Below are 71,527 nucleotides of genomic sequence, written 5' to 3'. Positions count from 1 at the left end.
CTCTTATTACCAAAATTCCAGGTACATATCTCAGTTTTTAATATAATTGTGGTGAGGTGGGAAATATGTTTAATGTGTTGGGGGAGCCATATGTTTTATATGGTATTTAATGGTATATGAGCAGCTTTGCCAATTGCCTCCAGTTTATTAAATTCCCAATTCTGAGAGACCCAAATAACCAATAAAACAGTGCCAGGTTCTAGAGATTGGCAATCTCCTTTACTTAGACTCCGGATGTTAAATTTAGTAATATGGCGCAAGGAGTTAATTTCATTTCTTTGAAACAGAGGGTCAATGAACAGTAGAGCATCTGGTTTTAAAATAAATATTTGTTGATGCCATTAAGTTTCTCTCTCATCAGAATATCATGGAGGTAAGATCACGGGTTAACGTGTATGATGAACGTGAGAAAATAATTTCTTTTTCATTTTGAGATTCGGGGAAAGATAACCTTTGATAGTTTATTTGGTATTCTTATGGAGCAACATCACTTTTCTCTCATTTCTGTATGTGTTTGAATAAATGAACTTAGTGACTTTGGTTTGGTTGGTTTCATAGAGACGGTGGAAACATTGAAGCCTAAATTGAAAGCTTGGGAGAAAGAAAGAGGTTTTCAGTTCTTGTATGATGGTGTAAGCATTTCTCTTGCTAGAAGTACCTTACTTGACAAACTGATCTCATTAGGAAGATTTCATCTTCAAAGAGCAAACTTATTAAGAGAAATAGTATAAGCCCTTATATGTTGGTTTATATTTGTATGTTTGTTCGATATTTGTCTTTTCTTTAGGCAACCTATGTACATTGAATCACTTCTTCTTACAGTTTCAGTTGTTAAAGAGGAATGTGTTTATTAATTTAATTTTAGTATTCAAGATGCCTCTCATGTGCAAGACAAATGAATTTTTATCAAAAGGTGTAGTATAAGTGGGTAATGACAAGACTTGAATTTGGAACCTTGCTATGATACTTTCATGAACCATCTTATCTATTATGGCTAATTCTTGGTTCATCCCCAGCAACAGTTATTGCAACTGTGAATGTAACTAAGCAAGGTAAGGCAATCAGAGTGTAAATTAGTCATAGTAAGAGTTTAAATGGCATCAAGAATTCATATTCAAATTTCTCGAAGTGAGATAGCATAATCAGTTGATGATATATATAGAAATTGAGTCTTGTTTAAAATGAACAAAAACAATGCATTGCTTTAGGTGCTTATTATTTTAAGATATATAGTATCGTAACAAACATTTTCCATTCTCAAACTCTTCTTTCTTTTAAGGAGGATTGCATATGGATGTAATTCAAGAAATTGAGATGGGGGCTTGTGAAGATGAAATGAAGACAGAAAAAAAGGATTCAAATGGTTTTAGGCCTCCTTCATTACAAGTTTTGGATCATGTAAAGATCAATGTGGAACCAGATACCCCAGTTTCGACTCTGAAAAATGTCATCATGAGTTCAAAATCTGATCTATCATTCAACAAGGATGAACTGCAAAAAGGATGAACTACAAGTGACATACTACTAACTGCTATATAATGTTTCGATTTCTTGAATATGTTGGCAGCAGAAAGAGCAAGAACGTCTAAGGCAGAGGGTATCCTTACTATTTGAACAAATATTGATGTTGGATTTAGTTTAGAGTTACTGCAACTAAATGTTATAATCATGAATGTGCATAGTAGGACCAGAAGAAGCTTCAATGACAGTTTATAGCAGAGAAGGAAGCACTTTTTGGATCAAAACCGAGTCCATCACACAGTGGGAAGAAGAATTCTAGACCTTCAAAATGCATATGCAAAGAAAGCTGGTCTCTCGTTGCATTCTCATATGAAGAAGCAAACTTCACCCACCCATAACCAAACTGGTTTTAGCAATCACTCTCTTCGTAATATAACTGAAACCTATTATCTAAAACAACATAACTACTACTTGAAAAAGACACGTTGGGTTCGATCAGTCATCATAGGTGCAGGAAACTCAAATACAGTAAAGTGACAATTACGCAAACTACTAAACTATCATTTGAATCACTCTGTCAAAGAAAATCATAAATTACCCTAATGTAAAACAAAATCATAAATTACCCTAACGTAATGGCAAAAAAAAAGGAACTAAAAAAAATTACAAACAGAGAGAGAGAGAGAGACGGGTTTACAGTGACAGTAGCCGAGGGTGGAGGCTCAGCGTCGGCGACTTGGTGGCAGCAGGTTCAACTCACAAGCCTGAACAAAGCTCGACGTTTAATCACGCCGGAGGAGCTGAGACTACCGTGCTCAGCAGCTGCCGGAGTTAAATCTTTGAAAATTCAATAGATCACTCTGTAAAAACAAAATCTTAAATTAGCCTAATTTAATAGCAATAAAACAGGAAGTCAAAAATAAGTAAACAAAGAGAGACAAAGAGAGAGCGAGAGAAAGGGGTTTAGAGTGACGGTAGTCGCCAAGGGTGGAGGCTCAGCGTCGGCGACTTCGTGGCAGCAGATCGACGTTTAATCACGCCGAAGGTGCTCAGCAGCTGCCGGACTTCCTCTGACCGTCAGATGATGGGGAGACCGAATGGGGAGAGAGAGAGAACGTGAGGAACAATAATGGAAGAGAGAAAGACTAATTTGGTATTCAAATTTCTCATCTAGTCATGTCTCATTAATGAAGGATATACAAGGTATTGAAATTTTTAAGAGGGGCGTAAATGTCCAAAAATCTTCAAAAATGACAATTTCGTATTCCCTTTTAAAAAATGACATTTCTGTAAATACAAACCCAAGACTTGACATTTAGTGTAATTTCCACTTAAAGCACATTGGTGAGGAGATATGATTTCTTGGGATGGATGCAAGTGTCTATTTGGATGTGATGATGTGACAAGGAGATCGAAGTCACTATCGATCCACAACTTGGTGAGTGGAAAAACTTAAATATTTTTAAAAATTAATATAGTGATTATAATATTACATTATGTGCAATTATATGAAATTCTTGTACAATTACATAATTATTATGAAATGTTGTTTCATTATGATATACGTGAAATTATTAAAGTTGTATAGGGATTACTTATAAATTGGAATGTGATATATGATATTGAGATCGACCAGAAGAGTATTCGTAATTATATACTTCTTCTAATTTATAGAGGGGTATTGATTGTGTTCTATCTTATATAGAGAGGTTTTGACCAAACATTGGTCTTGACCGTATACATATAGTTCACAGAGAAACATTGGCCGTGTGTTTAGAATTGATTACCAGAGGTGTTGAGATCGACTTTCGTTCACGGAGAAGGCCAAAGGCTCATAACGAAAGTTCTTAGCCTGAGAGGCGGATTACATATTTTAGTCAGAATGTACATTTTTTATAGATTTTTCAGCACAATTGATGTGATGAAATTATAGTATGATTACCAGTTGATGTATATCATCATGACTTTGAGATGATATTGTATGACATTATGTGAACCCCTTCTCCCGAAGTTACGGGGCTATTTTGCCGGGGCTCATTTTATTCATGAAATGACTTGGATTGGTATCTCACGTTTTGACTATAATTATATGACGTTATCTTGTGAATTATTCAATGATATGCACTCGATTTTCAATAAAACTGTAAAATTGAAAAACTATAATTATTTTTGAACTTATCCATTCACTGAGCTGTCAACTCATATATTTGTTCATAATTTTTCCTACAGGTAGTAATTGCTTCTTTGTAACTGGAGGAGCCTAATGATTTCAAAGTAATAGCCACACGACATATTGAGTGCTATGATTCGTATGAATGAAGCATGAAGTAAATATTTTGGATCCATCGCATTATATTTTACAAAAACATTTGATTTTGGAGCATTTTTTGTAGTAAATCGGAGGCAGCCTTGGTGATAGATTTGACACTATCATTGGCACATATCACGTTTCGAGTCCACTAGAATGATTCGGATTGGTCGTGTCATATTTTCAATCACATATTTCATGAGACCACAACTTTTATCAATTTTTCAATCACACTTTATTTACTTTTATTAAATTCTACTAAAATTTTGATTTTTAGCTAAACCAAACAATGGCCTAATGTCTATGCTAGCTTACTTTTAAGCTTAGCCAAAGCTCAAACATGCCTTTAAGTCTCAAAAATATTCTTTTCTTTTTTTAAATGCACAAAATAAAGTCTCAAAAATATTCTGAACAAACTAAAGTCAGAGCTAGTCGTTATGAAATTAGTCCAAACAAAAGGTATATTCAAAAGGACTGCATGAAGGAATATTTTGACAGGTGTTACAAAGAGAATCTCTTCCACAATAGACACACAAAAAGATTGATGCAAGAGGATAAAAATATTATAAACTTAATTTCATGCCATAAATTATCCCTTCAAAATTTTCGATTCTATATGGTTTAAATATACTATTTATTAAGTAGGAAAATTACGACTGGGTACAAAACCTATTGAAACTGTAACAAAGTGATCCTCAACCTAATATTTTGACAACCTCCATCCCCAATCTTTCATTTTTTTAATATTTCACTCACTGATAGCAACTAAATAAATAATAAAAAGAAAAATATTTAGGTCCCCAATTAACCCCCATATATATATTTTTTATTTTGAAAAAATTAAATTTAGGGATAAAATAAACTTTTTGTTAAAAATCTGAGTTATTAATCATATATAAGTACAACAGTATTCATCTGAGACTTTAATGACAGAATTAAAAATTTGGACCTCAAATCTGCAATTGCCAAAATGGAGTCTAACTCTGTTACCCCATAACTATCCCTTCAATAAAATTTTGACACATTATTACGATTCAAAGTGTCAAAATTTTAAATGTAACACCTTGTAGTGGCGTTTAGTAAGTTTTTGACCCCAACAAAATTATAGTAATGTGTCAAAATTCAAGTGGAAAGATCGATAACGAAACAGTCTTATAGGGAAATGTGTACGGACTTGGCAAAGTAATTAGCTAGGGGAACTACTTGCCGCGTTTCCAATAGGTTGAGGACCCCAACTTTTAATTTTCCCCAATTTATAAAAGGTATAAAATTATAATTATAATAATGTAAAATTTGAATAAGAAAAAAGTAATTAGTAGAAAAGAAAAGAAAAGAATGAGAAAAAGTAAAGAGAGAGGAAAAGAAAGAATCTGCAGAAAAGTTATGGGTTGGAGTCTTGTACGAGAAGACTGATTATAGAAAGCGACCAACCATCATTATTGCACTGTACAGAAGAATGAGATTCTATCTTTCTCTTTCTCTCTTATGGATACATCCAAAATATTATAAGAATAAAGCTACAGAGTCCAGATTTCCGATCCAGGGTCGAGGTGGCCAAATCTCGGCTCCTGGATGTATGTGGGCCCCCACATGAAAATGATCAAGGGCCGAGTTGATTGCCACCTCGGCCTTGACGCAGAACCCGGGATTTTATCCCGAGTTCTGTAGCATGATTATGATCTATTTTATGTACTTATGGTGTTAGTCTTGCTTCCGATTTGAACCTAAAATAGAGTTGGAAGTTCTGTTTTGTAAAAGCACATTTTTGGTGTAAATTGAAAACAATAACTAGGTATTTACTAATGGAAATCTAGTAATCTAATAAATTAAGTTTATGGCAAAATAAGTTAGTAGGGAAATACTAGATGTCGAATTAGTTAATTAACAGATTTTATGCCACATTAAACGTTATGAGATTAAAAAATATTAATCTTTTTCTATTTATAAACGTCCTTGAAAATTAGCTATACTTCCTCTCCATTTCCAAAAGCTTATTTTGTGCCTCTCCTGCATCTGCATCTTTGGTAAAGGTATTAGGATTTTTGTTTTAATTTCTTTCATTGGTAAATTCAATACATTTAAATTGAATTATGGTCACGGGTATGTATATACATGTTTATATATGTATACATATAATATTATATGCATATTGATTATTATAAACTATTAATTTGAACTACAAAATATTAATAAAAATCATTCCGACCATGTTTGAAAATTTACAAGATTTAATGGATTCTCATAGAATTATCGGGTACTCTTCGATTTTTAATCTTAATTTTTGAGTGAACTATAGTCATCGAGTGAAGTTATGTCTTATTTTTTTGGTTATATTTATATTTTAATTGATATATCGGTTTAGAATTTGATTCTCTTTTATGAAAAGTTAAAGATGAAATTTGAACTCCAAAGGTGTAACAAAAGTCATTCCGGCTGTGTTTATGATAAATAAAAGAGTTGTGGATTCTTCTTGCATCTCTTTCATATTTGCAAGTTGTAAAACTATTTTTCTATATTAAAGAACATATTTATCTCAACTTTGAGTTTGTAACTTTGTACACAAGGAACGATAATCTTCAAACAAGTCGTATCCCCACGATATTAGGGATTTTTTTCTATGTACGAGCCTAGTAGAATTTTTTCCCCTCGACTCTGCCGTTGCATATCATCAAATTTTTTTCCTTTATCACTAGTGTTAGCCCTCTAAATATCGTTCAAAATTCAACTGTTAAGCTCGATGTAACTCTCTATTTTTTTTATTTTTTTTTTGTTTGAGTTGTATGCTTGTCATATTTAGTGGTATTTAAGAAAATCTCCCTTCAAGTTGTGTTATTGTTATACTAAAACATATAAAGGTGTACAAAAATTTAAACTTTATTGTGCAGTTTTATAGTGTATCTACGTAGTACATATTTGTAACCTAAGATATTGAATGGGAAAAGATATCACTTTAATCTTTAATGCTTCGAAGTAATTTTGTACGTGTTATTTTTGATACTTTGATTTGTTATAAAATGGCCGAAAATATTTATAAAGTATAGTAATGAAATTTTAGGATTGTAAATGAGTTTCCGGGTTTAATTTTGTCCAAGAAACTTAAATAATAACTTGCATGCATTTAAAATGCTATTAGTTTGTATCGACTTTTAAACGTTTAATCATAAATTTCGTAGGTTCTTCATACTATATATCTTCACTCTTTGTCTTGACGTATGTCAATATACACTTTAGATTAAGGGTCGTTGTTTCTTAATTTGCATAAGGATGAAGAAAGTTCTTTGAATTTTACGTAAACAATATTATCCAGTACTAGCTAATATTGTATCCGTGGGGAATGAAGGGGTATCGGTTGGGTCGAATTCAAATGTACATACCTTAATTTTTGAAAATACAGAATTTGAAGATTCTTGTACATTTTGAGGATTGACAGAATCGATATTAGCATAATATTGTTCATTTTTGTCTAATATTGTATGAATTTGTTCATTTTGTACATATTCGCTAAGAATAATGGTATTTGCAGTCGCTTACTACCGCAATCGTCCTACATAGCATACACGTGACGGTTAGTGATTTGATGCATAAGATAATAAAAATTTACCACATTAATGTATCAAATCACTAATAGCCACATACATGTCATATAGGACGACGACGATTGTAAGTGATTACAAATAACATTACTCTTTAGCTAATTGTGAATATTTCTATCCATAGGGGGGTGGGGTGGGGGATTGGAGAAACCCAAGTAAAATCATAGTGATGAGAATCTTGTTACCTTCCAATCCACTTCATTAAAGTAGGTAGCAGAGGAAGATTCCATCTCTTTATTATTCTTTTTCTATGGGTAATCTTCGTGGGTTTTTGTGCTCTTAATTTAGAATCGTAGAATTGGAACACAGATATTCCTTCCTTACTAACCAAATATTTTATTCTTTCTAATGAATGTCTCAAATATTCGCTTTTCCTCTCTTAATTCTCTTTAATTATGCAACTTTTGAACCCTAAAAGAAAGTGGCTAAATTGCATTTGATAGTCTACTCCATTTGAATATTTCATCCTTCCTTTTATTTAAAATATTAAAAATATGTCTCAAATTTTGTCTTGACGCTATCTATCAAGAAAAATTGTACACGTATTAGCTTTCTTGAAGACATAAACTTGACATATTTGTATAATATGTTAACAATTTAAGTTTCTTTTTTTTAAAAAAAATGTTCAATAAATTATTTTCTTTAATAAGAAATGGTAAAAATAGCATATGAATATGCCCAATAAACCCATCATCTTTTGTGTATAGAATTGATTAGAAAGAATCATTGATACATTTAGAACCCTTCCTCAAGGACCACTACTAGTTCAAGTACCACTAGCCGCATAATTATGCTAAATTCTCTGCCATTATTCAATCTTTATTACTCCTTACTAAAAGGTAAATAATCCAATCTAAATTGCATACATTGAATGTTGGAATAAATATTAGAAACTAAGAACAAAGTTATAATGAGAAATTATACCCAATTATAAGAAATTAATGAGTAAAAATACTATCCTAATTTCATTTGGATTACACAAATTAATTTTATGCAAAAATGAGTTTTATTAAAAGCTTGATTTAGCTCTAACTTTATGTGTTTATGAATGGAAGTGGGAACAAATGTAAAGAGTAAAAAAGGAAAAGAAAAAGTAGTCTAGGGAAAGAAAGAAGAATCTATATATATATCCATGTTTGCATAAGCTTAAAAATAAGTCTAACTTACTATTTAAGCAAAATTTGTTTCTAGATAAGCTCAAATATGTTACTTTTTACTTATCTATAAGTATATAAATTGTGTATTTATTAATACAAAATTATGGAAAACTAGAATAATGCTCTCATGGTGTGCTTATGGGTCATACTCAGAGCCGGTCCTGTGGCCAGGCAAATGAGGCCTACGCCTCAGGCCCAAGACCATATGGGGCCTATTTTGGCCAAAAAGCTTTTTGTTTTTTTGTTTTTGTTTTAAAATATTAGAAGAAGGAAAAGGAAAATAGTTTTTTCATTAATTGTGAGATAATTGAGATATTTGTTTGTTGTTCTAATGTTAAGTTTTAAGTTGGCAATATGTTGCACAATATATCGTTGAATTTTGCATTTACGTTAATTTTGGGGGGCCTAATTTTTGAATTTTGCCTCGAGCCCCGACAAACACAGGACCGGCCCTGGTCATACTAGACCTCCAAATGTAAGATTATGGGTTTCAGAACTTCTGAAAACCATACGTATTATTCTTGCTTTAGGTCGCATGAAATTTCTAAGCAATTTCAGTGTATATACCAACAGTTTTCATCATCAAGATTCAAATTTTATAAATTTAAAAAAGTTGAAAATCGAATTATCACTTTTGAAGGTTAAGAATACATGACTTTTGCTCTAATTTTCCCATAATGTATTTGCTTGGGATACTACAAAAACTATCCTAAATTTCCCCAGAAACTTACAAAGGTCAGGCTGAGCCTCGTGACCCCTCAGGTGTCAGAGACCAACTGATTCTTTCGGCACCCACCCCCACACTCCCACCTCTTCACAGATAAATATGGCCTTTTGCCTTTGCTCTTTCTTTGCAAGAAGTTACCATCCCTTCTCTTTATTTATCTTTAACCCTTTTTCTTTTCTTACTTTCTCTCTCCCAAACTCCACTTTATTCTCCTCGAACCCAACCCTAAAAAAGAAAGGTACCCCCAGGCCCTCTTGATCCTCCTTGTCTTCACAAACAACATCGCTTCCCTTTCTCTCCCACCATTTAGGTTTCAAACACAGGAAGGAATCCGCCAATACCACCCTTTATTGCCCACCTTTTTTGGGTTCCTTATTTTATCATCATCATCACTATAAGTTGATCGACATTTATATTCACACAGATTATTGAATTCATATATAGAGAGAAGAAATGATGACTTCATCGTCTGAACTGAGCCTTGAATGCAAACCCTACAGCCATTCCATGCTTCTTAAATCATTTGGAGAGCAGATTGCTGATTCTGATACCAAAAAACTTGAGGAATTTCTAGCTCGTCTTGAAGAAGAAAGACTCAAGATTGATGCGTTCAAACGTGAGCTTCCCCTTTGCATCCAACTCCTCACCAATGGTACGGTGTTTTTTTCCCTTCTGTTAACCATCTTGTCTAAAAAGTTTGAATCCATTTTGATACTATTCACATTTTCTTGCTTGAGTTCATTTTCTTACATCTGCACATGTATATTCTATATATTCTACAAGTAGTTTCTTGAAATGGATATTCATGGCTTTTGGAATAGGGTTTGTTCTTAATCATGTGAGAAATATCTTTTTTTGGGCACAACTTTTATTGTAGATGAGAAAATATGATAATCTTAAACTTTAAATAAAGCACAGAAAAAAAGACCAACTAGAATACCCATTTGTAGCTTTTGAGTTAATGATAAGAAACTTTTGACCAGCTATGGAGGCATCAAGGCAACAGCTTCAATCCTATAGAGCTAATGCTGGGCAAAGACCAGTTCTGGAAGAATTTATTCCACTTAAAAACACAAGTTCTGAAGGAATTGAAAAGGCTACAAATATGTCTGATAAAACGAACTGGATGACTTCTGTACAATTATGGAGTCAATCAAATGAAGAAAGTACAAACCAACAATCGTCTCCGAAAGAAAGTGATATGGGTTTTGGAGTTAGCCCCAAGATTGGTTTGGATGACAGGCAGAGAAATGGTGGAGCTTTTCATCCATTTTTAAAAGATTCTAGAAATTCATGTCCGAGCCCAAGTTTAACAAATTTTGCAGATTTAGCTCTTGCTTCATCGCACAAAGAGATGGAAGAAAATAAAACGAATTCAGAAGCTAGGAGAGAAAATTCTGGTAAGTGTAGTGATTCATCAGCCGAGAAAGGGCAAGTTAAAGATTCACAAACCGCCGGAATCAACCACTCCACTGCCGCACAAAATCACCGCAAGGCAAGGAGATGCTGGTCTCCGGATTTGCACAGGCGTTTCGTGAACGCTCTTCAGATGCTAGGTGGTTCCCAAGGTAATTGACCTAATCTCCCGCTGAAGGTACAAAAGCGAATTAACTTACGCTGTCCCAAGATGGGATTAATCTGTTAGTACTGCGGGTCCAGTGCAAACAGATATACAGGTGCTACACTGACAACACGTGTATGGTTGGACGATTTTTTTTAGGCCAACGCTCAATGAAAAATTGCCAAGTATCCCCTATACAAAATCTTCTCAAATTTTCCAGCATACAAAGTATTTCCCTTCAAGATGAAATCTAACTACACTCCTCATAATAACTCACCGTTTAGGGATGTTTACTCGAAGAGTGATGTTACATGTACACTCTACTTTATCACTTGATTTACATATGTTAAACTTGACGAGATACAAAAACAACTTTAATTCAGTCATTAAAGAACTACAACATATTCAGGGTGTAAGACATATAATATATTCTTGCTGGTAGGATCTCTCTATCTTAGTACAATGATTGATCAGCTTTATATGTCATAGAAGTCCAATCATTTATGGATAACAATAATTGCAGTGGCCACGCCAAAACAAATCAGAGAACTCATGAAGGTTGATGGTTTGACCAATGATGAAGTAAAAAGCCATTTGCAGGCACGTCTCTCTAAACCTTTCTCTCTCACACACAAACGTACACACATTCATAGTACCAAAATTATGTGCCATCTTTTGTCCTATTTCCAAATTCTTATTACAGCACATAAGTACAAAAAAGAACTGGTAAAACTATGCACTTTGTTTATTATGTTGTCTGTTCTTTGTACTCAGAAATACAGACTACACACTAGAAGACCAAGTCCCAGCCCACAAGCAGTAGCCACAGCAGGTCCCCAAGTGGTTTTCCTAGGAGGCATATGGGTTCCACAAGATTATGCAGCAGCCGCCGCTGTCCATGCCGGCGGCGCACCGGCTGCCATTTATGGCGCACACCCTTCTAATCATGTATCAGCAACTTACTGTGCGACACAACCAGGGACCCAAGAGTTCTACTCTGCACTAACGCCGCAACAGCCACCCATCCACCACCAGCTCCATGTGTATAAGCCACCACTGTCACAGGCACAGACGCATAACTCCCCCGGGTCGGACGTCCCGGGCGGAACCGGTGATCGGTCTGAAAGCATGGAAGATGGGAAGTCTGAGAGTAGCAGCTGGAAAGCTGATAGTGTTGTGGAAAATGGAGAGAGGAAAAGATCGTTGCTAAAGGAGGAAGGTGAAGAGAGCAATGGAAGTGAAATTACTCTTAAATTCTGATCGTCTTTGTTAATCAGTTTAGGTTAATTAATGGCTAAGTTTAGGGATAGAATAATTAACTATTTGTTAAACTCCATTGCCATATAGAGAGAGAGAGGAGTAAAAATAGCATAACCAAGAAAAGCTTGCTTTGTACCATCTGATTGTACGCTTGATGTCGCTTGTTTGATATAAATTATTGAGGAATTGATTTACAATTAATTGATTTCCTTTGTGCTTAGAGGCGAAATTATTTAGGAAAAAAAAAAGGAAATGAACAACTCAAGATTTTACAAATTTCGACCCTTAAATTATGTCTATGGCAGTGCTGGCTTTACTATAGGCGGGATAGTCGCCTAAGACCCCCCGCTTTGGTGAGGGTCCCAAAAAAATTTAGGTCATGTTTGAACCACATTTGTAAAAATAAAAAAAATACATTTTTAAATAGTGATTTGATATCATTTCATCCACACATTCTTCAATAAAATAATATTACACGCAAATCCAAAATTTTTCTTTATTTTTGAACCACACATTTTCTATCAATACACTATTAAAAAATATATTATAAGAAAAATAATGTAGCTCAAACAAGAGCTTAATATATGTTATGAAATAATATTGAAATGACTTTTGGACTTTCTTAGCAGAGCAAGGAGGATTCTGTTGTTTCGATGAGCAATTGAACACCGCAAAAAAAGGTTGGGGCCTTCTATTCCATTGTACCTTCGACGTGAGAATTAGTAATGAGGTTTTGAATCAAATGACTTATGGAAATAGGGAAAAATTTGTTGAGAGGAGACTAGACCTCTATACCTAGCACACCTCTGGAATATTTATAAGTGTTTGATGTCAGGTAACTGCTAGATGATTATTGTCCATGTATCTAGTGTAGTATGTCCATCCACTAGACAATTTTTGTCCACGACTTTATTGATACGATTTCCACCCACCAGATGATTGGTTGGATCAATGATAATCGTCAAGCAGTTATCAATCAACTAAAAAAGATGTTCAAATAGTCGAGAGTCGTGATGATCGATCTATCATAGAGAGAGTTGTCTAGCATAATGCAAGTCGTCTAGTATAACAAAATTCATGATAGTATAGCGGTAGTCGCTCTACCATAGTGGCAGTCGAACTAGCATAACGATAGTTAGTCTATCATAGTGGTAATCAATGTAGCATAGCGATAGTGGTTCTACCATGGTGACAATTAGGGTAGCATTGCGATAGTCCCTCTACTATAGTAACGGTCATGGTAGCATAGTGGTAGTCGCTCTACCATAGCGACAGTCAAACTAGCATAACGACAGTTGCTCTATCATAGCATAAGTTTATCTGACATAATGGAAGTTGCCTTCACTTGATTGACTATTGTCGTCCATTATTTATAACATATATCATCATGTTATAATTATAAATAATAAGGAAGATTTCTCAAAAGAAGTTTTACATTCTTACACTTTGTAGCAAATTTCTGTATAAAAGTTAAATATTTTTTAAAATTATACAATGCATATATATTGTTTTCATCTTCCGCAGAGCAATGAAATTTATTTATTTTTGGATAATGTGAAAGATTTATATTTAAGCCACTATCAAAAAAAACCTTAAAAACACTAAGTTGAAAGTGTTAAAGAAATAAGATTTTAGTCGTTAGAGAAAAGAAAAGTGCATTAAAGCACTTAGTGGAAATACGTGATGACACTAAGATATTTAGAGATGCTAAACAATTTACCATATGACATTATAAATTTTGAGTTCTTGTTTGGCATGATTATACTAGAGTAAGAAAAATGTGCCAAAACGAGGAAATGTCTATTGATGCTACTATTAGTAGTAACTTGTAAGAATTTATTTCATTTTTAGAAACATATAGAGAAATTGAGGAGCCCCATTATTTTTAAAAAATGTATTTTGAAATAGTGTTATGATAAAAATGTGTGGTTAAAAAATAAGATTTTTTTTTGAATTTGCATGTAATATTATTATTAAAAATATGTGATTAAAATGAAGTCAAATCACTAATAAAGAATGTATTTTGATTGAAAAAATGGGGCTCAAATAAGGGCTGAATTTGAATCTTGCAAGAGTACTCCTAAAGACAGTATTGCTCGAGTGGAAGTTGAACCTACAATTCATGTATGATTCATAAAAAGCAACACTTTGATTAAAATGTTAATGATGGATATAAAATATTATGCTTAAAAATCTTTTAGCATTTATTATTTATAGTTGATTAAGCTCTTTCTCCACCTAGTTTAATGTTTGAACAATTTTAAAAATATGAAAACGTTCAATTAAAAAAATTGCAAACTGTATATAATAATTGTTTTGAGTGTTGATGTAATAAGTTTGAAAATTTTAACCATGACAATGAGTTTGATATCGAAAAGCACAAGGTTTTTTTTTTTATGAGATGCAAATTATTAGAAACCATTTGCCAGAATACACCAAAAAGGTAATTGAAGTTTTAGACAATATAAAAATGATGGTTGTTTTCCAAATATGTGGATTGCATATAAAATATTACTGATTTATCAGTTACATTTGCATTTGTCAAGAGAACATTCTCAACGTCGATGTTGATAAAATCCTACTTTTGGTTAAAAAAAAACGATGTTGATAAAATCCTACTTTTGGTTAACAATGTAAAAAAAAAAAAAAAAATTGTAGAAATGATCATTGTGTGTACTGAAAAATGTTCTAAAATAGGTTGATTGCAATAGTATAATTATTGATTTTCTATCAAAATTCTAGAAAAATAAATTTAATCTTAACATTTGAAAGTGCTTTAGATTATTATTATTGTAACTTTGAAATATTTTTATTTAATAAAAATTATTATTTTACATTATTTTATATATTTCTAAACACACATATATATAGGGCCCGTAATTTTTAAAATTTGTTTGAGGCCCCCAAAATTTCAAAGTCGATCTAAGGGTAGAGCCTGCTAGTATTGGAGAACTTGGAGTGGGTAAAAAAGAAAATACATACAGGAAGATAGATATGCTTGACAAAGATGAAGAAAACATCTCAAAATTTTCACAAGTCTCAAGACCATAGGTCTTTCAACTAATTATACCGCAAAAGTCCTCAATAATTGCAGGTCGTGTACAGTGGCGAATCTAAGATCCAAGTCTAGCCAGGGCAGATTGACTTTTGATCGTTGATTGACGACCGTTGACCGTCGACGATCGTAATAGTCCAATATTACGATCAATTACAATTGATTAAAAAAAAAATCAAGTACACATGGGTTGAATTGAGCAGCCAACATCTTGTCAATTAAATTTTATCACTTTGACTAATTTCCTAAACGTAAATTCTCAAATCAATAATCATAACTCACAAAATATTACTTATCATAAATCACAATTCACAACATAAATTCGTAGGCATAAATTTCCAAATCAATAATCATTCCTCATCAAAATATAAATTACTTATCATAGATCACGAATGCAAATATAATTTCGTAAACATAAATTCTCAAATCAATAATCATAACTCATAAAACGTAAATTACTTATCATAATTCATAAATCACAATTTGCAAATTTTTAATTCCCAAATGAATAAATCTCAACATATTTAACATCAACTAATCAACTTAAATCACTGACTTGAGGAAGGAATCCCTTAGCATTAATATGGGCTCCAAGTCTCCAACCAGTGAACCAGAGAACTTGCTCACCAAGTGGACAAAGAATTCTACGATTTTGTTCTCATTTCACGCCAAATTGATACCCTTAAACTGTTAAACATGGTGTTGAGCAGTTAGCACCTACAAATTACAATACAATAAAATTAAATTTGTCAATTTAGCAGTTAGCACTTAGTACATACAAACAGGCAATCATACGATTCATACCCAGTGAAAATTTTCATTTAAAAAATGTAAGCACTCACATAATATATTGGCTCTGTTCAATTATGTAATTATATCCCTCACCCTCAATCCAATATTTGAGGAATATAATAATTAACAGAAGTAAATTATGAAGATAACTCAAATTGCAGTAATCTTATTTTTAATTAAATTTTGTACTTTTAAATTTTAATCCACCCTATTTATTAATAATACAATATTTTATGGCTTATTGTATAATTAATTAGTATATCAACAGATAACACAACAATATATCTATCTTTACTCCAAAACTCAAAAAGATGTAAGATTTTCATAATGAAGTCAAAAGTCAAGTTAGACAAACAATTAGAAATCAAGCGAACCGACGTCGGCGAAGGAAGAAGTGTCTCACACTGCAGCCTACAGGGCAGGGACGAAACCGGCGGTCTACGACACCGTCGTGTCTCGTCACTTGTGTGCAGCGTCATGCTGGTAGGGGCGAGCGGGGAAGGAAGAATTGAATAAATTGGAAAAGGGTTTTCTTCCAGCCTTCCACCGTTCCACGATTTGGGAGAAATGGGAGTTATTTGGGCATTTGATTCAATTTTATTGGGTAATTGAACTTTGATAAATTGGGTTATTTTCATTTAACAATTGGGCTAACTATAAGAGGCCCAACATTTGAACCCTGCCCAAACAAAAAATAAAAAAAATTGGCCCTCTTCTCTTCGTCTTCATCCTTTTCCAGCGACAATCGGACTCCGCACATCTGCAACTGGCACTACCTGATGGATCTGAAGATTTCGACGGAGCCAGCACGCTCGGCCGCGCTCCCTCGCCGGGTGCTGGCTCCGCGCCTGGTCGTGTAAATGCATTCAAAAATTATGCCTCCATTTAACTCTCTTTAAAATAAAATAATTTATTTCTCATACTTATTTTCAATAATATATTAACGGAATAAAATATTTTGTACGTAAATTAAAAAATTCTTCTCATTTTTTAATCATACATTCTTCAAAAAATCATTATTGAAAATATTATTTTTACACAATAATGACTATCAATCAAGAGTAATATCTACCAAGTTCAAACAAGCAACATTGGTCTTTGGACCTAACGAACCCAGTAAAATCATACTCTAGTAAGACACCTAAAATTGAGGCCCACAATTAATGCTATTGCATAAAGTGAAAGTTAGGCTCTTTTTCTTCTAATTATAATTTATTATTTTATAAATTTTGGCAAGGTTGCACTTTTTGAAAGATTTGGGATTATTACTGTAATTAATTCTTTTTTTTTTTTTTGAAGAGGAGGGTAAAGTTGTCATTTCACAAGGATTTATAGAGAAAAGGGACGAAAATATTGTATTCCACACATTTGGATTATTTAGGAGGATTTACGCCAAAACAAAATGTTAGAAGGATATCACACAAAACATGTAAACGTTATGGAATATTGTGCCAATTACCCTAATTTTTACGTGTAAACGTTGTGGGATTTTGCAACTATTATCCTAATTATTACATGTGTATGGTATGACTTGTGCAAATTTATAACATTATGGAACGATTACTTAAATAATGAGTAGAACGGACATGACATTTGAATAGAATTCAGGCTCATGAATTCATTAGATAGTTATAGAGTACATGGAGATATGAATTAGTTACACTGGAGGTCCCTAAGTTTCTGTCCTAGTTGCAATTGGTCATTGAACTTCAATTTAGAGCACCGAAGTTTCACCTTAGTTGCAGTCGAGTCAATAAACTTTCACTTAAATGCAACTGAGTCACTAAACTTTAACCAATGATATAGTTAATTAATTTTAACCAAATAAATGAGTCAAAAAAAAAAAAACTTGAATGATCAATTTGAGATTTCCTAGAAACTTCAATGACCATTTGTGAAATTAACACTTGATATCATGATAATTATTATAAAAACATACTCCATGAGACATGTATTTGATAAAGTAATTGACTTTGTTGCAAGCGGAGGGCGGATAGGGCTCAGCGCAACAGTGTGCAGAGTTCGATTCCCCGCAAGGTGGAATTGATTTTGTTGCAAGCGGGAGTTACCATATGGGTTAACAGCCTTGGCCTATCAATGTGCTCTCCACCCTGACTCGTGGGAGGCACATCCTGTGATTTACCTCCTCCACGATGGTCCAGGGTAGGGTCGGTGGGGGCCCTTAAGGTTGGGGTTCAACCTTTTGATAAAGTAAATGCACATATAGGCAGGAACAATTAGGGAAGGGTGCGTGCTATAAAGCAACTATGGCGGCTTCTTTAAAAGTTAACAGTGCTTTGCTACTTTCAAGGATGCACATTGTCCATCTTTAATTTCATGCTAAAGATGATTTTGTTTATTATCGCCTGTATCAAAAATGATTATGGTATTATGAGATTTTGTATCTAGCTTTGTTTGTATAATTGTATCTAGAAGTCTGTATTTGGGGACAAGCACCCATATGATCCCATAAACTTCTTTTAAGATTTTCAATTTGAAAAATGAATGGATGGCTTGTACTTCCGTTGATTCAATTGTGAAATAACACGATGTGTGTATTTAGGGAATAGTCGTTTGAAAGTGAATTCTCGTATATTCTCAAATCATTTTATGATTCTTGTTTACTGCATCAAATTTTTCTGAATTTTGGTTTTATGAAGAAAATTGTGTTGAATTTTCCTTGTTTTGCTTGATTTATATTTCAATTTGACATCCATGTTGGAGTTTCCTTGTGATATTTGATTATTTGATCTCTCTCTCTCTCTCTCTCTCTCTCTCTCTCTCAAATAAAAAATAAAAATAAACGCATTATTTTACCTTCAATTAAATTTGAAAACTTATTTTTTTTGAGTTTTGAAATCCAATATTTTTCATTGGTAGCATATACATTAACAAAGGCTAAAAATGTTTATATGGTAAAGATTTAAGAAATTCTATCATAGTTATCAACATTGCAACTAGTGTGAAATTTCCATTACTTAAATGCAACTTAAGTGAAAGCTTGATGACTTCCAGTGTTATTATAATAATCTGCCTAGGATGTACATGTTGGCATTAGGGTATTTGGTGGGGATTAAAATTAAATTTTTTAGTAGATTATGATAGAAATTTTTGAAATGAATAGTTGAAAAGTTATGGGACCTATGAAAAATGTGGTTAATATTGATTGTTTAACTTCGACCTAGATTAAAATTAGATTTTAATGCGTACCAAACGACCTCTGTCATCAACAAGTTCTAGTAAGCAAGTTATTAGGATCTAACCAAGTGGGTTGAGTGTGTTCGAATTAAAATTTAGCAGCTTGATTGTTTCAAATTGGAGTTCAGTGACCCTATTGCAACTCGGATTAAAGTTCAGTGACCCTCGGTGTAACTAACCTATGGCATTATGCTTAGATTGGCGAATTTGTATTTTGTTGTAACGTTTTTTTTTTGTTAAACTCGTTTTATTTTTATGTGGGTGTGCATAAATTGAATTAGGTAATCAAATATGTTTAAAGTCGAATATAAAACAAGAAGGAAATTAATGAGGATAATGAGAGCAAGCTCTTTGTAATAATAAATAGAATTAGTCTATTTGGTGAGGATTAAAATTAGATTTTTTAGTAAATTTTGATAAAAGTTGATGAAGTTGTAGTTGAAAAATTATAGTCCTATAAAATATGTTATTAAAATTAATTTTTGATTTTAACTTAAATTAAAATTCGAATTTTATTTATTTATTCTTTTTTTGATATCCAGATATCCACCTTACAGTGACTAAATCCTGGAATTTACACCTTGGCCCCTTAAGCTGCAGATCGGTTAAACCGCAGGTTGTGCCCCAAATTGACCAGTGCTCAAGAGCCCCCAACTGATCTGTCAAAGTGCCAAGCAAGTCGTTTCACATCTTTGCACATTGCCTTCCAGTAGAGCTCCTGCCTTCCAGGAGAATATCTGTCTTCCAAGAGCCTTCCAGAAATCAAACTCACGACCTCTGATCTGCCAGCCTTGAAGCACCTTTATCTTTGACAGTTGGGATATGCCCTGGGGGGCAAATTTGAATTTTAATCTCTACTAAACATGGACGAAATGAACAGATAATAGTTTATTTTTATTATGGATAAAGATAGATGGTCAGGACCCCATACAGAGCTCGCATCTATTTTGTGGATATATTAGTAGATATATATATAACGTCTCAAGACTGAAACATGGAATTGGACTCCTTGTAGGCGCAGTGTACAGACAGCTCTTGTTTCTTGACTTGTTAGGGTACATCTCGCGATTTACCTCTCACAAAACTTTAGAGGCGAAACGGTGGGGACCCTCAAAATTTGGATTCAACCTTCTTCTTTTTTTTCTTTTTTTTTTTTTTAATTATAACGCCTCAAGAATTATGACTTATATATAGAAGCCTCCTAATCGACTAGCAACACTTTGCATGTTTTGCTAAATTTAGAAAATTTACTTATATTTTAATATGTATGTCATAAAATTAAAATTTTTGAAAGCTAAATTTTTAAAAAGTAACCCGTATTTGGCTGTGAATATAAATAACTTTTTATGTATGCCCGAATTTGACAATCGTTATTTGTAAAATATAATGTTTTGAATAGTGATTTTTAATATAATATGTAGTTGAAAAATAAGGAAAAATTTTGAATTTACATTTAGAATATTTTGTTATGTCAATGTGATTAAAAATAAGTATATTGAAAAAAGAGTTTTGAAATAATAATTTTCAAACAGGGGCTATATCCCTCCTTATCTTAAAAGAGATAATGTGAGGTTTGTTGTTCATTTTTGTCACATACGTTTTCACATGAAATTGGTTTGGTAACAGTAAATTATTCTATTCAATCACACTGTAACATTCTGATCACACATCATCTCACTATTTTCATACGCTGTTTCACTGATTTCTCCATTTCACACACTACTACACTTTATTAAAGTCAGTACTATATATTATATAATAAAGAAACGAAATTAAATATAAAAATTATTTAAAAAAGAAATTGCAGATGAAAGTAGAACAAATTTATTATAAAGTTTTTAAATTAAATTAAACTGATTTTAAAAAAATAAATATTATTTAATTCAAATTTAACGAATGTATTTCTACCATAAAGAATGTATAAAGATTATTTTATTAAACTAAATTAAATAGATAAAATTAAATAAAGTTACAAAAATTAAATAAATAACATATATATATTATTTAATTAATTAAAATTGAAACAATTAAATTTTAGCATAAAAGAATAAAAAAGAATTTGATATCAAAATATAATATCAACAAAATTATTCCTCCATAAAAAATAAAAAATTATTTAATTAATTAAAATTGAAAAAATTAAATTACCATAAAAGAATTGAAAAGAATTTTATATCGAAATATAATATCAACAAAATTATCCCTAAAAAAAAAAAAAAACTCTCCGTGGATGAAGAAAATTTCTCCATCTACTGAGAGATAGTCTCTCCTTTCAAAAGGAAAGAACGCACGAATGATAACACTCTGTGCATGTAGTGGAGATTTTTTTCTCCCCTTATTTATAGTAAATTTTTTATTAATAAATATTTAATTTAAAAAAATTAAATATAAATAAATATTTACTTTAAAATGTTAAAATTAATATTTTTTTTTTTTATCTATAAGTGACTTTTACAAATATATAAGTTTTTTATTACTTTTAAGTAACTATAAATGATTTTTTTTATTTAGAAATAACTTTTTACATTCTAAATAATGTAATCTTTTTATTAATATTTAATCACACTTCATGCATGGAGTTTCTAAATTTAAAAAAAAAATTATTTATAGTAATTATTTTTATTAATATTTAATTTGAAAAAATTAAATGTATCGAAATATTTACTTAAAAATGTTGAAGTCAATATTTTTTTTTATCCACAAGTAGCTTTTACAATTATAATTTTTTTATTGCATTCTAAATAACTTGAAGTGATTTTTTACTTATAAGTAACTTTTTATATTCTAGATAATGTAACTTATAAGTAAAAAAATCACTTCGCGCCCCAGGGCATATCTCCCAGTGGCAAAGGGGAGGGCGGATAGGGCTCAGCGCGGCAGTGTGTAGAGTTCGATTCCCCGCTAGGTGGAATTGACTTTGTTGCAAGCGGGAGTTACCATATGGGTTAACAGCTTTGGCCTATCCATATGCTCTTCACCCTGACTCCTGGGAGGCACATCCTGCGATTTACCTCCTCCACGATGGTCCAGGGCAGAGTCGGTGGGGCCCTTAAGGTTGGGGTTCAACTTTTTTTTTTTTTTTTAAAATGACTTCAAATTATTTAATAGTAATGAAAAATCTATAGTTGTAAAAACTACTTATAGATAAAAAAAAATATATTAACTTCAACATTTTTAAGTAAATATTTTGATATATTTAATTTTTTCAAATTAAATATTAATAAAAAATCATTATAATCTTTCTATTTAAAATTTTTTCAATATTAATTTTTTTTATATTTAAAATTTTTTCAATTTTTTTCTATTGGTGAAAGTAAAATTACTGATTTTTTTTTTTTGACACAAAGCTGAACTATTCATTTCTGTCACGTGCATTTTCACATTCAACTGATTTGAAATGGGTTTGGACAAAGTGGTTTGATTTTTTATTATATTATAAAAAAATATAAAGTAATCTACCATTTATCACTCTTTCAAGTCATTCATTCTCCCTCCTTCAATTCAATCGTTTTCTGTCCAAATGTCTAGCTTTCATGTATGCAAAAAAAATTAAAAAAAAAAAAAACTCTCCAAATTGTTGTTTCTCTCTGTGGGAAAAAATTGCGCAGTCATCATCTCAATCGTAGGGAAGAAAATCGTAGAATTTGTGATGATTATCTTTAGGTATGTTCTTGCAATTTTTTTTTTTTTTGTAGTTTTTAAAGATTTATTTAAGGTATGCAATTTTTATTTCTGTGTATAGATGAAAATTTAGCTTGGTTCATCTTCCTCTACCTAGATGTGAGGTATGTTCTCGTCTCTGTATATACATGAAAATCTAATTGGAGTTTTATTTTTTTCTTGAATATGGCTATGAAATTTTTATTTTTTATTTTTGGATGTTTGCTTTCTCATGGATTTATTTCTTATTTTCTTCGACTTTGTTTAATGTAATATATGTTTTTCTTTTTTTTGCCGAGTGTGTAAAAGTTAACTAGCTCTTTCTTTTTTACCCTTATCTACTTGAAAAACTTAAATTTTTCGATCATTGTTTTTTATATTTAATGAGACTTACAAGAGTTTTGCTTTGAATATATTTGGAGTCTTTTTTATCCAATTAGTAGTGTTTACAATTATGTTATTATTTGCATTTGTAAAAAAGATTGTTAATTTGTTGAGTAGTTCAAAGACGCTTGCATCACCCATTTGTGGTTCCTTTTAGGAGAAAAAATGTGTCCAACCTATAAAGAGAAAAGAATTAAAAAGAAAAACAAATTTTTAATATGAACAAAATAAACTTAAAAATATATTATGTAATTAAAAAAATAAACAAATTAAAGTTACAAAAATGAAACAAAAAATATATTAATATTATTTAATTAAAATTGAAAAAAAATAAATTTTATTATAAAGAGGAAAGAGTTAAAAAGAATTTTAAATCCAAAAGTAAAAAAAAAATTTATAATATGAACAAAATAAATTTAAATGAAAAATAAGGAAAAAAATACTCTCCATCCACAGAAAAATTGTCCCTCTTTTCATTGGATGGAAATTTTATTTTATTTTATTTTTTTAATTTTTTGTTTAAATTATTGATAATTTTTTTCTATTTAAATTTTTTAAAATTCTTTTCTTATTGAACTTAATTTTTTTCAATTATTGCTTTTCTCTCCTTCAAAGGACAAATTTTTTTCCATTAAAAGTTTTGTCAATATAAATTTGTTCAATGTAAAATTATATTAATTTTTCTACTAGTGGAAATTACTAATTATTTTTTTAAAATTTTTTTGTTCGTATTATAGATAATTTGTTTTCTATTTAATTTTTAAAAAAATTTCTCTTAATGATTGAGTTTAATTTTTTCAATTATTTCTTTTCTCTCCTTCAAAGGAGAATTTTTTTTATTCAAAAATTTTTCAATATAAATTTGTTTGATTTAAAATTATTTCAATTTTTTTTACTTGTGGAAATTACTGTTTTTCTTTGCACAAAGCTGAAGAGTTCATTTTTGTCATTACCATATTGAATAATTCAATTTCAAAATTAATATCACAAAAAACTTACCTCAAATGATTATTTTTATAACTAATTGATTCACTTATTCTTTAGACATTAAACTCATATTAACATTAAAAATGCTAATATGACATTCAAAATAATCATGCCCGTGCATGCACGGGCGATAGATTAGTATAAAATAAAAAGTACATATCCTAATATTTTGTGTAATAGAAAATCAACCCCAAAAAAAAAAAACCTTTCTGGCCCCTCTCAAGAACCGGGCCTACGTGGCCATTTTCATGCATCAAAACTCATAGAAAATTATTTTAATAAGACAATGATAAATAGCAATAAAGCTTCTCAATCTTTAGTTTTATTTTCATTTTCATTCCCAACCTTTTTTTCTAGCTACTTTGTCCTCAACTTTTGAAAAATATGTGGTTTTCATTCAAATGAATGAATTTTTCATCCATATTTTCATTAGTCAACCAGTTCATCTGTACATTTATTAGGCTAAATTGTTAACAAAACAGTTAAGTCCAATACGATAACTCTCCCTCTCTGTATAAAACACAAATCTACATTGTATTATTCATAACTAATATGTGGTATGTGCACAAAATTTCGAGTTTAATTAATTCATTAGCAGTATTAAGAATATATGGGACTCATCGAATAAATATAGAAAAACGATGAATGTGATTCTAAAATACCAAGTCAATGTGACACACTATTTTCGAGATTGCCACCTTTTATCTAAAATTTTATCTAAATGTCTCCCTTGTAAAGCGAGAATTCATCTTCAACTAACCTTATTTCTTTTCTCTGTTGGTATGGACACGAAATTTCGAGGTTAATTAATTCATTAGCAGCATTAAGAATATACGGGACTCATCAAACAAAGGATAATTCTATGTGTACAGGAAAGTTGGACAGAAAACTTATAGGATTTCAAATTTGCTGACCTGGCGCACATATCCCACATATCCTACCTTTTTTTTTTTTTTTTTTTTTTTTTCCATTTCCCTCCTCTTTTTTTTTTTTTTTTTTTTTTTTTTTTTTATTTCCTTCGATTTTCAACCCAAAACCAGACCATTCGTCTGCCACCATAAAATGAACCCGTATCATTTTCTCCCCTAATCATTTTCCTTTTTCCCCTCAAACCAGAATGCAAGACGAGAAACCTGTTGTTCTTCCCGTCGTTCTTCCTGCACCTCTTCATCTCCGAATTTCAGGGCCCACGACCAGGAAATCAAGCACAGGCTCATCTATTCCAGAACATCCTTCTACCCAAGAACGACGCAGGCAACTGAATCCGAAGGTGGAAATAGATGATGGACAAAGGTAATTTGCTTCTTTGTTTTAAATGTGTTAGCTCTTACATTGGTCGACCAATTATTAGATTATGGACAACAACATTTTGCTTCTTAGGTAGAGTCTTCATTTCTTGCCTGTGTGCCCTTTTCTTAACACTAGAGGAGTATATGATCTGCAGGGGTAGTGAAAGGGGATTTTAGAATTAGTTAGGTATTAGCTAGCATGTGGCCACTTGGACATTGGATTAATTATGGACTCAATAATTACGTATTCTGTTTACGAGCAACAAATGTTACTATAGTATCAAAATCTGGAAGAAACCAAGGTCACTGTACATCCGGACCCAATTGGTGAAAAGTTATTAGTGGTATTTTGGCCGTCTATACCTACTACACATTGGCACATAGATCTTGTTCTTGATCGTCTGACTTTCTTCTTGGATCCAGATTACTTAAATCTTGTCCTCGGTCGTATGATCAATTATCATTTGGCTGAGTGCATTTTTGGTATTGTGGATATACTTTGCTCAGAGGTGAAATGATTATGTGAACATAACAGTGATTGGGGGAGCTATTTTACGAATTTGGCTGAGCTATTTTTATTGGCTGGGCTATATTTTTTGGTGCCATTAAATTTTACTCATCGCAAGCATGTTAATTACCGTTAGCGGTAAACATGTGATTTTAGTTACATGTGATTTACAACTTCTAATAAAATCACAGCATTTGTTGCAGGAAAAGAGATTATAGAAGATGAAAATATTGATGTCGTTGTAGAATATGATGATGAGAACATGGTCGCAAATTTGAACACATTGGACAACGAAAAATTAGAAGGAGATGTTGCGACTAAGCCTGAGGTAAGTATGATGTTTAATAGTGAAGAAGAAATGTTGGACTTCTTTAAACGACATGCTTACGCGGTGGATTTTCCAGTGAGGTAACGAAATTCAAAAAAGGGAAAAGATGGAGTTATGAGATATGTGACGTTCGCATATAGTCGTGAAGGTTGGAGAATTTATGCTACAGGGGGTTCTCTGAAGCCACAACCAACCAGTCAGACGGATTGTAAAGCAAGAATATCTGCATCATTAGATGGTCTTAGAATTTGGAGAATTAACAAAGTGTTCCTAGAGCATAATCATAGGACAAGTCCTTCTAATGTATCGATGCAATCGAAAATTGACTACAAGTGCGAAGCAAAATCTCGAATTAAATGATATGGCAGGAATCCCCTTGCACAAGAGTTTTAACTCCATAGTTGTGGCAGCAGGTGGATATGAGAACATAACATTCATGGAAAAGGACTGTCGGAACTATATAGATCAAGTGAGACGACTATGACTCGGTGACGGAGAAGCGATCACAATACAAGGGTACTTTTCAAAGATGCAAGCACGTTGCTTAGGATTTTATTTCAGTATGGACTTAGGTGACGAGTCACAATTGAGGAATGTATTTTGGGCAGATAATAAATGTAGGCAATCTTACAAAGAGTTTGGTGATATCGTCACTTTTGATACTACGTATTTCACTAATAAATATGACATGCCCTTCGTCCCTTTTGTTGGCGTAAATCATCACGGACAATCGACTCTGCTTGGTTGTGGACTATTATCGAACGAAGACACAGGCAGTTTTGTGTGGTTGTTCGAGACATGGCTCGAGTGCATGCATGGTGAAGCCCCCAGTGGAATAATGACTGATCAAGATCGGGCAATGTAAAATGCAATTGAGATTGTATTTCCAAATACAAAATATAGATGATGTTTGTGACATATTTTTAAGAAGCTGCCAGAAAATTTTAGGTACCATGTGCATAAGGGCGCCATATTTTATGCTATACACGAGCTGGTATATGAATCACAGTTCGTTGAAGAATTCAAGCACGGTTGGAGGGTGATGCTCGATATGTATGACTTACATGAGAATGATTGGTTGTTGGGCCTGTACAATAACAGAAGTCGTTGGGCTTCTTGTTTTTTGAAGATCACTTTCTAGGCAGGGATGTCCACAACACAACGAAGTGAGAGTATGAATGCATTTTTTTGATCGATACGTGCATTCAAAGACTTTGTTGAAGCAGTTCGTTGAACAGTATGAGAGAGCACTGAGGAATAAGGTTGAGAAAGAGTTTCAGGCTGATTTCAAGTCATTTTCTCAAATGGTACCATATGCAACTACTTTCGAAATAGAGAAACAGTTTCAATCAATTTACACAATTTCGAAGTTCAAAGAAGTACAAAATGAGTTCACTGGGAAGGTTTACTGTGATCTAATTTCTGAGAAGGAGGAATGTTTTTGGACGAACTATGAGGTTCATGAGCATCAGAAGAGCAGAACATATTGTGTCTCATTTTGGAGAGATCCTTGCGAATTCACTTGTAGTTGCCACTTATTAGAGTTCCGAGGAATCATTTGTTGGCATGCGATCATAGTTTTGGTTCGCAATTGCATCACTGAAATGCCTAATAGGTATATATTACGGAGATGGCGGAGAGATGTCAAAAGAGCACACACGAGGGTCAAAGTCAATTATGTTGGGTTAGGAAGTACTTCGGGACAGTTAAGATATGACAATATGTGCGAGGCTTTCTTGAAGCTAGCAGATCTCGTTGCAGATGATGAAGAGTGATCACATGCTATAATGGAATGGATAAAATTACAAGCAGAACACATACGGAAGCAAAGCCATTTTGCAGCATGTTATTTGTTCAGCCTCTGATTGTAACGAGTCACAAAATTATGTGAGCATGAGCATATTGGATCTTAATTCATCTAAAAGGAAGGGCGTTCAGAGGAAACTTCGATGGAGAGGTTGCTTGGAGTCCACTTCATACAAATCGAAGGTATTGTGGTCCATTCCCCTTTTAATTGATTGTGCATTTGAGTTAAAATTATATTGTTCAAGCATTCGATGTGTTATGTTAAATTTTAAATTAATAATTTCAAATCGAGTATTTTCGATATATTTTCGCTTAAATTAGATAGAGAAAAGTTTTGGTAGCACCTCAAGCTTATTTTAATTTAAAAATAATATAAAAAAAAAAAAAAAAAAGAGTTCGTTATATTTATTTAAGCAATTAATAATTTTTATCTCGTCCTCTAGGTCATGTGCAGCCGTACTACCATCGTCATTTGCCCGACGAAGATGGCACAAGGTCGTGATTATAGCTGGTCAGGTATATTTGCACACATCTCTATTGTACTTATCCAATACCATCCTAAGGTATACATATTGAGCCAACGGACTAAACCAATAATTCTTGAAATCTGACCAGTTGATTCGGCCATCCGGGTTTGATTTAGCCCGAGCACAGGTTTGGTTGAAATTAATTGTCAAAAGCAGGTAAGTCGAAGGCAAAAATAATCAACCATATTACTGGTAAAAATAAATCTTTTTACCTTAGGATGCAATGTTGTTGTTTCATTGGATTTCCTGTATTAATCATGTGTCATGGATGAACCACAATTCGACTGATGGGTGGATGAAAAATTCAGCCAACGAACAAAAACAAGCCTTGAAATCTGAATAGGATCATCGGTCCTTAGATTTTACACTCACCGTGAACGCACTGGTGGCTGCATTTTTTGGAAGGAAATGGGTGATATTAGATCATGGACATCAACATCATGGTGCTGTTTCATTTCACGTGATCCTATTGCAGTTATTTGAAGCATGCAAACGTTTATCTACACTAGTTCAGAGGTGAAATGCAGGGAACATGTTGAAAAAAGGCACCCCAAAATTCTTAGTTTTATTCTTGAATTTCTAGATTGTCTATTTAATCAAGCATGTAGTTGTGAATGGTAGATTTCTAATTTAATGACAACGTTGCAATTGTATTTTCTATTTAAAACCATGAGATTATCTTCTCTAAGAGTTACTATGAATGGCAATCTGAATGGCTGCTATTTACTGTGATTTATCATGGCTATCTAATGTGGACAACATGCTCATTTGGTTGTTTGATTTGGACAATAGGAACATGCTTGGTAAGAGCATTTATTAGAACCAATTTTGGACTTTTCACTTATTTTAATTTAATGATGTTTGAGTCTTAATTTATTATTGTTGTTGTTTCATTGGAATTTTATATTACGCCAGTGAATTATTCAAAATAAGGTTGAATTTTTAAATTAAATGTACACATAAGTTGAATGTTTCAACAAGTTATTCTCTCATATTATTTTATTTTTGAGCTTTAATTTGACAAGAAATCGATACAGGGTTGGCAATATTGAAAATAATTGAAAACTTAGTAATGGTCAAGTTTCTTTGAGACTAGTTCTTGTCACGTGCGTTACACGAATGTTGTCTTTTTTGTATTTTTATTAGTGTGAAAATTGTAGATGCTTAAAAGGAAAAAAATACTGAATTTGAAGATTTATTGCATTATTCAAGAGTCTTGTGAGCATATTATGATGCATTACAATTGATTCATAAACATAAGCTACAAATACAGTATGTGCAAATACGGTAGGTAGGCAGCATATACGATAGGTTTTTTTTTCTTTTTCTTTTTTCATGTGCGGAAAGGCTTTTTTTTTCTTTTTGTAGTTTATATATACTAAAATTATTATTATTTTTTTAATCATGATGACATGATGCGTGTGTGGAAAAATATTTCCCAATCACCATAAACAAAATTCTTCACAAAATGTAAAAATAAAAAAAAATGACATTAGGTATGGTAAAATTGGATTATTTTACTGTTGCATCTACAGTATTGCCTCTTTACCCTTTTTATAAGAAGTTAGATACATTGAACAAATGGTGAAGAAGGATTAGCGTGATTGACCCCAAGTTATTTAGAATAAAACTTAGTTTGAAGTTAGTATATTATTTTGATTACTTTTATAGCAATATGAGTCCAAAAGTAAGTGCACGAGTGCTATGTGAACTCCACAGATTACTTTTTCCATTTAATTTACTCTAAATGCCATACGAGATTGAAAAATTCAGCAAAAAAGACAATCATAAAAGTGAATGAAATGAAAATTTGACCAACACATACGAAACATATATCCAAACCATTAATATATTACAACGAGTCGCAAGATAAACCATTACAAGAAACATATATCCAAACCTTTAATATATTACAACAATCCGCAAAATATTAGAAATATGTCCAATGCTCGAACGACGTTGACAAAATTAAGCATTGAACATTCAAGCCTACTACGACAAAGAAGTTGTTATGGTACGAACAAAGCATGTAGCAATTACAAATTGACATCACTCGTTCACGTCGGTGCCTTCCCCTTCCCATCGCATTCTACAATTCCTTTTCCTTTGCAAAATGTTACGTGCAATGTTACGTCGACGTCTCGTTCCTCGGTAATTCGAGCTAGGCTGTTGAAGAGTCTTGGCAAGTCTTCATATTCCTCCTTCGACTCATGGTTCACCTCCTCATTAACGGTACTCGACTCCCTACTTAAATCTTTATTTTTCACCCAATCGAAATATCCAGTCATTACTACACGTGAAGAAGTACTGCCCTTTGTTTTCAATATTCTGTTCTACCTCAAAACATTTCCGAAATCCGCATTTAGATGAAGGGCATCCACGTTTTGTTTGACATTGTCCAAAGTCGTGAGCGTTACTTCTACAGCCGTGACAAACTCCGAAATTCCTTCCTCTCATTCTAGTCAACCACTATTCAAGAAACAAATAAACCCAAATTAATCCAGTTGAATTACGAAATCTCACATTGGAGCGTATGAACAGCAGTATATTGCAAACAAAGCACCGGTTTCATTGTATTTCACTAACATTCATTTACCGCTGTCTTGCAAATACAAATTCCATAAAATCAGGATAATTTCTTCTACAAATTCAACAATCTTTCCACAATATAAACAGAGAACGAAAATGGTAGATTTCAAATTTAGCAAACTTTCCCCAGAAATTGTTGAAACGAAATTAAGAGATAATACGATTTCTAAAGTTTTCATGTATGAGCTACCCTATTTACAAGCAAAATGCCATTTCAATAACATTCCAATAATCTGAAGAACAATAAAAAATTGAGCAAGCCGTGCCATTATTTAATTAGGAATCGAAAAGTTTTTTTGCCCCAAAATTTATGAAAATTCATCAATGTATGAACAAACTCAGAAATTTACGACAAACATGAGATCAAAACCTTCAACCTCATCAATAGTAAGGCTCCATAATGTTCATACTTCAAATATATGTCAAAATACAAAGGAAAAAAACCCAAATCAATTGGGGAAGCCTAAGATAGCTTAACGAGAAATTAGCGTAAAACAGTATATATCAAAATACCTTTGCCCAGCTCAGACGCATAGATATCGGCGCTGACTTCAAATTCTATTTCCACCTTCGGATTCAGTTGCCCGCATCGTTCTTGGGCAGAAGGATGTTCTAGAATAAATGAGCCTGTGCTTGATTTCCTGGTCGTGGGCCCAGAAATTCGGAGATGAAGAGGTGCGGAAAGAGCGGCGAGAAGAGCAGTAGGTTTCTCTTCTTGCTTTCTGGTTTGGGGGGAAAATGGAAATGATTTGGGTAGTCCGATTTTGGGCTGAAAATCGAAGGAAATAAAAAAACGTAGGATATGTGCACCAGGTCAGCAAATTTGAAATCTTGTAAGTATTTTGTCCAACATTCCTATAGTCATAGAATTATCCTAAAATAAATATAGAAAGAAGATGAATGTGATTCTAAAATACCAAGTCAATGTGACACACTATTTTATAGATCGCCACCTTTTATCTAAATGTCTCCCTTGTAAAGCGGGAATTTATCTTCAACTAACCTTACTTCTTCTCTCTGTCGAAACTAGAATTTGTCATTAAACACACCTACCAGCACTCTAGTGTTAAGCCATACATAATCCATTGTCCATAAACTGGCTTATGTCCAACCACCTTGTAAGCTTGAATTCGTCGTCAACTCATAATCTATTGTCGTACAAATCAATACATTTTTATTATTATGAATTCCGAAATTTATACTCAAACGGATCTATTGCCACTACAAGACAATAATCTCTATTTATAACTAACAATATGCAAGGGAGCCAGATTCAATTTAAAATGAAAATATGACATGGGGCAAATAAGGGGAAAAAAAATATAAAGTTTATATTCAAAATAACAATATTTCCGTTTTGTAAATGAATAACGGTCTAACTATTCAACGTCGTCTCGGATTCGACTATTTCAACGCAACGTGACATTCAAGCCTCGAATAAAAGTCAATTCTTAGGTTGTTGCTATGTCATCGAAATCTTATCCCAATACATCGAATTTTTCTTTTCGGCTTCTCGGTAAGCTGCAGCCACCGCACCGCCACCAGTGGACGGCGTGATCACGGCTTTGTCCATATCCCACTTCCATAAGAATACTACAAATCCTGAATTCCGTGAATCTGAATTAAATTCTATATATCTGCCGATTTGTGATTAAGATATAATCTAGGGTTCCGGAGTGCAGTTTCTTCTATCTCTGTGTTTGGGAAATTGAATTGAGATGAATAATTTGCAGATGGAAATGGCACCAGTGGGTGCGGAGAGTCATGGGGATTCTGATCCCCTGCTTAAGGAGACTACAGGATCATCTGGGAGCTCTAGTTGCGAGATAGAAAATGAACCTGACGTTGAAACTGCTTCCTTGCCTTGTTGCAGAATTTGCCTCGAGTGCGATGGTCAGGATGGTATGTGATGTTTTTGCTATTTGATTTATGTTTTTAGGTTTCCGTTAAGATTTTACGAAGTTTTTGTTTTGGAAGGTTTTTAACTCACTAACATTCTTCCTTTAAAATTTTATGTTTTCTTTCTTTTTCAATGGTGTAATTGTAATCTTAGGGGTCTGGATACATTATTTTGCTTACTGGTACTTTTAGTTCACTACGAATCAATGAAAACCTATATATATATATATATATATATATATATATATATATATATATATATATATATATATATATATATATATATATATATATATATATATATATATATATATATATATATATATATATATATATATATATATATATATATATATATATATATATATATATATATATATATATATATATATATATATATATATATATATATATATATATATATATATATATATATATATATATATAGAAGATTGGAAGACTGATGTAAAGAAATTGAATTTCCAGATTACTAAATACTGTTTGGCATTGAAACAAACACATAATCTTGCTGAGTTGTTCGACTTCTAGTTATATGCCATTCCAAAAGTACATTTGATGAGAGTACGCTTAGTTTGGTATTTCATAGTTTGATTTGTGTTTGTTGATATGCTATTTACTGTGTATTTGATTTCCTTCCGTTATTGTATCATATTCTCCTTTTGGTGCTTGTTGTGGTGTCTTGATATTTTTGTTTAAAATGTTTTTAAGAATTTTGGCCTCAAACCATTGTCTTGGTACCTATCTGACCCGGAATAATTTTCCTCATCTTTATAGATGATGAATTGATATCTCCGTGCATGTGCAAGGGCACTCAGCAGTTTGTGCATCGCTGTTGCCTTGATCACTGGCGGTCTGTTAAGGTGAAATTATCTCTTTTCTGTTTATTGAATATTCATCATTAAATTAGTTTACATATCGATAATATTTAGTCTACACTGTATCGTAATATAGGAAGGATTTGCCTTTTCACATTGCACAACCTGCAAAGCTCAATTTCATCTACGAGTGGCAGATTTGGAGGACAACTCTTGGCGCAAAATAAAATTCAGACTTTTTGTGGCTCGTGATGTATTTCTTGTATTTGTGGCTGTACAAACTGTAAGATCATTTATACTGATTATCATCTTAGAAAATATTTATGGCACGACGCTATTATATTGGAATAAATTGACCTTGTTTAGATATCCATTATCCACTTTCCTGTTTCTTCTTTTGGCTGAACTTGTTATGGGGAGTTTAAATTTTAGTCCTGTGAATTGTAGTTTTGCTGTCTTCCAAATATTTTAATGCTTCTGACACTCGTGAGAGAGTCAAAAAGTTGGTGGGTCCATTGATTTATGACGGCTCTTAGTTACATGAAACTGTTTGGAATGAGACACAAAGGGTGCTTATTTAATTCACACCTAATGAGGAGGAGGAGACTATCTTCATTTTTGCTTTCGATTAGTTTTACAAATGCCACACCATCAAGCCACCAGGTATCACATTTGAAGACAAAGGCTTGTAATTAGATGATATTTTACCTTTTATTTGCTAGCTTTTTTATATGGTTCACTGTTACCATAATTTCAATCTAGTGTTTGGTGTACCTCCTTGGCAATGATGTATGTGGAAACTTCTTTAGCATGACATCTTTGAACAACATATTACAACTATTATTTTACCTTTAAACGTGTCGGGTATTAGTTAGGGCAACATTGTCCAAGCTAATAAAAAATAAAAAATCAACATGCTCAAACCTAAGATCAACTTATATTTGCTCATGTCTCTCAAAATGCCAGGCCAAGTCAATTATAATAAGGGTCAATCAAGTTCCGATTTATTTTACGTTTGTGAGGCAATCGTAAGGCTTAAACTTCAAGAACAAAAAATGATATTATTTAAAAGCATATTTAAATAAAAAATGCTTATAATAAACCACAAACCATCTAGAAGATTCAAAGGAAAGTAATTTTGCGGAAGTAACTTGCTGATGAACATAACATAGATTAATAACATAGTAAGTTCTTAAGTTAGTAATCATATAAAAAAAATCGTAATTTACTACTAGAAGTAGAAATAATGTAGAAGTATTCCGTAACATCACTAGTAATATGATCTTGAATAGAATCATCAATGTATAAAATTTCCTGTCATCCTTATCATCACTGCAAGTTTTTTCTCATTCTTTTTCATCATTCTCCACCAGCAATGGTGCCTTTTCCTCCCCTTCCCCTTCCCCTTCCCCTTCGTGTAATGATAGGAAAAAGAAAACAAACCAATTGTAAGTGGAGGGAAAAAAATGAATGCAATTCTCTACTGCTTTAAGGCTTAGCCTTGGAGCATAAGCCTGGAAAAATGGAACTCAATGTATAAGCTTCGAGGTGTTTAATGAAATCCTCACTTTAGGTGCGCATTGGGGTATAAGTATTAGAGTCCAGACAACTTTTTGAAAGAATGGAAGAATAGATTCATGGTCATCGAGATTAAATCACGTTAACCAAACAAGCTCGTACATAAATGTCCCCTTTTTCAATTTCTGGGAACATCGACATGGAATAGCCTTTGACCAACTTTAGCGTATATGGACTTTTCATCCATGCATGTGTACCATCTATGATGCACGGACACTTTACTTGGGAAGTGTATATGTGTCTAACACATATCATGTCGTGTCACACACTGACACTCCAGGATGCTTCATGACATAGGTTCGACGAACCAAATACCTTGTCTCTGTTTCATATATATATATATTTTAAATTTCTAATGCTCGAGGATACTTTAGGGACGTACCTCGGCCAAGTGTTTTGTTCTACAATGCATGTGTATTGTGTAGTGTCTTATATTAAAAAGGTACAAAAATAAAAATATAATATATAAATTCTTTATTTTTGAAGAATTAAAATCGACGTATTATTGTCGTTTCCTAGAAAAATCATGTGTCCCTTTGTTCGTGCCATGCAACTTAGTATGCCATCATAAGTTGGCAATCGTTGCCGAGATCGAATGATCTAGACTGAAACGAGTACATCTACTTTTACTTTTCTTATTTGGTTTTATTCTTGAAGTTACACTAGATGATTTAAACAGCTTCGAACAACTTGATATATGTTGTATTAGCATACTTCTGGTCGTAGTATTTATTACTAGTGAGTATTAAAAAGAGATGAATTTAGTGGATATATAACAAATTTGAAATGAAGATTGAGAATTTTTCTCACATTAATTTTGACCTTTTTTACCCTAATATTTTAATATTTAAAGTTACCAATTTTTATCTAATTACAACTGGGGCTTGCAATATCTTACACATGACATCCATATGTCTTCATGTGTTAGTAACGTAGACCTGTTAAGAATATAAGAAATGTTAAATGGCGTGTCAAACACTTCATGAAGAATTTTTAGGGAAGTATCCTTCACGTGCTGAAAATAAAAATAGGGCTTGACAACAGCTTGTCCGATAGGTATCCTAGAGTTTTCAAGCAATGTCAGTATCTTGTATGTCACTTACACTAGGAGTGTCTGTGCTTCTTAACTTGCTAATGATTATCTGACTTGATTCTGGGGAATTAATTGGAGTTGGACAGTCTTTTTTCTTTCTCTATCATGTCCTCTGAATTCTCTCCCAGGTCTAATATCTTTATTAATAAAGGAGTTCTTTGATGTAGGACAGTTTACAACATTGAATTTATGGTGGGTTGCCATACTAAGACGCCCATACGGTAGGGAAAAAATATGCGATATGTTAATGCTTGTCATTAGAAGTTTCTATGGTGAGAATCAAGGTTGCTCAATGCTGGTCAGAGGTTGTGAACAATCATGAGTGGTAATATGTCCCAAGAGGCTGTTTTGTGCTTGGATAATGAGATTTTTAGTTCCAGCAGATTTGGGTTTGTGAGGGCTGATTTATACTGATGAAATGAGGTAAATGGATCTGAGTATAGTGCAGATGGTCTAAAAATAATTGTAAACAAAGATAAGAAGTAGGGGAAGAAGTTATGGAAAGAAAATACAGTTTACTGTATCTGCTCTTGGTAATTCCAGATAAACACAATAATCAATCCTTCAAAATTATCCACTCTATTGCAATTAAGATATCACAATGAGTATTTAGGGGCTTCAAGGAATTTTTCCATGTACAATAAGTAATAGAAGCCCGAAGTAAATTAGTAACTGTTCTGTGACCATTCATAATTGAAATCAAATAAAAATTAAAAACCTCAATTCAGACTTGTTATTTACAATAGTCAATGGTTAAAAGCTTGAGAAAACAATTGGTAATTGATCTCAAGCTAGCCAACATAATACAATCATGTAAAAATGCTATAAATTAATCAAGGACGCTTATTACCGAAAAAGATCGGGTGTCTTGTAACCCAAAATTTAATTTAAGCTTCAAAACTGTACCATGTGTGTGCCACTCCTTAATGAAACTTGAACTTCACTGCCATCATACAATATAGAGGAGACGTGCTTTTTCTAAACTTAACTTGCTCTTCTAAACCCTTTCTCTTAATGTAAGATTTGGACTTTGAATAGCTCTTATATAAAAATCCTGCAACCCACTTCTTGCTTAACTTCTCTGATCACTAGTCTTTCTCCTTTTCCTCTGACTTCTTTGATTTGAAAGGCTCAGGTTCAGTCCAAGATAAATGTGATTCAGCAATAAAACTGTATTTGTGGCAAAAAAGGAATTAAATCAATTAGTACTTCTTTAATTATTTAGATTAGATTTCTGATTAATTTCCTAAATAGCTTAGGATTGTTTAAACCCTTGTAAATAGAGAGTTAGCTATTTGTTTTAATCACACTTTGATTATCGAATACAAACTACTTCTCTTTCTCAAAATTTTCATAAATTCCCATTTGTGAATTTCGTTTTGAGCTTTCTACGTCATTTGGTATCACAGCTTACTTTTTCCTCTGACCAATTGTTCATCGCATGATAAATTATGCAAGTTATTGTTCATCCGTAATCTGGGATAAAAATCTCTGTGCGGTAAAAGAAAATAATCATTATCTAACACAAACTAAAATTAAAGAAATTCTAATTAATTTAATTCTTTGTCACCTCGAATATGCATCATTGATGAGGTGCTCGAGGATCAAGTTGTTTCAAAATATATTGATTTTCCGAAGTTTCTAGTGCATTAAGAAGACCGTCTGCTTAGCAATCTCTTGGAATAATGAAGATGAGTTTCACCAACTAGATCTCAAGCTATTGAATGCCTATCTTGACTATAACTTGTCGAAGTTGAGTTCTTTTCACGCTGAGAGAAGTGATACATTACTAAAAGTGTATTCAAGGCAAAAAGGAATTAAATTAATTAGGATTTATTTAATTTTAGTCTGTGCTAGATTATGATTATTTTCTTAGTTAGTTTCTTATTTAGGGAGTTAACTTTTTGTAGTGATCTTACTTTGATTATGGAATACAAAAATGTAGGATACTTTAAATAGCTCTTGATAAAATCACTATTACTTTCTCCTTTTCCTCTGACTTCTTTGATTTGGAAGTCCGAGGTTCCATTCAAGGAAAATGCTTATGAATGTCATCAGTTGTTAAAACATTGACCAGTTGTTACAGAAATGTAGACCTTACACTTTGTCCTCTGATAAACGTTTTGTGTTTCCACGAGGGAATGGAACGCGTTTTAAGTTTATTTGCAGTTGCTGCAGAGTTCTGATGAAGACTTTATATGCTCGCAATTTCCTTATCTTTTTGTTTCTTAAGATGCTTTTGATTTTGGTGGTAGCGAGGATATGCTGAGTACTGGGGAAGTGATGTGGTTAACATGGGCAGATTTGGATAGAGGGCAATGCTAGATTCTTCTGAAATACCATCTTCTTCTCATTTCTCATGGGAAGGGATGGTTTCCCTTAATTTTTTATTGGTTGTACCTAATGGTGTCTTTTGCGGTTTGGCTCTGCTAGATATGCAACACAGTTGGGCTGTACTGCTTACTTTATGGCTATCCCTCTATTTCCATCTTTCGTACATGTATTTCTGTGTATATTCCAACTAATACTCTTATTGAAGAATTTGCTTATCTTCCTATTTCAATTTAATATAGTGGAATAGATATCAAGGTCTTTAGGAAGTCTTAATTAGGAGTGTAACCATCTTTTGCATTGGAAAACTTCATGATGATTGCCCAATGTTTAGAGAGGCTAATTGTCATAGAAGATTAGGTAGTTAAACTGGAACTAATGTTTCAACTGAAAAATTGTGTAGGCTCTTGAACTTCATATGAAATGGAAATGAAAATTTCATGCCCTGTTGTACTAAAATTTGAAAATTCGGTAGTGCATTATCTATTCTAAATGAGTTTTTGCTGTTCGTCTTTGTAGCATATGGATATTGATAGGAGCAATTAGATTTAGGAACTTCCACACATATAGGTTCTCTGCTGCATGTTCATTACCTGTAACTGCAAAAGAAGCAAAAAAATGGGAATGCAAATTTGTGACAATTATTTTGCCGTCCTCTTCCCAGGTGATTGCTGCAATGGGTGGCTTTATATACCTCATGGACAAGGATGGAACGTTTAGGAATACATTTAATGACAGTTGGGACCGGATACTGTCAAAGCATCCTATTCCATTTTACTATTGCATAGGTAAATCTTTCCATCGATTTACTTCTCCAAGCATGAAAACAAAATAAATAAATAAATAAAATGGTAACTCTAGAAAATATGGCAATTTATGGACTTATATTTCTTGTTTGTCATCATCACTGTTAGTATTGGCATTCCAGTCTTGTTTGTTTATTACATTCTATAATACTAAAAGTACATTTTCCCTTTTCAATTCGTTGTTCGATGTATTCTTATATTATTGTGAAGCCTTGTTTTCTTAAATGAAACCGCGCCTCATTGAATTATTTAGATATACAGATTTGGCAGTGTCTCATTGCTTTATTTTGCATTGGAAACTTAAAAACATGTGCAAAGGATATGTTTCTCCTGGAATTTATATTAAGAATCTTTGGCTTCTAAGGTTTATAGCGTAGTACTTTCTGTTTAATCAATGGAACAGCGGATACTAATGATATTTATGGCATTACCATGTTGAAACCAGGAGTCGTTGCTTTCTTTGTGCTGATCGGGTTTGTTGGTCTCATATTGCATTGCTCCATAAACACCAATGACCAACGGTTTGCTGGCTGTCAGAACTGTTGTTATGGCTGGGGCCTCTTGGATTGTTTTCCTGCATCAGTGGAAGCATGCTTTGTTCTGGTTATCATATTTGTTGTTGTCTTTGCCATTCTTGGCATTGCCTATGGTTTCCTTGCCACCACCATGGCGATTCAGAGGATCTGGCAGAGGCACTACCATATCCTCACTAAGAGAGAACTCACACAGGTATAATATCTTTACATTATCTTCTTCTGAATAATCTCTCTTGTGAAAACATGCCAAACTGAAGATTGTAACTCATACTCACATGCATTATTGATAACTTTTTCTGATTCTACACTTGGATTTGAGTTGCCTATAAATGAATTTCAGACTGAACTTAATTGACATAACTTACACAATCAGTTAGTTTTGAACTTCAATTGTAGTGCGGCAGTGGTAAATATGAACTTCTATAATCTTAACTTATTGAGAATTTTTCTTCTTTTTTCTTAGAAACATGTTTTTTCAGTAAATTATTTTAAATTGAGTCATATGAAGATCTTATTTGGTTCTTGATTGTTTCCACCTTGGCACTCTAATTCTGGAACATATCTTTTTATTCATGTAGTTCAATTTCATTGTTGAATAGATCGGATGACATTCATGTATTAGTACTAAGTTTGCCCTAGAAATTATTCTGTAATGCTGGCCACCATTGGTTCCATTCCTATGATTCAACATGTTCTGGTATTGCTATGCATTCAAGGCTTGCTATTCAACAAATATTAAACAAAAAAGTTACAATTTTGTCAATCACGTCCACTATGATATAATACCGCTTACCAAACATTCTGAATATTGCAGGAGTATATAGTGGTGGATCTTTGTGGCTGTTACTCGCCTCCCAAACTCAATCCGGAACATGAAGACCGTCTGAGAACCCTTAAGCTGCTGTAAGGAATCTAGAGTCAATGACTCCTGAACCTCTGCTACATGTCTCTCCAAATCAGAGATGACTTGAATGATATCATGTTTTTCTTTGTTACTTACCTTAGCTGGACTTTTGAGTGGCAAAGAAGATCTAGTCAATGTCAATGTGGCCTTCAATTGCCTTGGGGATGGTGGTGTACTTGATGAATTTATCTCAGAAAAGATTGATGTCTGGCTTACATTTTATCCTTCTTGTTTCTTCTGTATATATGAAGGCAATTATAAGAATTTATATTGGAATCGTGTAGTATCGTAGTACTTGCATTGAGGGGAATCCTGCACAACTTTAGAATAACGATTTTCTTAACTTTCTTAGGCTCTCTATCGTATTTAATTTATGTGAATTATATATAAATATCACATAAGTTATTCGATTGCTATTTTGTTACACAAATCGCCTATTTTTCCAACAAATATAACATCAGAAAATTGGCCGTAGATAGGTTGGAGTTTTTCTAGAAGTTCATGCATTTGGTGCATTATATTACACACAAGTCCCTTACCTTCATTATAATCACGGAGCTTCAAACTGTTTTTATTTTGAGTCAATCTCAAACACTTTACCTCTAAAGTTTTATCCCCTCTATGACTATTTTTCGGGGTATTATTCTTGTGTTTCCTGGTGATTTGTAAAAGTTCAAAGATGTTCATTTATTTAAATTCTCATACTTTATCTGTTTTCATGAAGAAGAAATTGCTTGTCTATAACTAATGTTCGTGATCATGACATTGTACATTGTTCCATTGTCCCACTTGGTAAACCCCCTTCTAGGAAGCCTACTTCGTCGCCACACCTATCGGGGCAATCCAGCCACCAGGAGTTCAAGTTCGATTAATTAGGTTCTTCATTTTCTTCTGAGAAGAATTCATAAAGTTTTTACCAGACCCCATTCAGGCCTACCCGACTGATATAATGACGAATTAACTCTCCATCATTATTAGTAGCAGGCGAATAGTGACCCTATTTGTACCAGCCTAGGAAGTGAAAAGTGAAAGAAAAGCCTTTATTAGATTAGTCTTTCCATGTGCTCCGATGCGATACGAGCCTCTTACTGGGGGCCGTTATTTAAAAAAGAGAGAAATACCATCCTTCTCTTTTAAGAGTATTTGTGACATATCAAATCATGGTAATGTTCTTTGTTTTACATCGAATTAAACCACAGCCCCACTGCGAGTGCTGGCCACCATCAATTCTAAGAAGTGAAGTTAGTTGATTTTAGATTAGCTAGCTACCAGATAATTCCTGTGTGTAATAAGTTCAATCCCTTAAATTTCTCAATCCAAGTTTTTGATGTAGCGCGAGCAAAGCACCGGAAAAATAAATATGAACAAACACGCTATCGAAAATTCATTGATTCTAAACACTACTACTTTCTAGTTCATGTTAATTCTTAAGATTACTAGAAATCTATGTATCTAACTCGTTGATTTTTAAATATCAAACATGAGAATTTATGAAATTGGAGAAATCTCAACAATTCAAATTACACTCCATTGTCATAAGGTTTACAACTCGTATTTAAAGCAGTAAATAAAATCTGGATAACAATTAAATTCTTAGATAACGATTAAATCTAGATAATGATAAGAATTAAAGATAATGACTAACATGAAATGAAATAAAATTCTAATACCAAGTATAGACTAAACGTTCCCTAAAGTGCCAAACAATAATTAAAAGATAAAAAAGCCTCAGCACCCTTATTTTAGTTATAGGGTCAGATTGCATCATTCTCCTCCGATTGACAAAGATTTGTCCTCGAATCTTGTTGAGTTGTCAACTGACGTCTTGTAAGTTTGTAGGGAAGACATTGGCAAACGCATCCCATATAAATTGAATTGTTGCTAACACCAATCTCAGTAACCTAGCTCAGAACTTACTAGACAACTCGAATTCACAGCGTCATGGGCCATGCACATTGGTTGGCCTATCAGTAGCCATTCTGCTCCAATTTCTCAATAAAGACCCATTCTCCAACTATCAATCTATGTTTTCTTCCAATAGATAATTGTAATGGCCCATAATAATTTTTCACCTGCAAAATATTATCTTGGCCAACTGCACCATCTCTATGTTGGAATGTTTTTCAAATAACAATGAGGAAAGATTTGGAAGTGATTAATCATGAGAAAGGCAAGCGAAATAAAAACGAGAAGGATAAACGAAGACAAAAATATTACCCAGGCATGATCGCCTAGCCATTATTTGGAAAAAATTGTCCACATTTTATCAAATTGACCATTGAGGGTTTGAATTCTGGTGTAGTTTTGTGAAGCGTTATATCTTTTTGGCTTGGTTTTTGTATCTTTTCGTGCATTATTGTTGGAGTACTATATATATGAATAGTTTTCATGACTAAAAACATATCCAAAGCATCTAATTAGCATCATTTGTATATAAATCAAAGATCAAATAAAGTCCCTTTATGTTGTTCCAAAAGTTCATTTTCAAATTTGTTTGCTTCATTCAAACTTTGGATTAACATTTTGATTACTCCTATAAACTATTTGCATTTGAAAGCCTTCAAGCACTTATTCCGGTAACGGAAAATATCTTTTGAGGACAGCGATTCATAATCGTGTTAAAATATTCCATTTTCGATGAATCATCTTGTTGCCGATTTTCTTGTTTCTTGTTCTTCACCAACATTTCACAACACTCCATGACTTCCATTGTAAGATCATGTTTTAGCTCCATTGAAGCATTATATTCGTGCACTAGTTCCCCATCTGGATTTATCCTTTTTCCCTTACCATATGGAGCCTAATCTTTTCCAACAATCCTTTTAATTCTCCTATTTGTCATACAATAATTACCATTATTGCCCAACTCGCCAAAAATTGGGGTTGGCAATGAGGCGGGCTCTCTTGCCCCCCCGCCTCATACCTGCCCCGTTACCTGTTTAAGGTGGAGAGGTTGCCCCCTTTTTGTACCCGTTTATTTATTTATTTCATTTATAGTTTTTGATAATTCATTTTATTGCCACCATTTATTCAAGTAAGACAATAATATAGTTATTAAATTTTTTTAATTAATCAATTTATTTTTAAAAGTTAAATTATTCGAATATATTTGGTAAACTAAGATTTTATTGTTTATCATATTCTTTAGATAATTTTAGTTGCTAATTCTAATGTGGGGATCAGGTTTAACGGGTATTTTTGTCATTCCAACCAAAAATGCTCCCTTGATCACTAAAGTAGTTTTCAGCAGTTCCATCACTTGTGAACAACCTTAATCCATGTGAGGAAGATGCTGCCATTTTGGTAATAAGATTTTACCAAATTTATCTTCCAATGAATTAGCAGTTTCATAGTAGAATATAGTTCCATAATCACCCATCTCCTTTCTTGGCTTATATATCGGAATAACCCTATTTTTCATTGCTTTGACATTCCGACCCTTATAGTTTTCAATAAAAAAAAATTGGCGGGCCTTCGTAATCCTTATTTGAACTGTCATCCATTCTCCTCACAAGATTGAAAGCGGCAAAAAATTTATTGGTACCATCGGAGTCCTCCTCCAACGATGACTCCTTGACCACCATACCCTCATGTTACCGTAGTAGCCCATCAACCCACTGCATCAACATCTCCATATGTCGATACAATTGTGTCATCTCCTCCAACCGTGTCAATGTGTATACTTGTCGACGTAACTGTGCATTAACATTACTTTCGACATGATGGTCATGAATCTCAGAAACGAACCTCGCCTTGATATAGCTCATGTAGCGCGGGCAGAAGTGATTGAAAATAAATATGAACGAACACGCTGTCGAAATTCTATTGATTTTATACGAAAATCGAAATATGATCACCTTCTAGTTTTTGTTGATTCCTAAAAATGTCAAAAATTAGACATCAAACTCCTTGATTCGTGCATGAATACAGAGAATTGGATTTGTTGATTTTTAAATATCAAATCTGAGAATTTAAAAATTGGAGAATTTCTAAACTTTTAGATAACGACTAAATCTAGATAATGATAAGAATTAAAGATAATGACTAATTTTAAACGAAATTAAAATCCTAATCTAATTAAAATTAAAAAAAAATAATAAAAGTCCTACCACTAATTAAAGACTAAACGTCCCCTAATAACTTAAAGCAAAAATAAAATAAAATAATAAGGCTCAACCCCCTTATGTTAGTTATAGGGTCAAATTGCATCAGTTTCGGACATAGTGGAGTATCCAGAACTTCAAGCCAAGTCGTATTCTTATGAACCTCAGTTAAACTAGCAACATGAATGTACTAAACACCCAAATTAATATTCAGTACGACCATAGAAGAAAAAGGTACCTATTCACACGTCGAGAATTGAGCATTTGATTTATGAAAATATGTAAATTTTAGATCTAGTATAAATCAACTTAAAAGGAGTGTTGAAGTCAAACTCTGAATATGGACGTTTTTGAAAAGATAAAAATTCGATATTACAAGTGCCATTCGATGTTCCTGATTTGAAAGTGAAAGTAGAGTGAAACCGACCCTAAGAAGAATTGAAAGACGTTCAAGTCCAGTTCTAATTTGGATGTAAAAGTCAAGTTCAATGTCGAAAGTAATATCTCTTTTAGTTTGATTTTCTTTTCACTTTTGAGTTGGGTTCTTAAGATAGGAAATTAGGTTTTCTGATTATCTATCTTGTAGCCATGTTGTAAGTTAGTTCGACATTGAAATTGAACTGTATAGAGACTAGAATTCTAGTAACAATAGATGCGCCTTCATTTGAAGAGAGCTGTTTACAAGCAGTGGCTATGATCAAATAGAGACAAGAAGAAATCTTTGTATAGGTTGCGTTTTATACTAGACTAATATACTATTAATTAAGACATTATATTAATTAAGGATTTTCCCCTTATGGTCAAAAATCTTTTTCAAGTTTAGTTCTTTTGACGAAGAATCAACAGTTAACAAACACACTTGACACTTGATTGTATACCAAATATATTTTTAAGTGATTTTTTGAACTTTTCAATAAGCATACACCATTCCATCCCGATGAGTAACTTGGACCAATCTAGTCACCTTTTCATCTTCCAATTGAAGACTTTCCATTTTTAATTATTCTCCAGAGAAGTTGTTCTCATTATCAAACATCTATAGATCCAATCATGATCTTATAATAAGAACAAGAGATCTTTCTTGATCACCAAGTAGAATTCCAAAAAATTGAGAGACGAGGAGGGAATGTATAAGAGTAGCTCGATTGAAAGCGAGGAGAAGTTTGGGTCTAGTGAAGGCAAACTCCCTACATTAAAAATTCAGACTTCCTTGCTTATTATGTGGCAATTGTCTATCTTCTTGACACACCGGGCAACATAGAGAAAGGCGAGATGGTTCATATTCTATGAAACAAGAGTACATATTCGTGAAAATGCTATGGCCAAGAAAGTCATTTATCAGAAACTAAGATGTGCAAAAATGGTTGGACACACACCTACAAAGATGGAAGATTGGGATTACAGACATATCGAACAGATGTTACAATTGAGGATAGGATTTCATAGGTGAGAGCTTGCGTCCTTCTTAAAAATTGTCCATGTTGGTACACATCTTCAATATATGTGGGTGAGATGAGCGAATTGGGAATTCTGGGATTAAAATTGGGGACGAACAATTTATGCTTAAAGAAGTCTACTGGTCATGGAAGTCGCACATATGAAGATTATGGTGAGTTGGATGATTTAACCGAGTTGTAACTTTTTTAAACGATCCTAACTTGTCAGATAGAATTTTCATGTGATACGTCACAACGAGGGAAATGAAATCTGACGGATGATGAATGGAGTGCAAGGTTTCAAAAAATACTTACTATTGATAAGTAGTTTGAAATTTGACGAGTAAATCGTGATTGGAAAGTAGTTTGAAATTTTATAAATATACAAGTAATAAAATGGGTTAGCGGTAACATGCCAAAACAGTATTAGTATTTTCAATTTTTAAGTCTAACCATGTTTCATTGGATCTATATTGGCAACATCAAATAAGGGTTGAAGGGAGATAGTGCATCAAGCTGTTCGTAAAGGCCAACTTGATCCTTTTCCCTAGGGATCACACATGAGGGACCCTTGGAAGAGCCGCCGACTCCAACTACCGTTCATGTATGATCCATATTAGATTTGACCAATTGTACATCCTACCTCCTCTACGTTCTTGGCGGTCTATCTTTGTCTCAGTAGAGTCTTTCAGTAACGCTATTAATCATTAATGATCATTTTCAGTTTAGTTGATAAAATTTTCTTAATTTTTTTTTCAATAAAATTATGATGCTTTTAAAATATTGGACAATGAATTAATGTGTTTATTATCCGTTAAAATGAAAACAATCATCACTTATTGTAGATAAGTACGAAAATGGCTCTAGACCGAAATAAACAAAAAGTAAAATAAAGCAAGAAAAGTATTGTTCACATAAATGGACTTCTAAAAAAATAATAATGATATTTAATTGAATGAATGATAATGACAATATATCATCTTGTTATTTAATATTGTTGGTTGTATTAGACTTGTATCTTGGCATTTTTCTTTTCGTTTTCATTTCTAACATATGAATTGTTTATAATCTATATAAAATATAAATAGATAGAAATAGTATATAAGTGAGTAACACTTGTGAATTTTATAAAATGTATGAATAAAAAAATAATATGATCAAAAGTCTTTTGAGTTTACGTGAAAACTATTTTATCGTGTGAATCTGTGGATGAAAATAAGTATGCAAAATAAGGAGTTTTGAAATAAATAGATTCAAACAAGATTAAATTAAAGTTTGATGAGTGAAATGAGATTTTTGTAATATAATATAGCTCATTTGCTAGAAAATGTTTGATACTTTGGTATACATACATTCAAATGAGCGTGAGATCCGCATGAATAAAATTTATGAAAAACAGTAGTCCCCAATTGTGAGTGTGCTATCAAGGAGGGTATCAGCATAGCCCGATTTTCTGCACATGACATTGACAATATTTTTATTTTTAGCATTGCAGCAAACTGAGGAATTTGTTGTAAGATTGCAAGTCAAGTTTGAAACCATCCGTAAAATCCAAAATGGGGAATGAGCAAAATGTTAAATTTAATTGTAATCATGATAACATACAAGAATCACAAAATAGTAAATTAGTAAATCGAATTCATACCTACGAAAACTATTGTTGATATGAATTATAGCAGCTAGATCTTCCCCTCCTAACTCTTTACAAAGTATTAGCTATCGATGCAGCAAGCTAATAAAACAATATGGAGAGGAGAGAGGACCTAACCTTTATATAGAAAATAATTAAGCTGTCCCATTACGATTAGAACTCTAATTAGGGTATATTTTCGGCCCACATATTTAAAATTACCACATCGTATTAGTCACAAACTGTAAGGTGTAAAAGGCTCAATTGATCACTTAATAAATTTGGTCCAATCACAAATATCATTATTAGCCATACATCTAACCCAAAATAAACAATCAAATGTGAAGCCCATATTTGAAATTATTCTAACATTCTCCCACTTTGGCAAATATTTGATTGCTATAACAAATTTTTTAACACATCGGATAGACTACATAAGTGGCCACAAAAGTATAGCTCCAATGATGACACTTTACGCAACATGATTCGGTCCAAAAAGAATATTAACACCGAACATGGGAGTCATTACACCGATTAAGTGTTGTAAGACCATTCCACAACTACAATGCCAACATCCTTATCGACATGAATTCCCATCCTCCAATCAATGTGGTAGTATGTGGTATGAACTTAACACCAAATGTGATAAAAAATTATGCTAATTCATATCGGTCCTTATAATGCTTCAGATCAAAATGAAGCCACATATATCTAAAAGAGACTCACCTTATATTTTTATTTGTCATATCTCGAGATCACGATAATATCATAATAAAAAGCCATAAGTCAAATATATGCTCAAAATAGTTCATGGATATGGGAAATATATTTTATTATTAGAATGAGCTGTACCCGAAAACATATGGGCTACCTACGTACCCCACAAAGGGATCAAGGGAAAACGTTGTTCTTTTACATAAACAACTCACACTAACCAAAAACATCAAATGTTTTAACAATACCCACATTAGCAATATGAGTCTTAAAGACTTTTGGAGCGAATCCTTTAGTTAAATGATCTGTAATCATTGGCTCTATATTGATATGCTCTATATTCGTCTGTCTTTCCTTAACTCTATCTCTAACCACTAAATATTTGATGTCAATATATTTTGACTGATAAGAACTTTTATTATTTTTTGAAAAGAACACTGTTGCGCTATTATCATAATAAATGGTGATTGATCTCGAGATGGAATTACAACTTTCAAGCTAATGATTAAATTTCTTAACCAAACGGCTTGGACTGTAGCCCCATAATATGCCACAAATTCAGCTTGCATGGTAGAAGATGCCACTAGAGTCTATTTAGCACTTTTCCAAGAGATGGCACAATCAGCTAACATTAAAAAAAAACCTGAGGTTGATTTCAAATCATTTTGACATCCAACAAAATCAGAATCTGAATAGTCTACCACCTCAAGATGATTTGAATGCTGGAATGTAAGTATATAACCTTCAGTTTTCTTCAAGTATCTCATAACTTTCTTAGTTACTTTCCAATGCTCTTGTCCTGGATTTGACTGAAATCTACTAAGGAAATTTACTACGTAGGCTATATCCGATCTAGTACAATCAAGCTTTTCACAGTACTAGCATATGGTATTCATCTTCATAGATTCCCTTTCTAGGTCATTCCTTGGACATTGAATTTTGTTAAATTTATACTCTTTTATGATAGGTATATCATTAGGTGCACAATTTTACATATTGAACATTTCTAGAATACGTTGTACACAAACTTTCTGAGAAAGCCCCAGCAAGCTACAATTCCTATCATGATGTATTTCAATACCAAGTACATAAGAAGCTTCTCCAAAATATTTCATCTCAAAATTAGCAGACAACATTTTCTTTGTCTCATGAAGCAATCCTAAGTTACTACTAGTAAGCAAAATGTCATCAATACAGGACAAGAAAAAATAAAATTTCTCCTACTGATTTTAAGATAAATGCTTTGATCAACTGCATTTCCAACAAAATCAAGGGAAGTCACAACCTCGTCAAACTTCAAATACAATTGTCATGATATCTGCTTGAGGTCATATAAGGATTTGTTTAAGTTGCATACCAAGTTTTCTTGTCATTTCACAACAAAACCTTCAAATTGTTTGATGTACACCTTTTTAAATAGATCTCCATTCAAAGAAGCTTTCTCAACATCCATATGATAAAGTTCCAAATTATAGTGTGTGACAAGTGCTATAATAATTCGAAAGGAATCTTTAGACGAGACGTGTAAGAAGGTTTTAACATAATCAATGCCTTCTCACTGAGTGAAACCTTTTACAACCAATCTTGCCTTCTTTTGTTCAACATTCCCTTTCGAATCTAATTTACTTTTAAAGATGCACTTGTTATCTATAACTTTAGCATCTAGAGGAAGTTCGATAAGTTCCCAAAATTCATTTCATCTTTCATAGCATATATCCATTTATCTGCATCAGAACTTGTCAATGCTTGATTATAAGTTACATGATCAACAATATGTCCAATATTAAAATCAGTCTCCAATAAATATGTAATACAATCACTAGGCAGTACAGATCTCCTTTCCCTTTGTGATCTCCTAACTTGTGGCTCAGGAACTGACCCAATTGTTGTTGGAGGAATTTGGAAGTTCCTCTAGGTTCCCTGGTTCTTCATTAACAACATCGACTGGTTGAGAACAAACTTTTTCCTGTATAATAGGAACTTGAACAATAACTTGATTTGGTTCAGCAAAAAGTTCTCTCAATGTAGAACTCCCACTATCACCTAAATCATTCTCCAGAAATTTAGTAGTAATGGACTCCAAAATTCTAGTGCTGCGATTTGGACAGTAAAACTTATATCCTTTTGATCTCTTTGGGTACCCAATGAAATAACCAGGAGTTGATTTCGGGTCTAGTTTCTTCTCTAAATCTAACTTCAGCTGGACATCCCCAAACCTTAAAAGGAGCCAAGCTTGGCTTACGTCCTGTCCATAATTCAAAAGGTGTTTTTGTAACAACTTTACTTGGAACTCTGTTCAAAATATACATAGCAATTTTCAAGGCTTTACCCTACAAACATTCAGGCAAATTTGTTCTATTCATCATACTTCTGACCATATCTTTTAGAGTTCGATTATGTCTTTCAGAAACACCATTCTGCTCAGGTGTCCTTGGCATGGTGTATTAAGGTACTATTTCACACTTTTGTAAAAACTTTGCAAAATCACCCATATTTTGATCAGACTTGTCATATTTGCCATAGTACTCACCACCACGGTAAGATCTTACAACCTTTATACCATTTTCACATTGTTTTTCTACTTCTAGATTGAAAATCTTGAATTTCTCAAGTGTATCTGATTTATAATTAATCAAGTAAACATATCCATGTCGTGAGAAATCATTAATAAAGGTTATGAAATATTTGTTCCCATATATGGTGGAAGGAAAAAGTCCACTAACATCAGTATGTATCAAGTCCAAAATTCCATTACTCCTAGTTGAACATTTCCTTGTAAGCTTAGTTAGCCTTCATACTATTCAACAATTGTTAAACCAGAGAAGTCTAAAGGGAAAGTATCTCAACTTTTACCAATCTTTTCATTTTATCCCTAAAAATATAACTCAAACGCTTATACCACAACATAGAAGACGATTCACAGATTAAGGCCCTTTTCTTGGACACATTAGTAACACAAGAGACTTCACCATAAGGAGTCGAAGATGATTTATATAAATCATCACATAAAAGTTCACCTAATCAAACGAGAATCATAAAATAACTCAACAATTCCATTACCAAAGTTAAAGATAAAACTACAATCATCAAGTTTTGATATAGAATTGAATTTCGTCTCATTTGCGATACATAAACTATATTTTCTAAAACAAGAGAAAAATCGAACTCCAAAGATAACTCCACTACTGCTATGAATTCAACCTTCACTTGAACATCATTTTCAAAGCATAGGCTCACTTTCTCACTTGGCCTCCGTTTGCTTATAAACCCTTGCAAGGAATTCATAATATGAATACTAGCTCCTGAGTCTAACCACCAAGAATTCAAAGGCATATCTATAAAGAAGGACAAAAAAAAAAAAAAAAAAAAAAAACTAGGGCCAAGGGAATTTTAAGAGCTTTTAGCTTAGATGATATATTTATCATCATAACATACTCTCTAATACCATTTGTGCCATCATATTTCATATTCATCAATTTATCCATTTGATCCCGAGTTTTGACTTTATTAGACTAGATAAATTTCTCTCCTATGACATCCATAAACCTTTGGTATTTTCATTATATGGGATAACACCCATAATAGAATCGGATATGGAGTGCTTAATAATTTTTAAACAAAGCTTATTAGCCCTTTTCCATTTTTCATACTTGGCTACATATTCAACCGTCTCTTATATGTGGTTTTCTCAAGTTTTTTGTCCATTGCAAAGTCTAAATCCAAAAGACCAAGTGCTATTTCTATATCTCGTTTCCATCTCACATAAGTATTTTCAGTCAATGTTTCAATGGTAGACAATTGATCGAAAGAGATGAGGCATTATAAAATGTGGAAGCATGGAATATTATACTTACTATCATCCAAACGTAATGTATGCAGTCAAATGGATGATAAAATATTTAATTAATTAACATGGGCTAATAATTAGATAATCCGTAATTAAATCAAAAGCATATGAATCTCATTATGGTAAGAGACTAGATGCATTATCATAAAGTCACATTTGGCCTGACAATACAACATGCTATAAGGTCCTCTTAAAACACATAATATAGCTAGTTAACAAAATTACATTAATTTTCGAAATTTCAACACCTTTGGGCAGAAGGAAAATTCTAAACCAAAGTAAGCTCGTTAACCGCCTTATGCTATTTTCCAAAAATATCACATATAATAACACATTCTGGTAATATATTATATGCAATAAATCAAAATTTTTGCGCAAAATATTTATTTATTTATTGTTGTAGAGAAAAATTGAATAAATACGAATGAGTGTACTGCTTTGGCAGCTACCACCCATTTTTATTTCAAAATATTTCTTTTTGTGGGAAAATACGGATCGTCTCAAATCCCATGAAACATTCAATCACAAAACAATAATTATGTAACTAATCATAATCATCAATTGATGAAAAAATAAAAATTCATATGTGATTGAAACACAAAATTGGCAACGAAATTTCAATATTTGAAAGGTGAAATTTAAATAAACAAATAATAACAACAGTTGAATTAAATATTTTGACGAAAATATAAAAAGTCATCTATTCTTATTATTATCGACATAATTTTAAATGGGACAATTGTAAATAAAATTTTTAATTGAGTCAAAATTTAAAATTTTAGTGCTAAAGCTTAAAAAATTCAAATTAAAAGCCCTTTACAAATTCAAATTCAAAACCACGGCCCCTGGTTCAAAATTATAAATAGGTACTTTATTTTAAAATTGCAAACAAGCCCTTGAATGATAATTGCAACTGGGGCTCAAGACTTCATTATTTACATTGAAAGCCCCCTTTTCCACACATGCAGACTGTTTTGCAGAAGACTAGAATTTTTATTTTTTTATGTATTTTTTTTGTTTTCTCTTCCGCGGTATCGGCAGCACCGGGCGCCGCATCTGTAGGAGGAACTAAAACCTTAAATCCACCATTTATTTTTCTCCAACAACATCAATTCTCATCCCAATTAATTCATCAAAGGAAAAAAATCAAAAATAAAAAACAATAAATAAAAAGAGGAAAAGCCGACAGTCAACTTAGATGGTAATGTCAAAACCCAAATCAATTTGCAAGTAAAAAACACCACTACCACTGGTAGCAGAGTAGCCCAGATTTGTTCCTCAATTAATTCTCATTGTTCAATCGTTTGAGAAATTGAGAGGTGAGAGAGCGAGAGGGAAAATCAAGTTTCAACCTTTTCCTTTTAGATTTCTTTACATTTGTATACATATAATGAATGTACATTATATATTATAAATATATGCACGGAACGGAAATTAATGAAAAGGACTGTGGCTATATTATAATTATTATTGTTATTATTAGTCTATGTTACGTGCGATGCACGAGCTGTGCATGAATTATGGTTTCGTTAGCGTATGTATTGAACATGTTTAAAAATATATGGAAAGATGGAATTATTGGCAAGGAACTAACCAACAAATAATTGAGATAATAGTATACATATTGATGTTCTTAATTGTGATTTGTAAATTCATCGTAGTTAATCATGTATTTGGATTACAGCCAATGATAGATAAGGCAATATAAATTAACTTCATTACCATCATTAATTACAAAGTATAGTCAAGATAAACTAAATAATAATTGGTTTTTGGTATGGACGATATAGGGATTAATTCCATATACATCATTTGTCATTATTTTTTGTTTGGAAGCTTCTGATCAGGAAATTACACGTACTTAACAAAATAGAATTCCAAGATTAAATTTACAAAGAAGACAAATTTTACAAAATGAAACAACACAAATTTTACAAAACGAAACAGCAAGCTCTTGTTAAAAGATTGGTTTCACAGAAAAGATTTCGACCACCATTTATTTTAGTTTTTCTTTTTGAGCAAATGGATTTGTGTCCGAACTTATATTTTCATCACAAGCCACTTTCAAACTGGAACTATCATTGGAAGATTTGAAAAATGTTTTTTTGGCTAGAGGTGACCAATCTTCTCGATAGTCTGTATTAATATTTTTCTCAACTGTTGTAACCACAAATTGACTGTGAACTTTTGTTTGGATTTTTGGTTTAAGACTTGTATGGTCAATATTTTCTTGAATTTCTTGTCCTGAACTTGCATGGTCTAAGTCTGTTACAGAGATGATATCAAATCTATAACTTGATGAATTAAGTTTATTTTGCTATACTTTTAAGTAGAAAGCTCATTCAGTATCTTATATTTTTTTAATGATTGCTTCGAAGTTTGTCTTTGAACCCTGTGTGTTAATTTTAAATTGTATTAATATTATTCGAGTAAAATATGTATTGAATGGCAACATGTTTGAGTTAGGTTGGATTTCTTACAAATTTGGTTTCCACCATCAGAGATTGTGAAGTTGTAAATAATAGTTTCTCAGCTGGTTCACCAATTGCATTTGCACTGAGTGATCCTGTGACATCTGAAAACTGCACATATGCTCTAGTCCTAAAGTGAATAAAAAATCAGTATTAGTAGATGGAAGAGTAATAAAGGGAAGTAGAAAGACCATGCATAAGTAAATATTTTACCTGCACCAAATGAAGTAAAAAATGACAAGTAATTAATTGTTAGTATATTTTACTAAAGAATAGCTTTGAAATTGTGATTCTTGGAAAAAATACAAAGATATGTTTCTCCAAAATCAACATTCGACCGTCTAAAATAGTTGTTGTAGGCCATGTATCGAGATTTGCTATCAAATTTGTCTATCGTTGATGTGCCATTTACCTAATAAAACTTTCACTGTTACCAATATTGATAAACTTAGAGAAATTACGAGGAAAAATAAATAATATGATTGAGTATATCTTGTAATATATATCTCTATATTAGAAAATAAATACAGGCCGATTAAATAGCGTACGTAACCTTAACATTACCACTAGAAGGCATGCCTAAAAATTTTGAATAGGAGTGAATTTACTTCGCACAGGTGGAGAAAGATTCGTGGGGATTTTGTTCATTTATGATTTTTTCAATACAAAATCATCTATTTTAATGGAATTTGTTCTTACCCTAATCAAAAGATATGTAGATAATTAATAACTCCAATAGTAATGTGTGAAAAAATAATCGAGAGGAAAAAAAAGAATAATAAAATATAGCACTTTGTACATACCATTCTGTCATTTGTTTTACTGCGTTGAAAGGTGTAAGAAAGTGGAACGAACTTTCGTGGACAATTTTAAACCTATATAATATCAATATGGAGAATGTATAAAGGATGTAACATATGCCTTAAGAAGAGTTTAAATAATACAATAGAACATACCAAAGAATGATGTAACCTTTAGACGAGTTGCAAAGATGACTGACTTTTTCTTAATAATATATGCTATGAGTAAGCATTCTCTATCAACAAATGAATCTCAAAGTATAAGCATCATTGTTTTGAAATTCATGTCTAGAAGTATGATATCTTGCAACCAAGTTTGGCTACCATCTTTGGATTGAATCAATCGTTTGGGCGTCATATCAACTGTAACTGCAACTGCAAGTATATCTGGAAATATGAAATGAGCCATCAAATTTTCTTTTTTCTGAACACAAGTAGTACAAATTTGAAGGAAACTATATTTCTGTAGAATCAGTATATGATTATTTAAAGTCTATGAAACTTTGTCATACTTAAATCAGCATTTGTATCCATGTATTGTTTGAGTTTATGAAACTGTGTCAGTTGATATGTTGAGAATACAAACTCTAGATTGTCTTCATTCAGTTCTTCAATGCAAATTTCTCCAGATATTACCCATTGTAGTGAGTCAGTCGAATATCTTAGTTTGTCGAATTATTTTTCACATAAACTTTCGAAATAGTATAAGTTTTTCCCAAAACAAGTTAATCCTCAAAAGCAGTGATATTGAAATCATATAAGCTAGCCTGAATAGTATTACCCTGAAAAATGATGAGGAACCTTAAATAACTGTAATATATGTGATTTTAGATTAAGAAAAAAACAAAACAAACAGAAATAAAGAAAAAATGTATGAAGAAGAGTTACCTGAGTATCCATTAATATCAAATGCTGGTACCTTCCATTGCCTTGTCTCGAAGGCTTTGGTGATTGTTTTTCAGCTACAATCACCTTAGCTTTCCACTTTTGATTGTTAGAAATAATTTCTAGTAGAAATTGGCACCATTCTTCCATTGTGGCAATTTTGCAACGGAATAATAGATGCAAAATACACACAAAAGGAAGATTTTTATTGCAAACGATTTTGAGATATCCAATTGACAAATAAAAGAAGATATATATAGACATGTTAAATTATATCATATTCAGCGTCCAGCACTTTATCTTCTATTCTTAATTTTATTTTTTTATAAAAAGTAATACAACTATGTACTACGTAAAATCTTATCATTAGCTATATACTATCATACCTTGTTGTCTGCATGAGATATGAGGATTACTTGTAATATTCATTTAAATATAGTACAGAAATAGCGTGAGTTCAAGGATTTACACTCAGAGCAAAATATATAAACTATATTTTATTCGTTCTCCCTATTATAAATTTAATAAAATGTCGTCAAAATTTGGATTAAAAAAAAAGATCAGAATGTAAACGGTAAAATCTTATCATACCCATACTCTATTGATTCATAAAGACTGAACATGGGCATGGGTTGGCAAAGGTTTAAACATGGTACAAGAATGACTCTGAATTAAATGAAGTTGTATTCACTGAGGAAAAAAATTCATGATACAAACCTTCATTGTAATGGATGGAAAATTTGATTTAGTTATTTATTTAGCTTAAATAAATTAAATTATAAATATCTAAATATACGTGAATATGTTGATGTATGATTTTGTGCATGAAATTGAAGAATTCAAACATAGACGTAGATTTGAGATTGTATAAAATGTGTGAATAATTTGTATTTCATAACACAATAAAAATACTTCATTGATTATTGACCAAATGCATAAAACAACAAAAATATACAGCTCACATGTGACAACTTTTTATCTTGTGGTTGGTATATAGCTCATTTATTATTTATCTAAAAATTGAGTTCCAGAAGTCTATACATTTAGCAAGAGAAACTACTGACAAATTTAAACAGGAGAAGCTATGAAATTGGCTGGAAAAAGTAACAATTTTACCCAAAAATTTAGAATGAAAGAAATTTGCACATATCTGCATAAATCTATGTGTATGGGTAACAGTTTTACCCATAAAGCCTTTGTAATTATGGAAGCCATGTGTAGGCTTGGACCTCCGTAATCACGGAGCTCGTATGGGCTCCGTATCACAGAGGCTTGCCTCCATAATCACGGAGGCAACAAGGCCTCCGTGAGGCTTTCCAAGCTTCTGTATTATGGAGGCCAAGGCCTTCATATTATGGATATAGTGGTTCTTATGCCTAATTTCATGTCACAAATTATCTGGACTGTCTAGACACAAAGATAATATATTTTATTATTGATTTTACAATATTTATGCATGTATAGGCTATGAAGATATAATGTTTATTTCAAACTCTTAATAAAAGTTTCTCTATTTTTAATTCTTGGATTTATTCATAAATACGATATGATTTTTTGAATAATTTATGCAGATGTCTCTAGAATATATAATTTCTCCAGACCAATAGTTTTCTGCTACAATTATCCAGTATCCAAATTTTGAATATCTTAAAGACTTTGTAAAATTTATAGATTCAAATCAACAATCTTTGTTGATGTGTAGTAATTTTTATGAATTTCTTTATGGAATTTTCTACAAAGAAAAAAATGTACAATTTAGTAGTAGGTTGATGCATGAATTTATATTGAGGCTTGTGAATTGTGGAAAAAATGATGAAATTTGGGTAAGGTTAGACGATCGTGTAGCCAAGTTTGGTATGCAAGAATTTTGTCTTGTTACTGGATTACCTTGTCATGAACCATCCATGGACATTGATGATACAAATGATCTTCTTAGAAATCAGTACTTTAATGGTACAAAACGAATTAGTATGAATGCATTTTGAAGCTTTCAATGCGTGCGAACATAAAGAAGATACATTGAAACTTGGTTTAGTCATGTTGGTTAAATGTGTGTTGACACTTACTGCAAGACAAATTGATTATTAAACTCTTGACATGGTTGAACATTTGGATGAGTTCCTTGGATATCCATGGGGTTGCAAAGCATATTTGATCTTGTTATATTCATTGAAAGCATTACAATCTGAAAGAATGCAAAGAATGCAACGGAATGAACAAACAGAATGCAATTATGCGTTACATGGGTATCCACTTGCATTCCAAATAATTAGTCCCTATTCTTGTATTGACTTATTATGTACAATTTATTCCATTATAAAATTTTTTATACATATAATATTTATTTTTAATTATCTTGCAGTATAGGATATATGAAATATTTCCAAATATCGGAAAGAAATTTGGACGTCGTAGACATAAAACACCACAGAGTCCAAGAATATACAAGTGGAAACCCAACCAATTTATAACTGAAAAAGAGATAAAGCATTTTTTTCTGCTCGTAATGTATGTTTCTATGAATGTACAATTACTCTCACATTCAATTATCTTAAAATTTAATTAAACTCAAAATAAACGATTTCGGTATTTCATTTTGATTACATATCCAAGTGATTGCTGTGCTACAGCCTAATGAAGAAGAATTACAAACTCCTTGGTACAGAACTCTTTCATTGCCAGTGGATAATGGACACACTAGACTAGATGGGATTGTAAATGGAGTATTGGATAATACAATACAACAAATCCCTGACAATATATATGTGCAAGAAACAACGATTCTTGGTACTTCTACATCTTCACATGTATTTGAGTTTAGCTCTATTTCTGGTGGCTCCAACTCCTTCAGTGACGATAAAATAGAAGAATTGATGGGTATCTATAGGCAACACATAGCATCAGACGTGTCTGGTACATATAACAACTTGAAGACAGAATTTGCTGAAGAATCAAGAGCTCACTACCATGCGGTTCTTGAAAACCAAAAACAATTATTTGAGGAGCAAAAAAATGGCAAGAAGATTACATGCAACATCATTATCAGATAGTTCTTGACAACCAAAGGCAATTTTTCGAACAGCAACAGAAGAGGCAGGAATATAGATACCAGGGTATGCAATCTTATATTGATACCAATTTAAATTCAATTAGATCCTATGTCGATGAACAAAATCAGGAAACTCTGAACACATTATCTGATTGAAAATCAAACATGGAAGCCATTGTTAGGAAATATGTAATTGGCAAATCTGTGACCAAGGACCAAAATGTAATAATTGTAAAGTCAAGGATTAAAATGTCATAATTGTAAGGTCAAGGACCAAAGTGTCAAATGTCCAATAGTTCAGGGACTTTAGTTGCAATTAATCAAAGTGTTGAAGGCTAGGTCTAGGGTTGTGATGGATGCCTCGAAGTTGCAAACGGCGCGAGATTTCGCTAGAGTCACGCCATGATCTCGCTCGAGCCACGATTGCAGAACCACTGTCGCTAGAGCCTCGCCAGCAGGTCGCTCGAGCGAAGTGGACGTCGCTCGAGTCACACTGGTCCCTCGCTCGAGCGACCTATTTATCTGGGCAACATTAAATTTAAAAGCTCGCGAATTTTTGACGTGCCACAAGACCATATGTTGAGCCCTATAAATACCATTCGTCTCCTTCGAGTTGAAGATCGAGGAAATACACATTGAAGCCATATTATTGATTTTCTCTAAAATCCTTGGAGATCAAAATCCTCGAAAAGCTTTTGTTGAAAAACTTTTCTTTAATCTTTTATATTCCTTGGAGATTAATCCTTTATATCTTTCACACCAAGGTTCAAAAAGCCAAACAATCTTCTAAACTTTTTAGATTAAAAATCCTTGGCTTTTGCAGAAAAACATCACACCCTGAAACACCAAAACACCACCTTCTCTAAATCCTATAAAACTTCCAGAAGATCCTCAGATTGAAGATCCGAGAAGAACTTGCTTGAAGAGCGGGAGTGCTTGACGATTCACGGGAAGTAGAAGTCACACAAGGCTGGGATGGTAGCACAGATCTGCTAGATCCAGGAGAGTCTTGTTCTCAAACAGTAAGGAGGTCAGAAAATTGAGGGGATCAATTGTTCTGACGTACTGTAAGTTACCTTCTACAAATAGTGGATCTCTACTGGCTTGTGCTCGGAGTTTTTACCCAGTTGGGGTTTCTCCGTCAACATTCGTTGTGTTCTTTTATTGCTTTAATTTATTTATTATTACCGGTAATTCAACATAGGTAATTAAGACATGTGAATGAATCTGGACAAACTTTAATTCTTGTGACTTGTTGCACGAATTAATTGATAAGTTTTTTAATTCCGCATGAACACCTATTCACCCCCCTCTAAGTGTTAGTTGGGTCGAACGTTAGGTTTTTCAGCCATCATAGGTTCTATGTAACAAGATGTCCCTCTCAATACAAGTGTTGTTCCTTGCGATAAACCAAAGGACATATCAACAGCTGAACAAATTGAGACCTCTGGAATTTCGATAAAAGAGAAGAAAAACAAAGGGAAACAAATGTAGTCTTCATCATCTTTAGGTTGTCCTCTAGAAGACTATCCTAAGGAAAGATACATAAAAATTAGAAATTTTATATCGGAGAATCAATCTGAGTAACAAATCTAATTTTACTTGTATTAGCTCAAATGTTCAAGTTCTCTTTTGATTTATTTGAAATTAATTAAAATTATGTCATACAGTTCATACTTGGACGATGGCAATAACAATGTCTTTGGAAGAGACATGTTGAAAACTCTAATGGATCAAACACAAGACATATATATTGCTGTAAGTAAAGTCTATGAATTACAATAGATTTTATTTCATAGTGGATATATATAATCTAATTTATATCTATTTATTTCATCAGAACATTGAACTAGAGTTAAAACTATTGAGACGGCTCATAAATGATGGTTGTCCGCTTGTTTCAAAAGAATATGCAATTATGGATATCAAATTTGAAATGGAATGTGCTCGTCACATGATGTGGCATATTGACACAAGAATGGGAACCACTAGAGGTTAACCGGATGGAACTCTTTTGCAAAGTTATGTGAATAGCAAAGCACCTATATTTGGTCGTCCTTGGATAATATGCAAGTATATATTAATTCTGTGCTCATATCCAGGCAATAGCTGGTACCTTTTCTTTTCAATATTCTTGAATGAAAATTCCAAATATATGATTGCAGTAATAACGTCCACACACTGGATCATTAAACTATTTCTTCCACAGGCCTAATTGTGGAATTTTCGTGCTCAAATATATAAAATGCTTTGTTTTGGGATATCCAATTGAATCAGTTTCGTCGGATAGGATGAGCATATATAGACGAAAGATTACGGTAAATATTTGTAATAACGAATACTTTCTTCATCCCTGTAAGTTCTAGTTGTAGTAGATAACCAAAATATACTGATTGGAATTATGTAATAAGTTTGAGTTTTTTATCCTTTCTTTTGGTATCTTGTCACATCAGTTTGTGTGTACATAAAATAAGACTACATAGACCCAAATAAATAAAGATATGTTGAACATGAAATATTATGAAAGACGTGTTTAACGATAATGATCTGACCATTTTGTATGTACCATGTTGAAGAATAAATCGTACTAACAAGTAAAGTTTAATTGAAATGCATAATAATATATAAGAATAACTAACCTTGTATAGCTCAATATTATTCTCTTTGACACAAGATGGATTAGCAGAGAAAATATCATCTTTTAGGCTAACAATAGATTGACAGTCAAATTAAGCAAAACTTGTAATTATAGATTTGTTAAGTAGTATGTATCAAATTCAAAATTTCAAGGTAGACTGCATTTTTTGTACAACAATAGTGTGATTTTTTTTTTTATCCATTGGCTTTTATTAGAAATTTTATGTTTTCTCTTGTTCTTGCTCTAGATAAGGCGACATATAACTAACCATGTGAGAAGATAGGTTTAGGCAAATATAGTCCAACAAAATCTAAAGTTTGACCTTGAACTTTGTTAATGGTCATTGCAAAACAAGGACGAATGAAAAATTGAGTTCTCTTAAATGATACCGAATGCTTATCTCCTTCAAGTGGAATAAATGAAATTCTAGATAAAAATACTTTCTTTCCACGATATTCACATATTCCAATTTCAGCTAAAATAACATTTCGTTTAAATTCTTGACAAATAAGTCTGGTCCCATTACACAAACCTTCTGAAGGATTAATATTTCTAAACAACAATTTCTTTTTAGTACAAGTTCATGTGGAGGGATGCCATTTGGAGTTAGGCTATTTAAAAAGTCCTCACCAATAAATCCTTCTGTTTTATCAATTATTTCATCAAAACTAAAGTATGTAAATATCTTTCATAGAATTTCTTTAACTAACATATTGTTTATTACATCTACATGTTCATGTTTTGAAGTCAAAATAACTCTGTTCATTATAGTATTCAAATTGTCACCATATGTGTAAAAATTAGAAAACACAATAGCAATTAATTTTTTCAATGATTCAAATTCACTCTCAAAATCTATTATTATATTTGAAGGAAGTTTAATCATGTGACATGTATGTTCTCTTTCAATTCCATTTCCAATTCTAAATAAGTATTCGTAGAACAAATGATCTAATTTAACTCTAATATTCTCGATCAACGGTAGTTGTGTAAAATATTGTCATAAATCTGAAAAAACTAAATTGGCCTTCATGATATCATCTTTTGTTCATCTTCGTACTATTGGTAACATTTGTCGAAAATCTCTTCTGAGCACGACAACCTTTTTCCCAAATGGCAATTCATATTCAGTAATATCTTTTAACATTTTATCCAAAGCTTCAAAAGTACATCTATTAATCATTGGTGCATCATCCCACAAAATTAAGTTTGTCATTTGTAAAAGTTGACCAAGTATGAATGTTTACTTACTGAACATCGCATATCAAAACTTGTTTGAAGTGAGATTTTAAAACGTGAATGAGCAATTCGCCCATCCGGTAATAAAGAAGCAGCCACTCTTGATGATGTTGTTGCTAATGCAATAAGTTGTTGAGATCGTACTGCGGCAAGTAATGCCTTGTACAGAAAAGTTTTTCCAGTACCTCTTGGACCATCAATAAAAAAACTCCATTGTTATTATTTACAACACAGACTCAAATAACATCATAGGCATATTATTGTTCCTTAGTTAAATTCTCTGTAATATGTCACACTGAACATTAATATTTGTAGTGTATTCTAAAATCATGTTTGCTAACACATCAGCATTGTTCACAATAACGTCAAAATCTACCAGATCAAAATCATTTATGTTTGTACCAAAAACTTTCAAAAATGAATTTATGCATCTCAAAGCCTTAATCTCGACATCACATACTATCATGCTTGTATGTAAAAAATCTTCTATCATGTACACTTTAAATTTAACCCATAAAATCCTAGGATTTTGCTGGGCTACAAAAAATTAACACATTAGCAAATTGGCGACACAATGATATAGGCATTTGATAGGTGATCGCCTCATTTAAACACATTTCATGATAATTATTCCCACCTATTAGACCATGTAAAAATGCAATTTCGTGGTAAGTAGGCGCACCAATGTTATTAACTGTTCTTAAATCTTGAAAAGACTTAGGTCCTTTAACATGATTCAATAAAACTCTTAGAAAGTATCTCTCGCCTTCAGATAGATTAACAGCAACTATTCTACCAATAACATTTTGCATTTTTCTAGGACTCTAAACTCGAAAATAGGTATTCCATACAAAGTATGTAGAAAAATCCTTATAAAGTAAGGTTCGTATCTTTTCATTTGAAATATTCATTCTAAAAAATTCAGTTAACATTGTTCGTTGGATAGAGTCTTTATTTATAACTTCTGATAAATTATTTGTTTCATTATATGTAATCAACTGCACCTTCAATATGTAACTGCAAAGAAACTACAAAAGGAGACATGTCGAATAAATCAAAACAAAAAAATTCTCCATATAGCTTCTGGAGTAGATATCTATCTAGCGGTTTGATAATTCGAAATCTCATTAATATAATGCTCCTTGGTTTCTTTATTCATAGTAAAATTAACACGATCATATCCTTTGTATACATATTTGTATAAGTCTTTGATTGCTTTAATAGAAGAACATATTTTAACATTAATGTGACAGCCATACTTAGCCAAAATATAATGATTATATGCTATTACCCATCTATTGTCTAGTACAAACACTAACAGTAACACCATCGACACGATGTCTATAAAGTGGATATGAATCACTACCTAATGAAGTATGCAAAATGTATTCTCTTGGATACTTGTTTTTACAAGTATGATTATCTTTCATGCACATATTTGTAGGATTTAATTGTCCACAAGGATCATACATCATATGTTTAACCATAGTAGCATGCAGGTGAGGATCTCTCTTTGGATCTGGTATTTCACAAGAAACAATTTCGTCAACTTGCGTGGAATTAGTAATCTTAAAACTCGTTTTAAATATCAGGAGAAAATGAACATGAGGTAGACCTCTTTTTTGGAGTTCAATTACATACACATAGGCAGATATATGCCCTATAATTTCTCTCTTTATTAAATCTATTTTTAGCTATTCAAGTTTTGCTCGAAATATTCGGGCTAACAAATATGGCCTATTTTGTATTTTATTATTGTGCCTCAATTCTTGTTTAATTTCGGAACAATTTGGATTACATGTCATTGTTAAAAATACATCAGGTTTTTCATACTTTTGAACTAAACACGTTGCATCCATATATCTTTTAGTTAAATATCTAGGACCCCCAATGAACTTTGTAAGCAACAAAATTGATTTGCCAATTTTATAGCATCTATTCTCACAATTTTGTATACTATCTACCATTCTTTGGTAAAGTTCACCTCGTATAGTCTTTTGATTATTAGGAAAATAATCTAATATTGCAGTTTCAATCTTCACATACATATCCATTATATATTATTGTAGAAGTCTGCCTGTATGAAGAAGTATAGACTTATCTGAAAGTCTGATTTGAAGTTTGTAGCAATAATATTCACGGCACGACACAGTAATTTGATTCTTACATCTCTTCATAAATGAAAAGAAAAAAATTAAAGTCACAAAGACAAATCTAGAAATGACAATATATTTATGCACTCTAAAAATATTAAAGAACTTTAATGGTAATAAAACTTACCACGATCTTCCATCTCTATAAGTTGTTCGGCCGAATCAATTTGATTGATTTGTATGAAATTTTTATGGACTATTGAAGTATTCAAATTTACTTTTTCGATACCTTCATGCTATCCAAGTTCTCCATGGGTAAAAATTAATGGATATTGAAGTGGATCATAACAGCCATATTAGTAATTTACTCTATGTGCAGTATTGGAATGTTCATAAATTAATATATCACGAGTCTTTATGTTTGCAGATGGATCCTTATCAACCCACACTGCGACCACCTGTTCACATGATAACATGTTATATACTCTCTGGTCGAGACCCGGATCAGACCTGAGCACGATATAACATGAATTAAAATAAGAAACTTCACTTAATGATCGAAAGAAACAACAATATGGATTCATCTTTAAGATATCTATTAACTTTTTCAAAGTTGATTCACTTAACCTATCTGAAATTTGTAGTCTATTACTAATTTCATTATCAGTATCGTAAAAGTATAACTACAAATATGCAGGATTTCCATCAATTGGTAGAAGTGGATTTATAAAATGGTATACCTGTCCCTGAACTTTGAACATATACACACCTCTATTATTCTTGCACAAATTTTTATCATATTTAACACCAAATGGAGTGAATGTGAAATGGTTGTTATAAGTACGAGCAACTTTTTTAAAAGCAATCGCCTCACATGAAGTAGAAGTAAATAGCTCATACAATTCAGGGGGAACACTGTTCAGCTGTAATTTAACTTTTCCATCACAACAACAAAAATCCTTACTTTCTTTGTAAAACTTTTTTGCACCACAATGTTTACAAATTGTACAAGACGTAAGAGACATATAGGTATGTAAAAAAGAAAGTAAAAAAATTAAATAAACAAGAAATCACATTTAAACAACAAATCATACCTATATGTCTCTTACGCAATTTGTCTTTTTGTACTCTTGGCTGAATTACAACTTCAGAATCTTGTGCTTGTGTCGATAAGTCTAACCTTCTTAAACGAGCACGTCTACTCTTAAACCAATTATAAGCATTCATATTAGAGATTTTCCCATGCAACGATAGTTCGGAGACTATCTGCGTAATCCTTGAATTGCTTGAGGTTGTATTCTCTTGATTAAATATAGATTCGAGAACTTGAAGTTGTGTAGATGTAGGCGTCCAATATTGCTGACCCATTGTATTGTTGAAACAAAGAAATCACAAAAATCAACTCAATAAAATTCGAAACATAACTAAGAGCATGCACATTGAAAACAATATCTTCAGACAAAAGAAGCCAAAACAATGCATACACTTCCATGACCTAAACAATAGGAAATATATCGAAAAATAAAATAAAAGTAAAAATGAAACCCACCAACAACAACAGGTATATCGCCGAAAGTAAAAATGAAACCCACCAACAACAGCATGTCTATCGTCAAACAAAATATACACTCAACTTGAAAATAGGGAGAAAACAGAAGGATGGGAGGGATGGGAAAGAGACGACGAAAATAAGGACAATGACAATGTGCTTGCACGAATGAAAGGAAAACAAAGTCGTTTTCCCGTTCAAAAGGTAAATTGAAAATGATATAGACAGAGAAATGAATAAATTATACTCACCTAAGTACTATAGTTGGAAGAATAAAAAAAAAAGAACTAAGTATACTTATTCATTTTTCGATATTCAATATTATAATTTTTTTATTATCACATAAATAGAAATTGCAAAATTTTAAAAATACTGTTAAGAAAACCCGACTACCACACACAAACGTTGATTAAATTTCATACAACAGAAAAAACTCATGTTTAAATGAAAATATAATTTCATATAAAATTATGTCCGCCAAAACCAAAAAAAAAAAACAATATTGAACCGTTGTAATAAGAGCTAAGAGAAAAAGAAAAAAAATCAATGCCGCCGTAATTACGGAGGCACAAATTTCATTTTTTTCTTTCTTTTTTCTTCACTGGCTCTCAGTACAACAATTTAATTTCATTTAATCAACTTAGTTTTTTTAATAGGCGTGATTCTTAAAATAATAAAATATAGATCAATTTTTTTATACATACAGAGATTATATAAATCCTTCAAATAAGCAGAAATGTAGATAAATGATAGACATATTAATCATACTTCCAATTGTAACCTTTTGAGTGTAATCAAATAATGTGTGAAATGTGTTAGATCAAATAGTCAATCATGTCGATAGTTCAATAATTTTTTTCTTCTCACTTTTGTTTTTGGGAAGAGTAAGATCAAACTTTTTAGGTAACATATTGTCCATTTCTACAACCTTTGAACCTCCCGTCAAATCTGAAAAAAAAAGAAAAAAAATAGAGGAAGTACATATCCTCTATTTTGTAATTTACTTTAAATCACTCCTCACATAAAAGATTTACATATCTTTGTTTGCAGGCGCTCAACAAAAAGAAAATCAAGTGTCTATCTACTTTTTTTGATTAATCTAGTTATTTTCGCAAGACTAAATTTTGTAATTTTAACTTATATCTTATTTATTGAATATAAATGGACTAAATTTCAATCTTCAATTTTATTAAACACAAATCACGAATTTCTTACCAAATCATGATATTCTTCTACAACGACATACAAAATATTTTCTTTTTTAAATCATATACAAAGTTTATTTTACGGACATGGAACTTCCATTAACAAACTTTCTAACTCCCCTATACTGCAAAAATCTACTTTAAAATCTATATTAGGGCCTCCACAATGTAAAAATTAGAGATCTTCTAACAAAATTTTTATTGTAGTATACCAAGACAGAATAGAGGTGCCACATCGTTTCTTCAGAATCATTACTCCTTCACTAAACCATAATACCCTTTTGGTTTGTCAAACAACAGTTTCTCCTCTTACATTTGAATAGATGCATTCTTAATATCTCTTTTATATTTTTTAATGTATATGTATAGATGCTTCCCAGATCCTTTGTCAACGATAGGAGACACCAACTTGGTGACACAATACAAGTAACTACATATGATGGTATAATTGTCACAATATGATTGGAAAGAGACAATGGAAAAATATATTTTGCCGATGAATGGGAATAATTTTTTTAACATCATAACTTACAGGATGCCCACGTTTTGGTATATGAATATAACAGAAACTCCACATTCAATATGACCATATTTGACCATTCTGAATTAGAGGTCACATATGACTCTGATGTTCTCGAAGAATACAATGTTTCACATACAGATAACCCTGGTTTTGAAATAATACTAACATCTCATCACAACAACCATCGGAAAATTGTAGGTGTCATATTTAATATCTCATTTTACATTCATCTCTTCCACGTAAATTTGATTCCAAGATCAATAATTTATTCATCCATGATTTTCCAGTGTATATCATGACAGTTCTCTAGATACCATCTACCAAGAGGTGTGCGAAGTGTTCAAATCCATGATTCTTTACATCACAACTGGGAGCTCGCCACAAATTTACGACCAAACGGTCTAATAAGACATATGAGTATAGGCTGAGCAGATTTTTTTATAGAAAAAGAACTACAAATGGGCGATACATGTATTTTCGAACTTTTGAACAGTGAACCCCCAATGTTCATTTTCTACAAAAAAGACCATGTTGATGAAAGTTTGACACGTCTATGATGCCTCTTTACTTTCTTCTAAATGAATTTGTATACACCGAAAATATTTTATTTTCATGTTAATCTATGTTAATATATTCTACTATTTCTACACCCAATTTTATTTAGTCTCTTATTTACCGGCCTATTCCATCGACATTTCAATGATTCCCAAATATCTAAAATTAAACAATACAACACCATTTCTTTATTGGAACTCCTTAATTGAAATATAATATTTATAAGAAATTTGCACACACACTACACAAATAGATACATTGTTCCGCCAAAACATTTGTTTTATATTCACTTATATAGAAACCACCATAGATGCATATTTCATTTTATTTTTTTATATTTTGATACGGATCCATTGCATACCCCTTCCCCAAAAGAAAGAAAGAAAGAAAGAAGAAAATATTAACAGCAAAAATTCGAAATGAAACCAATTCACACAAAACGCAAGAAAAAAATCAATCAAGCTCCGTTAAATGAAATTGAGTTGCAGAACGTCCACAAATTTCAATAAAAACAAGAATAAGAACTAAAATTTAGAACAATCAGACCTCAATTAATCCATACAAAATATACAACAAACTATCATAGTTCACTCCAGAATTTCAGTACAACAAATCAACATCATCATCGAAGTCAAATCACATGAAAGTAGGTTTCCCCCTCAGAAACCATCACAGGAAAAACCTGTAGATAGTACTGCTACCAAGAACTAAAGAGAAGCACAACTTGTAATGAATGTTAGGAATCTACTTATACATGCACAGCGGAATTTAAAATAATTTTCGATTCCCACCAAGAATCGCCTTTGTGTTTAGATAGAAATTGTGATAAGATTGTACCTTTTCCAGATTTGCAATCCTTTTGCTTTTCTTTTTGTTCCACAACTTTGATTCGCCACCACAGCTGTCCAATTGTCCAGCCTCCAACGGTGATCCACACAGAGAATATGATTGCAGCCTCTAGGGTTTTCTCTTGTGCCAGCGAGAATAATGAAAACCTTAATGGACCTCAAACCCTAGTTATGTATTTATATAAACCCAAACAGGCTCGGCCCGGTCCGGTCCAATAATTAATTAATCCAATTAATTAAACCCGGTCCGTGAATTAATTAATCTAATTAATTAATTCGAAAATATAAATAACAAATCCAATTAATTAATTTATCCAACGATTGTTAAATTAACCAATTGGCAATTTGCAATTTTCCAATTCTCTTTGATCTAATCAAAATTGATAAATTAAAACACCCTTTTAATTTATCGTCAATTCACATTCGCCGTCCCTGATTGACATCTAGCAATGTGTCAGGGCAATACATGTGACGGAAAATGTCATGTGGTATGACAAAACCAAATTCGTTCGTTTACCGTGAAACTACAATCCCTTCGTCTATATGATCCGATCAATTACGAGATATGGAGTTGTGTCAATCTCGATCATCGATCTTATCTTTCACTCCGCTATTAAGTCAATATAAGTCGAAAACTTCTTTTCAACTTATGAGTACACATTGGCCAAGTATTTCATCATCGACTTAATTGAATGAAACGTAGATCATAATCTCCTACTATCTAAGAGTGACGAATCCTTTATTGATCAATCACAACCTTCATACGATT

General features: G+C 32.3%; 3 protein-coding genes and 2 long non-coding RNA genes across 6 annotated transcripts; 3 read left to right on the top strand and 2 right to left on the bottom strand.

Annotated features, from left to right (window-relative positions):
- The first annotated feature begins 9,379 nt into the window (after positions 1–9,379).
- Positions 9,380–12,272, top strand: LOC111410012 (myb family transcription factor EFM-like). Its single transcript, XM_023040164.1, has 4 exons — positions 9,380–9,898; positions 10,230–10,814; positions 11,331–11,407; positions 11,582–12,272. The coding sequence occupies exons 1-4, from the start codon at positions 9,700–9,702 to the stop codon at positions 12,065–12,067; spliced, it is 1,347 nt and encodes a 448-aa protein (XP_022895932.1). The 5' UTR covers positions 9,380–9,699; the 3' UTR covers positions 12,068–12,272.
- A 3,207-nt stretch (positions 12,273–15,479) lies between these two features.
- LOC111410011 lies at positions 15,480–16,501 on the bottom strand. Its single transcript, XR_002705600.1, has 2 exons — positions 16,318–16,501; positions 15,480–15,839 (listed from the first exon to the last, which is right to left on the bottom strand). It is a non-coding gene; the product is annotated as an uncharacterized LOC111410011 (long non-coding RNA).
- Positions 16,502–25,205: 8,704 nt separating this feature from the next.
- Positions 25,206–29,337, top strand: LOC111410010. Of its 2 annotated transcripts, XM_023040163.1 has the most exons (4): positions 25,206–25,436; positions 28,518–28,590; positions 28,690–28,757; positions 28,910–29,337. In XM_023040163.1, exons 1-4 carry the CDS (start codon positions 25,261–25,263, stop codon positions 28,938–28,940), a joined length of 348 nt encoding a protein of 115 aa, XP_022895931.1. In that variant the 5' UTR covers positions 25,206–25,260; the 3' UTR covers positions 28,941–29,337. The 2 variants fall into 2 exon arrangements, 1 of the variants encoding a protein (XP_022895931.1); XR_002705599.1 differs by lacking the exons at positions 28,518–28,590; positions 28,690–28,757; positions 28,910–29,337 and adding an exon at positions 26,144–28,304.
- A 1,097-nt stretch (positions 29,338–30,434) lies between these two features.
- LOC111410009 lies at positions 30,435–31,958 on the bottom strand. Its single transcript, XR_002705598.1, has 2 exons — positions 31,704–31,958; positions 30,435–31,070 (listed from the first exon to the last, which is right to left on the bottom strand). It is a non-coding gene; the product is annotated as an uncharacterized LOC111410009 (long non-coding RNA).
- A 593-nt stretch (positions 31,959–32,551) lies between these two features.
- Positions 32,552–41,516, top strand: LOC111410007 (E3 ubiquitin-protein ligase MARCH1). The gene is made up of 6 exons (XM_023040162.1): positions 32,552–33,092; positions 33,885–33,970; positions 34,062–34,208; positions 39,592–39,715; positions 40,179–40,462; positions 41,084–41,516. Exons 1-6 carry the CDS (start codon positions 32,909–32,911, stop codon positions 41,174–41,176), a joined length of 918 nt encoding a protein of 305 aa, XP_022895930.1. The 5' UTR covers positions 32,552–32,908; the 3' UTR covers positions 41,177–41,516.
- Positions 41,517–71,527: the final 30,011 nt, after the last annotated feature.

Source organism: Olea europaea, chromosome 15, assembly GCF_002742605.1.
Source record: "Olea europaea var. sylvestris chromosome 15, O_europaea_v1, whole genome shotgun sequence".
NCBI lineage: Eukaryota > Viridiplantae > Streptophyta > Magnoliopsida > Lamiales > Oleaceae > Olea > Olea europaea.
This window is presented reverse-complemented; position numbering and strand designations above follow the sequence as displayed.

What these genes read in the sequence shown, in the direction of transcription:
- LOC111410012 (XM_023040164.1), top strand. Translation starts at nt 9,700, where the DNA reads ATGATGACTTCATCGTCTGAACTGAGCCTTGAATGCAAACCCTACAGC. An exon ending in CATCCAACTCCTCACCAATG is followed by an intron (nt 9,899 to 10,229) that starts GTACGGTGTTTT and finishes ACTTTTGACCAG; the next exon opens with CTATGGAGGCATCAAGGCAA. An exon ending in AAGTAAAAAGCCATTTGCAG is followed by an intron (nt 11,408 to 11,581) that starts GCACGTCTCTCT and finishes CTTTGTACTCAG; the next exon opens with AAATACAGACTACACACTAG.
- LOC111410007 (XM_023040162.1), top strand. Translation starts at nt 32,909, where the DNA reads ATGAATAATTTGCAGATGGAAATGGCACCAGTGGGTGCGGAGAGTCAT. An exon ending in TATTTGTGGCTGTACAAACT is followed by an intron (nt 34,209 to 39,591) that starts GTAAGATCATTT and finishes TCCTCTTCCCAG; the next exon opens with GTGATTGCTGCAATGGGTGG. An exon ending in CTAAGAGAGAACTCACACAG is followed by an intron (nt 40,463 to 41,083) that starts GTATAATATCTT and finishes TGAATATTGCAG; the next exon opens with GAGTATATAGTGGTGGATCT.
- LOC111410010 (XM_023040163.1), top strand. Translation starts at nt 25,261, where the DNA reads ATGCAAGACGAGAAACCTGTTGTTCTTCCCGTCGTTCTTCCTGCACCT. An exon ending in GAAATAGATGATGGACAAAG is followed by an intron (nt 25,437 to 28,517) that starts GTAATTTGCTTC and finishes CTCGTCCTCTAG; the next exon opens with GTCATGTGCAGCCGTACTAC. An exon ending in TCGTGATTATAGCTGGTCAG is followed by an intron (nt 28,591 to 28,689) that starts GTATATTTGCAC and finishes AAATCTGACCAG; the next exon opens with TTGATTCGGCCATCCGGGTT.